Raw genomic sequence first — 72,089 nt, 5'->3', positions numbered from 1 at the left:
GTGGCCGGACCTGCCTGTCCCACATTGGTCTTGTCAGCCACCAGCGAGCCTGCAGCAAACGTGGACTATTGCACCCTTCTTAAATCTTCGTTCGCGAAGCCAAGCCGAGAGAGAGAGAATGTGTTTCTTGTTTTAATGGTTTTAACGGTATGATTTTATTATGTATATTTAGATTTTTTAGTCACCTCAATGGTCCTTATGAGTAAAGTAAATAAATAAGAAGTAAAATAAAATAATCCTACGGTATCTTGTGACCACATAAAAAAGAGGAACACAGAAAAGTATACAGAATAAATAAGTTAAACGATCAAAAATCAAATACAATTTGTTCCAAATGCTTATACAATTATACTGAATGTTTTAAATGCCAATGAAATTATGCTAAATAAAATTTTCACAGCAGATTGATGTATGCATTCTGTTGTATGTGCTCAAGGTAAAATTTTGCCTCTGTATGCTACATTGGCGGTTTGGCTGGTGTACCATCCGCCTAACACACCAGTCAGCACCTTACCATCCCTGATGGAGGCTGTGAAAGGCTGGGCATTGGAACACCCAAGGCTTTTGTTCCTGGGTGATTTCAATGTCCATGCCGATGACCTGAGCTCCGTTCAGGCGATGGACCTAGTGTCATCCATGGCAACACTGGTACTTTCCCAGGTTGTACAACACCCACTCACCAGGCGGGGCACATGCTAGATCTGATCTTTGCAATGGGGGTTGTAGTGGATCAGGTTGCTGCTGATGCAGTGCCATGGTTGGACCACTATGCCCTAAAGATAAGATAAGATAAGATAAATTTATTCTTATATCCCGCCCTCCCCCGCCAAAGGCGGGCTCAGGGCGGCTCACAGACATGGAAAACCATGATATAAATAGAATACAATATAAAACAAACAATTTTAAAATACTATTCAGTTGCGATGCAATTACATAGTTAATTAAATAGATAAAACAGGTGCTATAAAGTGCTATTGATCATAATCATGCACAAGATGGCTGGATGGCTACAGATCCATTTAGCCAGGTTCTGTCCCAAAAGCAAGTTGAAACAGAGAGGTTTTGCAAGCCCTGCGGAACTGGCTCAGGTCCCGCAGGGCTCGGGCCATCTCTGGAAGTTGATTCCACCATCGAGGGGCCATTGCTGAAAAGCCTTGCTCTCTGGTTGTCTTCAGTCTAGCCTCTCTTGGCCCAGGGATTTTTAAAAGGTTTTGAGAGCTAGATCTCAGTGCTCTCTGGGGGACATATGGGGAGAGGTGGTCCCTAAGGTAGGCAGGTCCTCGGCCATATAGGGCTTTAAAGGTAATAACCAGCACCTTATAGCGAACACGGTATACAACCGGCAGCCAGTGCAGGTCCCGCAGCCCAGGCCGCACGTGTTCCCACCGAGGTAGTCCCACTAGCAGCCTGGCCACCGCGTTCTGTACTACCTGGAGTTTCTGTGTTTGGTATAAGGGCAGCCCCATGTAGAGGGCATTGCAGTAGTCTAATCTCAAGGTGACCGTTGCGTGGATCACAGTTGCTAGGTTGCTGCGTTCCAAGAAGGGAGCCAACTGCCTCGCCCTCTTAAGCTGGAAGAAGGCGGTTCTAGCAGTGGCAGCTATCTGGGCCTCCATTGATAAAGAGGATTCCAGTAGCACTTCCAGGCTCTTGACCCTGCGCACTGGTATCAGTGGCGCACTGTCAAAAGCCGGTAGGGTGACCTCCCCTTCCGGTCCGCCGCGGCCCACACAAAGGACCTCAGTCTTCGCCGGATTCAACTTCAGCCCACTCAGCCTGAGCCAGTCAGCCACAGCTTGTAACGCCTGGTCCAGGTTTATAGGGACATCACCAGTCCGGCCGTCCATCAATAGATAGAGCTGGGTATCATCAGCGTACTGATGACAGCCAAGCCCGTACCTCCGCGCAATCTGGGCAAGGGGGTGCATAAAGATGTTAAACAACATCGGGGAGAGAACTGCCCCTTGAGGCACCCCACAGTGAAGTGGGTGTCTCTGAGAGAGCTCCCCCCCAATTGCCACCCTTTGTCCCCGACCTTCAAGGAAGGAGGAGAGCCACTGTAAGGCTAGCCCCCGAATTCCTGCGTCGGCGAGGCGGCGGGACAGCAGCCAATGATTGACCATATCGAACGCGGCTGATAGGTCTAGCAGCAGCAATACTGCCAAGCCGCCTCGGTCCAGTTGTCGCCGGAGGTCATCCATGAGGGCGACCAGGACTGTTTCCGTCCCATGGCCCAGGCGAAAGCCGGACTGGCATGGGTCTAGGATGGAAGCGTCCTCCAAAAACTCCTGTAACTGCAATGCCACAGCCCTCTCAATAATTTTGCCCAAAAAGGGCAAATTTGAGACTGGTCAGTAATGTGCCAATTCGGCCGGGTCTGATGAGGATGTACTACCTCAAGCCCATTTAGGCGGCAAGCATATTTTGGCTCGCCCGCAGAGCCTGATGGACCCGGAGTGGTTCCAAATGGCTCTTTGGGGTTCCTGGCCCCCTGGCAACTCTCTAGATGACTTGGTAGAGTCGTGGCATGACCGACTCTCCAGGGCCATTGACGAGATTGCACCATGGCGCCCTGTGCACCTCCATTCTAAGCCTGCACCGTGATATACCCCGGAATTGCAACTGATAAAATGAGGGCTCAGACAGCTAGAGAGGCAGTGGCGGCTGACTCGAGATCAAGCAACCAGAACATCTTATAGAGAGCGTATGAGAGCCTATGAGATGGCAGTCAAAGCCACAAAGAAAGCTTTCTTTGCGGCTAGGATCACATCTGCGACATTGTGCCTGGCACAATTGTTTAGTGTAATTCGGTCACTTACTGTACTACCACAAGGCAGGTCAAATCGTAGAGAATTAGATATTGGCTGTGAGGCTTTTGCGAATTTTTTCACAGACAAGATCTTGTTGCTCCACCATGACCTTCCCGCTACAGTTGAAATAGTATGCGAACTCAAGGCTCTATGCCTGTCTCTCGGATCGGTTTTGGATCATTTTAAAACACTCAGTTTGGAGGAAGTTGACAGAGTACTCTCCACTGTACACTCAACAACGTGTGATCTGGACCCATACCCATCCTGGCTGATTAAAGAATGCCATGGAGAGCTCTGATATCCTATACGGGATATCGTAAACAGATCTCTTTCAGAAGGGCTTTTCCCAACCACTCTTAAAGAGGCAGTGGTCTGACTCCTCTTAAAAAGGTCCAACTTAGACCCGGCCAAATTGGCACACTATTGACCAGTCTCAAATTTACCCTTTTGGGGGAAAATTATTGACAGGCAGTAGCGTTACAGTTACAGAGTTTTCTGGAGGATGCTTCCGTCCTAGATTCCCATCAGTCCAGCTTCTAGCCTGGTCATGGGACAGAGACAGTTCTGGTTGCCATAGTGGATGACCTCCAGCGGCATCTGGATCGAGGTGGCTCAGTGGTACTGATGTTGTTAGACCTATCAGCTGCATTCGATACGGTTGACCATCAGTTGCTAGTCCACAGCCTCGCTGACACAGGGATTCAGGGGCTAGCCTTACAATGGCTTTCCTCTTTCCTATGTGGTCGGGGACAAAGGGTGTCAATTGGGGGAGAGTCGTCCCAGAGACACCCACTTAATTGCGGTGTGCCTCAGGGGGTGGTTCTATCCCCAATGCTGTTTAACATTTACATGCGACCCCTTGCCCAGATTGTCCAGAGGTGTGGGATGGGTTGCCATCAGTATGCCGATGACACCCAGCTCTATCTACTGATGGACGGCTGGCCTGGCGCTGTCCCAGAAAAACGGAATCAGGCGTTGAAAGCCGTGGCTGTTTGGCCTAAGCTGAGCCGACTGAATCTGATGAAGACAGAGGTCCTTTGCCTGAATTGCAATGGTCTGGGCAGGGAAATCCCCCTACCAGCCTTTGATGGGATGCCACTGTCAATGGCGCCCAAGGTCAGAAGCTTGGGGGTGCTGTTGGAAGCCCCCCTGTCAATGGAGGCCCAAATATCAGCAACTGCGAAATCCTCCTTTTTTCATCTGAGGCGGGCAAAACAGTTGGTTCCCTTCCTTGACTGTTGCAACCTGGCAACTGTGATCCATGCAACGGTCACCTCAAGATTGGACTACTGTAATGCCCTCTACTTGGGGCTGCCTTTGTCAGGAACCCAGAAACTCCAGCTAGTGCAGAATTCAGCTGCTAGGCTGCTATTGGGGCTGCCAAAGTGGAAGCACATACAGCCAATACTGCAGGAACTGCACTGGCTACCAATAGTGTACTGGATTCATTACAAGGTGCTAGTTATTACTTTTAAAGCCCTGTATGGCCAAGGACCCATTTACCTGAGGGACCGTCTGTCCCCACATGTTCCCCAGAGGATACTAAGATCTGGATCCCAACATCTTCTAGTGATCCCCAGGCTGAGGGAGGCAAGATTAGTGACCACCAGGGATTGGGCCTTTTCAGTGGTAGCCCCATCCTGGTGGAAGAGGTTAGGGCCTTGCGGGACCTCACCCAGTTCCGCAAAGCCTGTAAGACCATCCTCTTCCAGCAGGCCTTCAACCTACCATAGGAGAATTCTGGACTAACCGCCAGCCTGGAACTATGAGGAACATCTAATGTGTTAGCACCAAACTGTATATTGTTTTAATCTATGTTTAAGTGGTTTTATTGTTTTATGCCTGTGATCATAGCACGCTATGACTTTGACATAAGCCACCCTGAACCCGCTTCGGCGGGGTGGGCAGGGTATGAATCAAATTAAACGTAAACATATAGAGCATAGAAGATAAAAAGAAGGCCACCAATAGTGAAGAATCAGGCACAAATATATTTTATTACTCAATAAAAATTTCCAGAAAAATTCTTCTTCTTCTTTGCAATAAGCTTTGTCAGGAGAATCTGTACTATATAATATATACAATTACACCATTGAGTTTACATCAATAATGGTATAGTTAAAATTGCATAAATAAATAAGACATTATATTAAAAGTCAAAATCCAAGTTGGAATATATCAATCACATACAAAATTCCTAGAGCTTATTCTGTCCTTGAGATTTCATGAGGAAAAGAAACTCACTGTAAATAAGAGACATAAGGTAAAGCTGTCCAGCACCCAGCAGGTTCTGGCTCAAAATTAAAAGAGGTTTTTTTTTCTGTGCCTAATTGGATGTTACAGACTTGTTTGTCTTGCAATAATTCTTCAAAGGAGAGCAGGATCAGTAGCAAACTGTCACTGGATGCAATCTTAAAAAAACAGCAACAACAACTTTTCAGAATAAGCCAAAATAATTTCCTCAATGTACATTGTGCTTGTCAGAAGAATCCACCCACCCACCCTGCTTCCCTCCCTCTCTCCAAAGAAGAAGTGTGCTTGCACACAAAAGCTTATACCTGGAATAAATTCTAGGTTGAAGCTGCCATCATGGGACTCCAAATCTGTTTTTTCTCTCTCTTTCTTCCCCCTCCTTCCTCCCCAAAAGAGGAAGAGCAGTCCTGGAGAAGAAAGCAGAATCTGTGTGTGTGTGTGTGTGAGAGAGAGAAAGAGAGAGAGAGAGAGAGACTTGTCTTTGAATTTTTCCCACATGAATCAGGAAGCAGTCATGGAGCTCTCTGTGTGCCTGTGTGTGAGAGAGGGGGGAGGAAGGAAAAAGGCAGGTGACAGGAAGTGATGGGTCACTTACAGAGCTGCAGAAAAAGCAAGCTACCTTGCAGCAGCAGTAGCAGCCCTGAAAAGGGAAGCAAGAGGAAGAAGTTGCTCAGGGGATGGATTTGAGCCCTTGCGAGCTGGATCTGGTCCATGGGCTGTATGTTTTGCACTCCTGATATGAAATGCTTTATATGTATAAAGTCAAGTCTCCTGACTTACAGGTCAAGCCCCAACCAAAACCCCTGGACCTAGAAACTTGAAATTTGGGGAGAACATTCCTTTCATGATATAGACAGCCACTAAAAAGGAATTTTAAGAAATTTGCCCCCAAGAGGGTAAAAAGGAGTAAAATGTGTTTCCTCATAAGGATACAGTGTTGCTTGGAGGTTGCTGCCTCTTCCCCTACTCACAGTTAGAGTAAAAGGTCATTTGCATAACCCGCCTGATTGGATGTCACCCCCAACATTCTAAAGCTCACTAGGCTTGTCAATCTTTCTGTGGAGCCTGGATGCTCTGAGTTACAAGACAACTCTCCTGACCTACAAATCAAGCTCCAGCCAAAACTCCTGGACCTAGAAACTTGAAATTTGGGGAGAACATTCCTTTCATGATGTCCACAGCCACTAAGAAAGGATTTTAAGACATTCACCCACTAAAGGGGTATAAAGGAGTAAAATGTGTTTCCCCATAAGGATACATTGGTTTGGAGGCTGCTGCCTCTTTCTACGCTCACAGAGACAGCTAGAGCAAAAGGTCATTTGCATAAACCACCTGATTGGATGTCATCCCCAACATTCTACAGCTCACTAGGTTTGCCAGTCTTCCTGTGGAGCCTGGCTGGTCTGAGTTACAGTTACAGGAAAATGATGACAACATTTCATCTCATTCCCACCCACCCCCAGAACAATTGGAACACAGAAGTTATTTGCATATGAGGTCTGATGGGTCCTCACCCACAACATTCTAAACAACATGCATTTCCTATTGGGAGTCATTGAATGTGCCCTGAGGTAAAATGCACCTCCCAGTCTTCCTCTAAAAATTCACTAGGGATTTTACATAAAAGCCAGTATGAAAACTGAGCTTTCAAATGATCAGGGGAAAATGGTACAGAACCGCTCCCTCAAGCCAACTCCCCCCCCCCCACACACACTTTTCACAGTTATCACCTCTTACTGCACTCAAGAAAATTCCTGGCAGACATCATGTAAGATACACCAACACTACAAACAGGAAGCAACTTAGAGATGCAGCAAAGAAATTCACAAATAGTACTTATACACCATAGTGAAATACAAGTATCAAGCTAGTATGAAATATTTTATCAGCCCTTTATATGATAAAAAATACATACTCCTGTATGATTTAAAAATAAAGCTAATCTCATATGACTTTTAAATTAGATTAAGTTGAAGTTAACAAGTTTAATTTTTTTCTTCTGTTAAACATAAGTAATAATATGGTAAGATTGTGTTATAGAGCTGGCTAGTAAAACATAACAATTACCTACCAAATTGCACCTCTTTCTACCCATCATGGAACTCCCCTGATGTAGTGATTCATTTTAGGCCTTGGATGAGTATAATTGCTCCAAGCAGATGGTAGGCAGCACATCATCAAGTCTTTTGCCCACCTGGCCAGCATCAAGAGCCCACCACTGCAAACATGAGAAGAAGCGGCCACCTACCAGAAGTGGCAACTGAAGAGGATCAAGGGAAAGGATAGAGACTGTGTAGATATAGAGCTTTTCTTGAGAAGGAATGCACAGGAATGCAGTTCTGGCTGGCTTGACATCAGAGGGTGTGGCCTAATATGCAAATGAGTTTCCGCTGGGCTTTCTCTACAAAAAAGCCCTGTGTAAAACAATGGTGACACCAGGGAGTGTGTCCTAATATGCAAATGAGTTCCTGCTGGACTTTTTCTACAAAAAAAGCCCTGCATAGATGTATGAATGCGTGCATCGTTTCTGAATTCTTAATGTTATAAATTCAATTACTCTGTGCTTTGCTTCTCTTTTTTGGATGACAAGCAGCTTTACATATCTTTCTTGCTGTCATAAAATAAAGTTAAGATTGTGTATAGTCCTCATGATGAAATGTAAGCCAGATATAGTAGAATAAATGATATCAGGAATGTAACAAGTCCAGACTTAAGAGTGAACCTCAAAATTAAAATCATTTCATGCTGAACATTTATTGACACTTCAGAAAATTAATTCCAATCTAGGGTTGCCAGACACAACCTGGCAACCAGCAAGACACCAAGGGAGTTAGTTAGGGATGAGGGGGTGACTTTCAACAAGGCATGATGTCACTGCTGGAAAAATTCAGAAGTGATGTCATGCCTCTTTAGGGATAACCAGAAACTGTACAATAAAACCGCAGGGGTTTACTTCCGTGTTACTTCTGGTCTTACTTATATGTTCTCCCTTGGAGATGATGTCATGCTATCAGTCTCATGTCATGGCCATTTTTTCCCTCAGTGGCAGGAAATGGGAGCCAGGGTCCTGGCAACCTTTCTGGAGTCATCTTTCTGTTTTAGGCCAAAGTGAGTGCTCTAATTTTGACTTGTCATTTTCATTGCGGGGGGGGGGGATGTTTTAAAATCACCAAAAGACCAAATACATCTCAATGTTATATATACTGCAAAACGATGTCCTGACAGCGCAATCATAAAAACACTGGGAATAACCCCCACTAACTGGTTTTCAGTAAGATTCTTGAATATACTTCTTTAACAGGATTATACCTGTTATTTGTTTTGAAATTTTATATCCTGCTTCTCCAGAGAACTGTCCAAAGAGGCTCACAAACTAAAAACAATAGCAACTATGTGTACATCTACATCCTGTTGCAGTAGAAAACCAAAAGGGCTACAAATTATTAACAAGAGAACCAGCTTAGCTCCTTTAGATTTCAACACGATTATAAGAATATTATAAAATATTGTACAGGAAACTCATAGATTACTTCCACTTGGCTATCATGCTCCCTTGTAATCCATCTCTTGTAATCCATCTTCCAGAAAACTACTTAAACAAAATCACCAATAGTTTGTCAGTATGCCTAAGGAAGCATCGTTGTTTTTCAGTTTTCTTCTGCTTTCCAAGGATCCAAGTATTTCATGTTGATTGCTTGATTGGCTGCAGTGGGACTCTTTAAAAATACTAAAAAAGTCAGGAATCCAGTAGAAATCAAACATAAGCTGCTATCAATCATGTGCTTGGGGTATTAGCTGAGGTTTTTACTCAGGAAGATGTCATTAAAAGTTGCAGAAATTAATTGGTGCCATTGAACATAATGGCCTTTCCTGACATAGCTCCTCAAATGTAAAGAAAAATTATGGATAAGGCAAATTCCTTGTGGGATTTTTATGGATGTCTGCTTTGTTCTGTTATTGTTTATTGTAAATGTTATTACTGTGATCTATAGCCCCATCATGCTTTGTCTATACCGGTTATGCCATTTTGCCACTTATAACAACTGAGGGTTTCCGTCACCAGCCAAAATAGGATATATATTCTTTATTGTCTTGTTTTGTATATTCCTGAAGCAATCTCCAGACATGAATTTGATGTGTTTAAAATTTTATACCCAAAGATATTTTGGAATACATGTTACCTTTCACATTTCCAAACAATTCTGAATACAGTCTATTAAACCTCTATTTATGGAACCACTTCTGTTCATTTCAGTGGAGCTTAGGCAACAACCTCATATAAGCCACACTCCACAGAATGAATTTGGCACAGTATTATGCACAAAAGATTGCCACTTTGTCTCTCATTTTATTTTCAGTTTGCTCTTATGTATGTTTACTCATAAGTAAGGGCCAAGACAGACCTGATGCTGAGAGATCTGTGAATTTTAGGCTGAATTCAAATAGCCAGTTTGGGCCAGCACAGGCACCCCCCACAACCAGATTAAAATGGTGCATTCAAACACACACATCTGGGCCCTGACTGGCACTAAGGTTGCCAAGTCCAATTCAAGAAATATCTGGGGACTTTGGGGGTGGAGCCAGGAGACATTGGGGGCAGAGCCAGGAACAAAGATGTGACAAGCATAATTGAACTCCAAGGGAGTTCTGGCCATCACATTTCAAGGGTCAGCAAACCTTTTTAAATGTCTTTCTTCCATAGGAAATAATGAAGAATAGGGGCACCTTCTTTTGGGGCTCATAGAATTGGACCCCCTGGTCCAATCGTTTTGAAACTTGGGGGGCATTTTGGGGAGTGGCACTAAATACTATACTGAAAATTTGGTGCCTCTACCTCAAAAAACAGCTGCCCCAGAGCCCCCGAAACCTCCAGATCAATTCCCCATTTTACCCTATGAGAATCGATCTCCACTTAGGGAATAATGAAGTGCTCAGCAGACCCTTCCCTCCCCCCCCCCCCCTGTTTCTGGTGACTCTGAAGTGAGGGATTGGCCTCTCTACACATGAGTTGCTGCCAGCTTCTTCAAAGTAACACAGACACACCATCTCAAGAGGACGCCTTTCAATTGGAGACTGAAGCCTCCAGAGGTAGAAAGGCACATGGTCCTTTGGGGGTGGGGCTCCCCCTTGCCAGCCAGCTGATTGGAGGTGGGAAGGAGCCTGGGAAAGTGGAAGAACCCCCGCTGGGAACTGGGGATTGGCAAGCCTAACTGGCACTCACACTTACCTCATCCTCTGGCACCTCTATGCTGCTCCAAAAAGCCACTAGTTACTAACTAGTGGCAAATCTCTGAGGCACTTCCCTGTCGTCTTTCCTGGCCTTCCTAGCCATCTGAACCACCCAAGAGCAGCAGGGAAGCACCTCCCAAGTGCACAAGTGGTGTGACTGCTCCTCCAGGGTGCACACAGCCTATCCCTCTTCCGACAGCAGAACACACATTGTCTGCCTGCCCCGGAGTGTCTTTAACTATGCTGTCTTTTTCCTGAGCCAGCAGGCTGCCCAAGTGTACCCAGCTTTAAAGGCAGATAACAGACATACGAGCCCTCATTAAGACACAAGCTGTGGGACATGGGAAGAGTAGATTTAACACATCCACAAAGATTTGCTGACTGAAACTAACCCCATGCTCTGGCTGCTTTTAGGCCCAAACAGGGTTGCCAGCATTCAGGTGGGGCCTGGAGATCTCCTGGAATTACATCTGATGTCTAGATGGCAGAGATTAGTTCCCACAGAGAAAATGGCTGTTTTGGAGGGTGGACTTTATGTCATTATACACATTTGAGGTTCCTCTTTTCCCTCTCCTGCCCTTCTCAGGATCCATCCCTAATTCTCTAGGAATGTCCCAGACAGCCAACATTTTTTTTTTTAAAAAGGAAGGCAACTTTGAAAGAGGGGGGAAAGCAGCAAAGAGTGAATGCTTAACCTTTTCCTCACTTGCCATTTCTCCACTTCACCTCTCTCCACAGGGTTCCCTTTACCTTAGTGAATATGTTGGGATCACACAGCCATGGGGAAGGGAGGATTTGGAACACAGAAATAGTGGAAAGGAAAAGAGCTAAGAACTCACCTTTACCCTGCTTTCCCACTCTTCATTCCCATGTGGCAAAATTACTTTTTTTTTAAGGAAACATCAAGGCATTTTTTTAAAAATACATTTGAATGCAAGACATACTTAGCCTCTTATTCCTATGGAAGTAATCACAAGGCTACTGCCTTTTGGCATCTGTCTGCAACAGTTTTTCATCCCAGCATAATGCTAACAAGACTTCTAATCTGAGTTGTGGCTTGCATTAGTGAAAATGTTCTAGTTACGAACACAAAAATGAATATAGGCACACATTAAATTGTATCTTGAATAATACTTTAAGGAATCTCTATTTTTTAATTCTGTGTATAAATGTTATAGCAGCCCCATGGTGCAGAGTGGTAAAGCTGCAGGACTGCAGTCCAAGCTCTCTGCTCATGACCCGAGTTCTATCCCGGTGGAAGCTGGGTTCAGTTAGCTGACTCAAGGTTGACTCAGCCTTCCATCCTTCCGAGGTCGGTAAAATGAGTACCCAGCTTGCTGGGGGGAAAGTGTAGATGACTGGGGAAGGCAATGGCAAACCATCCCATAAAAAGTCTGCCATGAAAATGTGGTGCAACATCACCCCAGAGTTAGAAACAACTGGTGCTTGCACAGGGGACTACCTTTAGCTTTTTATAAATGTTATAATTACAGCAGTAATAGAATTACAATAATGATATATTCATCTCACAAATGGTTTTATTAGCTGTTTTAATAAATATATCTCTGATAGTCTGGTAGTCCTTTTTACAATGCAGTGTATCCTCCTTTCTGAGTCATGAAAAAAATTCACTAGGAGGCATTTGGGAGCATAAGTCTTGCCTTGAAATATTACAGTGAATTAAACATTAAAGCATACTTTTCTTCATTAAGCTCTTCTGGCTGGGATATGTGCAATTTATTGAAGTTTTACATTAAACTGCTCAAGATGTTTCCTAAGAAAAGTAGTAGATTGGAGATGATGTTCTCTAACAGTGTAAGTAAAAACACAAGGTATTACCATAATACAATTATTCTGAGGCAGTTCTCTTGTTTGTTTTATTGTGTCATGCCAGTGTGTGTAAAGGGAGCAATCAGAGTGTTTAACCATCTACCAGTGTTTTATGAGGTAAAGCAAAGGAGTTTCACACATGCTGCTTTAGTTTTAATTTGCTTCTTTCGTGCAAGATGTCCAGTGGATACAAAGGCAGTTATGCCTTTTAATCCTGCAACCAACGAAATTCTGTGGCTAACAGAATTCAGTTTATTAGTGTCCAACTGTCTTTTTTTTTTAAACCCACCTAAAATGATTGTGCCTGAATAGTTGCATCATTGATTTCATTATTTCTATTGATTTTCCTTGAGCTTACTTCTAATTCTCTCAAGCTTATAATTTTTGCAAAAGAAAATATGTTTTCTGAAGCTTATGGACTTATGTGTTTTGTGAAGCTATGGGCTCCAACAATAGATTTTCACTCTTCTGCTATCTTAATTATATTTATTTATTTAAAACATTTATTATTTTTATTTGTATCCTTCCTTTCTCTTCAATGGGAATTCAAACCAATTTACATTTTTCTTTTCTCATCCATTTTATATTCACAACAACCTTGGCTGTGATCACACACACTAAATAATGTACTTCCAATTCACTTTCAACGCACTTCCCAACTTTTATTGTGTGAATTGGCAAAATCCAGCTGGAAAGTGCTTTGAAAGTAGACAGAGGGTGCGGTCAGACATACCACTTAAAGCGAGACGGAAGAGCCTTTTTCTTTACAGGAGCAGAAAAATCCGACATGGCAATGTTCACATGAACAATCGTGTAAAGGGCTGGTCCCGCTAGTGAAAAGCAGTTGATTGATCACACTAAAAGCTTTGCCGTGCATCAATGCCATAGGGGTTGCACGCACACACAGTTGGATTAGATTGCATCTCGACAGTATCCCACTTTTCAGCGATCACATGTCGCAATGTGTGTCGGGTTTTCCTTCCGAGCATGCACAGGAATCAACCCCCAGGAGTAACATTGCGGATGAACCGCTCACTAAGATGTGCGCTGATCTCGCTCAAAATGCCTTTTGCAGATGGCAATTCGACTTCGTGCTGTGCCCTTCCGCTTCATGCAGAGATCTGATTGGTTGAATGGGCCTGCCTTGAAACACTGTCAGAATTTTCCCTGCTTGCATGTGTTGTGTATGGACAGGCACTGTACTTAGTCAGAACTCGATATCCTTTTATTCCAATGGTCAAATGTGGTCCCCATTTCCCCATATGGCAATGTTCATATTTCTCTAGAGCCAGGTGTTTATAGTCTACAGGCAGGCGCTTATCTGAGTTATTGAATGTCCCGTTGAGGACGGACTGGATAGTTTTCCACCCCATCCACAAGTCCCAAGCCCCAGACCGAGGTTGTCCTAATTGGTTCACATTCCCCAACTCTGATGGGAAGCTAGTAGCATGCTGGTTTTAGTGATCGTCACGAGGTCTCTCGTGCATGTGCATAACTAATTGACCGAAGCATGACGAGGAAGAAATGGCGACACAAAAAAGGGGGTTTATTGGCAGGAGCGGGAGGTTCAGAGGTTGCTGCAAGCCCTTTACAGGCTCAATGCTGGGGAGAGAGTGATGCCCTCCACCCATCCGGAGTCACTCTTGGTGTTCCAAAAGATGGTGGACACCTTGAATGAGAAGGGACACAGGAAGACAGTCGACCAAGTGAGGGCTAAATTTAAATGACTGAAGGCCTCATTTTATGATGCGCTGGAGGACTGGGGATGCATCCCTCCAATGGAGGGAAGGCCACCATTCTTTGATCTCCTGCACAAATTGTGGGAGAAGGCAAAAAGCCGGGCTGACACAAGTGATTTCCACCAAGTGAGTAAGCCTCCGAGGTAATGGTTTTCTGTGTAATCCTTCCAAAGTAGGCTCTAATGTACATTCCATGGGCAAGCCATAGTTATTCCTGCCCTCCTTTATTCAACCCCCCCCCCCCAAAAAAAAACCCCTTACGCCGATTTCTCAAGTTCCCTGGCGTATGCACACTTCCTTTATGAGAGCAACATTGATGCAGTGGTTAAGCATGTGACTTCCTATTAGGGTGACCCAGGTTTGAGTTCCAAATCCCACACTCTCACCTTCTGGAAAGGCCCACAGCAAGCCATGGCCTGGCAGGAGTTGTCCTCCAAATTGCTGCTGCTGTAAGAACCCTCTCAGCTCCCTAAGGCTTGCATGCTTGGTGCTGTGGTTACATACTAACACAACATGGTGGCCAGCACTCCATGACAATTCCCATCTCTCACCACTTCTCTCTTTATTTTTCCAAGGATTCAAGAGAGTGAAGAAACGCTCCACCTACCTGGCAGAACAGGCATCATGTGAGGAGGGGCCAAGCAGTCATGGTGAGAAGGCTTCAGGTGAGGACCCCTTCACAGTAAACACTAGCACTGCTGAGCCCTAGTACTGTGGATAACAGTGGACATGCACTACTTTTTCTTCTTAGCTTAACGCCTCCCAAGAGGGCAATAATATTTCCTGGTGCACCATGAAGATTAGGGCTGGCCTCCACCACAATGTGGTGGTACCACTGTGGACATCATTCCTAAAAAAAAAAGGCAACTTTGCCCTTGATTAAAATGGATAGTCAATGTGCAACATGGCTATAGACAGCATGCCCCTTTTTAGGAGCATGGCTACATCATGAGTTATGGTGGGCATTAGTCATGATGGTCCCTTGTGGTTGCTGGCTTGTGAGTCCGCCTTCAGGCATGAAGGGGGCGCATGGCAGAGAGGGGGGTCGTGAACTGGGATGCTTCAGAACCGTTGAGAGGCAAAAACGGGTCACTGAGAAAAAAATTGTTTTTCTAGCTTTGAAAAGACCACTGGGTGACGCAGTCCAATTGAGAGTTATTTCTTCTATCTACTTGCAGGTGTTGTCATGGTGAGCAGCTCTGAGTTGACACTGGGGAGTGACCAGCTGGTAGAGGCAGGTGAGGGTGGACATTGATTCCCACACTATGTTCTCAAATGTGTGGCACCACTAGCGAGTTCTTGATGTCACATTGCCATCATTGCAACATTGCTAGTGCAGCCCGAAATTGCAACTTTACACTTTTCTGAACAGGTGATGAGGCGGAGGTGGAGGTGGAGACAGAGCTGGCAGTGGAGGAACTGGTTGTGGTCACCTCGGGCCAGGATTCTGACGATGGTGAGTCTTCAATCCATTAATGTGAGGGCGTCTGTTGCACCCTGCATGTCTCCCCATTAAATCATGTCATTGTCTTTAGATTTTGGTAATTGAGAAGGGTCCGTGGGCATCTTTGGACAGCTGCATCACATGTCCTGGGAAGCCACATATTTTGGCCCCCCCAAAACACCACCCACCAAAAAAACAATCATCTCCGCCACTATCCACATCGATATGGTCTGATGATCACGATCTCCAGACCACCACTGCCACCCCTTTGCATGACACGAGTTACCTATCTCTCCTCATTCACAGACCAATTAAGCTCCTGACACTCCTCCAGGGGAACCCACATACCCCCTCACAATCTCATCATGAAGTTCACCATGGTGGGCCCACCCACTAAGAGAGTATGACAGCAAGACATAAAATATGGAAGGGAGGATGGAGGAGGGAAGGGAGGAGTGAGGAAAGGAGGAAAGGAAGGGAGGAACGAGGGAAGGGAGGGGGGAGGAAAGGGGAGGGAGCCAGAGAGGAAGGAAAGAATAAGGAAGGAGGGGAGGTGGGAAGGCATGTTGGAAGGGAGGGAGGGATTGAGTGGGGTGGGAAAATCAGAGCAGACAAATGGGAGAAGAAATTGGAAAAGCTGTAATTGATCATCAAGTCAGAGAAATTATGTGATTTTCAGGAGAAGGAGTGGTGGGTGGCCGCGCTAGAAGAAGGGATGATGCAGGAGTGCTGGAGGACCTCACAGAGTGGCTCGCACAACTGGAGATACGCATGAGAGATGCGGAGAGCAGATGTAAGTCCCTGGCAGACTCTAGCAATTGGCCATGCCATGGCATGGAGTGTGCGAAACTAGAAGCTAGGCTACACTTCGTGGCTGGTTGATGGTTGAGCTGAACTCATGACTGTAAGATAAGCTGACTTCCTCCTCCATCCAGTGTTCCACTGCCAGAAACTAGCTGTCATGCTATTGTCTGTCAGCGTTGCCCAACACCCCCCTATCTGTTTATCTTACAGCGAGACGCCATGAGTACCGGCTGAGGAGGAAAATGGATGTGTCTCTGTGTCAGCAGCGTCAGGAGTCCGGTGCGAAGTTGGAAAAGCATGGTGGAATTGTGAAGAGGCAGGGAGAGGGGGATGCGAGGGGAGAGGAGGAGGAGGAGGATTGGGTGGAGGAGGGGGATAAGGAGGAGGGGAAAGAGGTGGGGGAGGATGAAGAAAGGGAGGAGGAGGCTTTGGATACTGGCAAAGTGCGCCGCACACCTTTGGAGGGTGGGGAAGAAGGCAAGTGGGTAACCAGGCATGGAGACAGTTCAGAGGAAGGCCAAACTACCCACTAGGATCCTGGACCCTTCCACATGTTACATTGTAGACCCCAAACACTGAGTTACAGGCTTGACTGCCAACTTCTACTTTTGTTTTTTTGTCTGCACTATGTAAAAAAGGTGTGTATGTGCCAATGCCTATCCCAGCACTGTTGATTTGTATGGCAGTAAATAGTTCCTTAACTTTTAATGTGTCAAAGCTGTTTATTCTTAACATTAACGGTACAATTGTGCAGCATTCCAAAATATAGAACCTTTTTTCTGTGCCCTATGACTCATGGGGAAACATTTTCAGGCATACTTTTGTTATGGTCATGAACCTCGTGTTGTTTTAACAAACTTGCACATCCACTCTGGCCAAGAGGGATGGGGGTCAGGGGACATGAACCATGATGAGACACCCTTCATGCAAAAAGTAAATCCAAGAGGCGGCACTTGAGGAGCCAGTAAGGAACATTCTTCTTGGGGGGACACTTTCAACGTTGGTAGACCTTCCCTCCACCTTTTGAAATCTTTGAGGGCCCACCCATATCATTAGATGGGATGTCACCTGCATCAATTACATCTGCAGTTGGGGCTTGTCCCTGGCTGCTTGCAGAGAAAAATGGGTGTCTAGCTGTGATGACCTGCACTGGAAGGACCAGGGACCTTGGGATGTCTCCCAGGATTCTCACGGCAGCCTACAAGAAACCATGCATTGACTCCTTGAAGGTCCGGTCCCCCACCCTGCCAGCCCCAAGGTCCTCCATGAACTCTGAATTATAAGCATTTAAGTTCAAATGAGTTTTAAAAAAATTCTTAAAGGATATGATTACTGTATGTGCACGAGACATGTTGAGGCCTACACGAAAGGAAGATGTGTGCAAAACTGCAGAGCACAACTCATGTCCTGCAAGCTCAGATGGTTGGATGTCAGGGCAAGCAACTTGAGATACTTATCCATCATTTCCAATCACAACATATGTACCATGTTGGATCTTCAAAGTGTGTGTGTGTGAGGGGGGGGGGGGGGCAAAAAGCATTGCAGAAGGCAACATTAACTTAAATGGTCTAAAATGGCAGGAATAAGAATTCACACCTCGAGAAAACCAGAAACCCGATGCTTTAATCCCAAATAGGTTTAGTGAGGTGGATGTTGCCATTATGGGAGGACCCGCACTCAGTAACAGGCAATGGCAAAATACCTCTGAATGCATCAGGTGTGGATAGCGTTTTAATAACTGATAGCAGGGGGGTGGGGGCCAGTGCTGCCATGCATGTGGGATGCGTTGGTTGACCCACCTTGTAAGTGATGTGCGGGAAAGGAAGGGAATGTCCGATCAAGAACTCGAACCAGCGCTTGACCGTGGACTATAAACACCTGCCCATATAGGAAGCTTACATGTCCATAGGGAGTAATGGAGACTACGTTTTGCCAAAGGGAAACATGGAAATTATTCTTCACCTAAGGTCATCTCCTTTCCATAGACTGTACACCCCTGCCCATAGGGAAAGCGCACTTGCCCATAGGGAAAGCGCACTTGCCCATAGGGAAAGCGCACTTGCCCATAGGGAATAATGGGGACTACATTTCATCATAGGGGAAAAGGAAGATCAAGCGTCACCATTATTCCCTATGGTCAGGCATGTATAGTCTATGGGCAGGCACTGTGCCTAAGCGAGGCTTAATTTCTCTTTTTCAATGAGGTAAGATATGGTCCCCATTATTCCCTACGGGCAGGTGTGCTTTCTCTATGGGCAGGCATGTATAGTCTATGGATGGGCGCTGTGCTTTGGCGAAGCTTGATTTCCATTTTCCCTATGGTGAAATGAAGTCCCCATTGTTCCCCATGGGCAGGCATACTCAGTCTATGGGCAATCGTTCCGATTATCATTCTTCTGACTAATTAATAGTGTACCCAGAGTGTGGGACATGTTGACTAGCCTTACATTGGCAATGCAATGCGGCAGCAACCCCATAACCAATAGTTTAAATGACGTGCCCCACCCTCCCCAAATTTTCACTCCTCCATGGATCTTCCCTGGACAATGCTTGCAAGCGATCATTCATGATGGCACTCGCTCAGGTGATTGCGCAGCAGCGGGATACTGATCAGTAACTCGGCGCTGTGTGATCAGACAAGTAACGAAAGTGTGTTTGGCTAAAAAGAAAGGATGTGCGAACCTAGGAATTTTGGCGGGGAATGATAGCGATGCTAATTGTGGCGGAAGACATCTGGTCACAACACAGTTGAGTCAACTACTTGATTGGTCGGTCTTTCAACTCTATAGATCACTCCGCTGGTTCATGTGTTCTACCTCCTGCTCCACATAGCTGTCAAGGCTTCCCGCCTCAATTTGAAAGATGGAGCTGGAAATCTTGGCCGCTGTGGTCGGTCTGTTGGTCGAGACATTGTCTGTGATATTCATCCTAATGCTGGCTCTATGCAATGGTCTGGATGAGTCAGGGAGTGCCAGGAGAGGGAGGTTATCAACTCCCTGCGGCTGCCTACGAAGGCAGTGTAGACGACTTAGGCAGCTCGCTCAACGTCATAGCGCCAACATTGCAAATGTTTGCCGACTCGCAATGTTGACATGTCACCGGAGATGGTGGACCTACCTACGGTTCACGGAGTGGTGGTGTGTCTTTGCCACATATGTGTAGGAGGATGAACAGTGGATACTCAACTTTAGGATGTCCAGGTAAATGTGCTAACAGTTGACCACTCGAGATTGACACGCGCCGTTATCAGTGCCCTTCCCTTGGGTCCCCACAGTTATGATCCCATCCCCAATGTCTCGAAGTATCATGATGCTGCGTGCATTAAAGGATTACTCCACCACCCCAGGGTTGGTCTCTCCTCCCAATGTCCCACCTCATCCCTGTCGAATCAGTGCTCACACTCAGCTGCACACTGATGACCAATGAAAGGGACATGTCTCTGCAGTGCTGCACGGCTGCAGAGAAACCAGGGAGCACACAACATGGCAATTCACGCTGGGGTGTGCCAAAGCATTTAATATAATTTGTGGAAGGATGGGCTATAGAGGAGCCACAGATGTCATGGGATAAAGGTCTACCCTTACAGTAGCCTGTGCAACCTGGAACGTCCTTCAAGCTAAAAGCGAGATGCCAGGAAAGGATTATGTGTGCTGGTAAATGCAGGTATGAATGATCTTCCATGGGACCTATGACCATCACATTGTAACACACTGCATTCCTTTTTTAAGCCTTCCCTCCAGTTGTGAAAATGATGGATGGGGTTTCTTTCCTTCGTGGAACCTTCAGGTTTACTCAGAAGCCGATGTCCTTTAAGCTTCGTGACTGGTCTTGAAGGAGTCAATTCCTGGCATGCTAAAGATCAGCTGCCCTCAGTTCATGTCTCCCCCGCACAGGTTCCCAAGGATGTTTTATCCAGCGTAAACCTGGGAGTCTTTCTTCATGGCGAATGATGTGCTGGCCATCATACATTCCCCCCACCTGCTCTCTAAAGGGTGGGCTCTCACGCGTTGGGTATTCCCTGCCCTGACCTCAGGGTTGACAGCGCTAATTGGGAGGCAACATATGATGATGCAGTTTTGTAAAAGAACTGCACATGTATGGGGAAAAGTGGATCACCACCATGTGTTTAATGACTGGGGTGAGGGGAGCTGCGAGATGCCATCATGAGGGATCTCATTTAACAATGCTTGAGTGGGCCAGAGATCCATTCGAACATGTTCACTGATGAACCTGCAGAAACTAAATGCCACGTGTTGTTTGCATGAGGCAGCCAGTCCCTGTTGAGAAAAGGGTCGTGATTGCGATCTGGTGGCTGGCCAACACCACAAACTACAGACTGGTGGGAAACCAATTTGGCCTGGCTTACTCGATGGTGGCAGGCATAGAGCTGGAGGTCACACAGGCTATGGAGGAGGATCTGCTTGACCGTGCAGTCTACCTTGGTTCTCACAATCGGATGTGCTGTGGGTCGTGTTGTTTGGGAGATGTTGGGAAGGGTGATTAGGGAGATGGTGCAACACGCAGCACACAGAGTATCATAATGAAGGTTGGCCTAAATGCTAAAACAATGACAGGAGAAGTTTTGCAGCCCTCATGGTTTTAATGGCGTGATGCTGAGTGCAGGTCCATTTCTTGTAAAAATTACTCCACAGCTGTCTCCCTTGTGTTGGCCACCTATCAAAGTGATCTTCCAGAAACATATGCTCCAGCACTCCCATCATAATGGCCACCTATCAAAGTGATCTTCAAGAAACATGTGCTCCAGCACTCCCATCATGATGGCCATGTGCAATTTGTGGGATAGTCAAACCTCACATTTACATTGAGCTTGGGGGAGAATTGTTTCCTCCTGATCGATGAGAAAAGGATCTCTTTTTGAGGATGGGGTAGGTTTTGGGTGTTGGGCGGTCTCTGGTAGCTCACTGCTTCCCCCCCCCCCCACAGATTATGCAAACTTTCGCGAGAATGGGTTTCCAAAATTGTGTGGGCACCGTAGATGGGTGTCAAATACCAATCCGTGCCCCGCCCAGACTTGCAGACGACTACATCAACCGGAAGTGTTTCTACTTCATTCTTCTTCAGGGCACAGTGGACCACACTGGTCACTTCACAGATGTGGTAATAGGTTACAGTGGCAAGTGCCATGATGCCTATGTTCTACGCTGCTCCAACCTGATAGACCTGATGGATTCTGGGGATTGGGTTCCTGGAAATCCCATGGTGACAATCCAGAATGTGCAGGTTCCTCCTCTGATCCTGGCTGACCCAACCTACCCTCTGAGAGGTTGGCTAATGATGCCTTACACTGGGCACCTGGCACCAGAGCAGGCTATGTACAATGCGGCGCATAACAAGTGCAGAAATGTTGTGAAACGTGCCTTCGGAAGGTTGAAGGCACGATGGCGTTGCCTGAACTTGGAGATCCCCATGGACATTAGCAATGTCAATGCTATAGTGGCCTCCTGCGTCATCTTACACAACCTCTGTGACACAAGAGGTCACGAGGCTGTGATGCTCCCAGAAGACACCCCTCCAGTGGTAGTTCAGGATGATGATGAAGGAGCGGACGACCATGTGGATGAGTGGCAGCTGGAGATGGGTCGTGCTGTCCGTGCAGCGTTAACCGCACACTTTCAGTGTGTGCGTAGGCGTGCACCTTGACATGCCTTGCAATACATCATGAATTGTGGCTTCATGGAGTTGACACTGAACCCCTATGGATGTGCCGTGCCACCCTGTGTCCCAACGTCATTGCAACCTATGAGCTACAAGCGGGTAAGGCAAGCCTGTCACCAATATTGGTTTTTAGTTTTTTCTTGGTGTTGTGGTCCTTCCCCAATGCCTTCCAATCGCAGCACAAGGTGCTTGAAGCGTCATTTACATTTTTTCTATAGTGATGCTTTTTTCCACAACACGGCTTGGGGAGCCCACGAGAGATGATGTTGTGAATAAAGCAGCTTGTTCTAGAAGATGCTGGGCATGTTTAGCCTGGAGAGGAGGTGGCTGAGAGGTGATGTGATGTGATCACCATCTTCAAGTACTTGAAGGGCTGTCATATAAAGGAGGGTGTGGAGCTGTGCTCTCTGACCCCAAGAGGTTGTGCTAGAGATTAAAGCAGAAGATTAAAGCAAAAGTATTTCTTAATGTTCTGCAATGTGCAGAGGGTTGGACCAGGTGACCCTGGAGGTCCATCCACCTCTATAACGCCATGATTCTATTAGTCTATGTCCACAGGTGTGCATGCGTGAGGATCATCATGTTTGGTTCGTCTTCTCCCAACCCCCAGTCCCGGCCATGGTTAACTATTAGTGTGTCCTGTGATGTTGACTCTGACTCCAGTGTGACTCAACCTACCCTCATTTCTAGTTTGGATAAAATGAGTTCCGACCTTGCAAAGGATGGCGTGTGAATTACCTACAAAGGCTATGTCAAGCCACCCCACAAAAAGTTTCCCTTGAAAAGGATTTGAAAGGCATGTCAACAAAAGGCCAGAGAGAATGGGGGAACTGCAGGGAGCAACCAAAGGAAACCACAGAAGTGAGGAGATTGAGGAGGGGTCACAGGAGCAGGGGGAAGAGGAGGAGGAGGAAAAATCTTCACAGGTCAGCCGAAAGGCACCCCCCGCCCATGGTTAAAATATTGGATTGGAGGTGTCTGGAAAGTCTGATATCTGGTTGAGTTGTCCTCAGTCTATGAGGAGTGCATAGGGAGACGGTGGTGGTCTTCACAGCACTCCCTGAATTTGATTTATAGTTCTCTGAATGGTTTTTGTCATGCATTAGCTAGACATTAATCCCCATCGCCTTTTCATAGAGGGTGGAGTTTGCAATCTCTGTGACTTAGTGAGGGGCCATGCCACACCCTCTCACAACCACAACCTTTAATGTAGATGTTTAAATAAAAACCTACTACGAAATGGCAGATTCAGGAACCTTTATTTTAAGAAACCCACTACAATTGTGGATTTCACTTCAGGCCAAACCCTGCATGAACTGTGGGGAAATGACACCAACTCATTAACATTGCCATGGCATGACATTAGAGGAATCTTAAGATTGTTTTGCCAATAACTGAGTTGTGATTGCTCTATAGCCAACTTTTGATAGCCAACCTCCGCTGTGCCATCATCATGACATTTCAGTTTGGCGGCATGTAGGGGGTTTTCCTTTTAGGGGCATGCCTGGAGCGTTGACTCTTGCCATTAATGCTGGAGTCTTTAGGGGACCCCGGCTCTTGGGCAGCATCACCTACAGAGGCACCTATCAAACCACCATCACCCACCCTGTTCAAGGTGGCATCATTTCCATTGAAGTCCAGCTGATGTGCTGTTATCAACTGGACCAAGGGAAGCAAGGTTTTTGAGATGTCCCCCATGGTGGTGACTGCAGCCTTCATAAAGCCTTCCATGGTTTCCCTAGAGGTTCCCTGCTGCTGCCAAGAGGCCCGCATTTCCTCTAGAACCTCCAGGTGCTCCTGTCGTGAGGACACGATCACGGACTTGTTGTCACGAGTGGGCTGCTGTGCGAGGTGCTCTCCCACCTTGTGAAACACTGAAACCTTCTTCCTCCTAGCCTTCAAAACTGCCTCGTGTGACCCAGGGGTCAGCTCAGACATTAGTGTTCCTGGTGGAATATCTGAAATTGAATAAAATGATACAGTTACCTGTTAAACCTGTGGTGTAAACATAGAATTCCACATAGCAGGTTCTGACATTGCCCTGAAAAATAGTGAGAACTACTAAAGCTGAGTTTGGGCATGGGGTGAAGAGAAAGTTATTGGAGAAAGACATAAATAAAGGTTGATGGAATGATGGTGCACCATGAGTAACAGGCTGAAATTGTGATGAGGATTGGACTTCTCATTGGTTAGCCCATGGTCACCTTTTAGGAAGCAGAAATCCTCCAAAACTCCCTCCATTCCAAACCCAATAGCCAGCTATGGAGGTGTTCAAGGGAAGAAAGACCTAGAGCATGGTTGCTGAAGGTTGAGTGTGAGAGTCTATAACATGGACAGGGGTGAAGGAAACTTTTTAGGCAAGTCTTAAAAAAGTGTGCCAGCAAGGGCCGGGATTATCCCATCAGAGATACCCGGTTTTCCCAGATAAGAGTCAAGATTAGCCATTTTAATTGAGGGTCAGATCACCTACTCCACTTGCAAACTTACTGTCAGAGTTCCTGTCACTCACAGCGGATTTCTCCTTTGTGGGCATAGTTGGTGGCGTTGTGGAAACGGCAGTAGCTAGGGGAAAGACAAGGGAACAAGGGTGAAATGTCTGGCCCAGGGAAACATGCAATTGAGGCATCAACTAGAAATGCTGCAGCAGAGTTCTGAGGAGTGTCTTGGGAAATTAATGCCCTTCACAACATCAGACAGTCGGTGCGGTGTTGCAGTCAGCAATGCTTTGCTGCCCTAATTCGAGATGTGAGTCCTGAGCCAAATCATCACCTCTCAAAGGGCATGGTTAAAGACTGTGACGATTCCCCGTCTCACAGTGCTCCCACCCAACCTCCCCCAGCCCGAAGGCCCCAGGAGAAGAGACCAATCTAAATTCTGTAAACATTTAACCAAGCTTTTAGCAAGGGCGACCCTCACTAACTCACCTTCAACAAGTAGCTCACCTTCAACAGTAGCTCTCTCCCAAATGGCCCCCCCGGGATACTCGGTCTTTCACCAATCACGGATTAGCGGGCGGGGGGGGAGGAGTGGCGCTACTCATACGGGAGGGTTACTCCTTTCGGGCCCTCCCGGACCCAAAGATTGATGGCATTGAATGTGCCGGTCTGGTGTGGGATGTCGGAGAGAAGTTGGCAGTCTGGTTGGTGTACCGTCCGCCTAACGCACCAACCAGCACCTTACCATCACTATTGGAGGCAGTGGCGGGCTGGGCGTTGAGGTTCCCGGGGCTTATGGTCCTGGGTGACTTCAACGTCCATGCTGACGACACGGCCTCCACTCAGGTGATGGACCTAGTGTCTTCCATGGCGACACTGGGACTCTCTCAATTTGTCAAGACTCCCACGCATCAGGCCGGGCACACACTAGACCTGATCTTTGCGTCCGGGATTTTGGTGAACGATATCGCGGTAGAAGCGGTACCATGGTCGGATCACCTAGCCCTTAAGGCCCGTGTGGGGACACCACCCCAACCCTGTATGGGCGGAGAGCCTATTTTGGCTCGCCCTCGGAGCCTGATGGACCCGGAACGGTTCCAAATGGCCCTGAGGGATCCTTGGCCCACTAGCAATTCCCTCGATGGCCTTGTGGAGACCTGGCAAGACCGGCTAACCAGGGCCATCGACGAAATAGCACCCCGGCGCCCTCTGCGCCCTCATATGAGGCTGGCCCCATGGTACACCTTGGAATTGCGCCAGCTGAAACAAGGGCTCAGACGACTAGAGAGGAAGTGGAGACATACTCGGGACGAAGCAATGAGAACATCCTACAGAACGTTTATGAAGTCTTATGAGATGGCAGTCAAGGCTGCAAAGAAAGACTACTTTGCAACCAAGATTGCATCTGCAAACTCGCGCCCAGCACAATTGTTTAGAATAATCGGGGACCTGATAACATTGCCACAAGGCAAACCAAACATTAGAGAATTGGAGATTGGCTGTGAGGCATTTGCGAAATACTTTGCAGATAAAATCTCATTGCTCCGCCAAGACCTGCCTACCACCTTGGATACAGTGAGCGAAATTGAGGCTCCGTGCCTGTCTTCGGATCTGGTACTGGATCACTTCGACCCACTCAACCTGGAGGAAGTCGATGGGATCCTCTCCGCTGCTCGCCCAACAACATGCGATTTGGATCCTTGCCCCTCATGGCTGATTAAATCTTTCCAGAGGGAGCTTAGATATCCTTTACGGGACATCATAAATAGATCCCTCACTGAGGGGCATTTTCCAACGCCCTTGAAAGAGGTGTTGGTTCGCCCTCTCTTAAAAAAATGCACAGCAGACCCGGCCGAATTGGCGAATTACCGTCCGGTGTCTAATTTACCGTTTTTAGGTAAAATCATTGAGAGGGCAGTGGCGTTGCAGCTGCAGAGGTTCCTAGATGACGCTTCCGTTCTCGACCCGTGCCAGTCTGGGTTCCGACCGGGCCATGGGACGGAGACGGTGCTGGTCGCCTTGGTAGATGACCTTCAGCGACATCTGGATTGGGGCGGCACTGCGGTACTGATGTTATTAGACCTGTCGGCGGCATTTGACACAGTCGACCATCAGTTGCTAAAGCGCCGCCTCACCGACATAGGGGTTGGGGAGCTGGCCTTGCAATGGCTTTCCTCCTTCCTCTCTGGTCGGGGACAAAGGGTGGCTATTGGGGGTGAGTGATCCCAGAGGCACACACTTGATTGTGGGGTGCCTCAGGGGGCAGTTCTCTCCCCAATGTTATTTAACATTTATATGCGCCCCCTTGCCCAGATTGTCCGGAGTTTTGGGCTGGGTTGCCATCAATATGCAGATGACACCCAGCTCTATCTGCTAATGGACGGCCGGCCCGGCTTCGCCCCAGGGAATCTAGATCGGGCTCTGCAGGCTGTAGCGACATGGCTCAGATTGAGTGGGCTGAAATTGAACCCAGCGAAGACAGAGGTCCTTTGTGTGGGTCGCGGCGCTCTAGGAGGGGAAATAGCTCTCCCAACCTTCGATGGCGCACCATTGAAACCAGTGCACCAGGTAAAGAGTTTGGGCGTTTTACTGGAGCCATCATTATCAATGGAGGCCCAGATAGCAGCCACTGCCAAGTCAGCATTCTTCCACCTGAAGCGGGCGAGGCAGTTGCCCCCCTTTCTGGAACGCCGCAACCTCGCAACAGTGATCCATGCAACGGTCACCTCAAAATTGGACTACTGTAATGCCCTCTACTTGGGGCTACCTCTGTGCCGGACCCGAAAGTTGCAGCTGGTGCAGAATGCGTCGGCCAGGCTACTATTGGGGCTCTCGAAATGGGAGCACATACGGCCGGGGCTGCGCGAATTGCACTGGCTGCCAATTACCTACCGAGTCCAGTACAAAGTGTTGGTTATTACCTTTAAAGCCCTATATGGCTGAGGACCAGCCTACCTAAGGGACCGTCTCTCCCATATGAACCCCAGAGGGCACTGAGGTCAATGGGTAAAAATAAAGTGACCATCCCTGGGCCAAGAGAGGTCAAACTTCAAAACACCAGAACATGGGCCTTTTCAGCCGCGGCTCCGGCACTGTGGAACCAACTTCCGGAGGAAGTGCTGGCCCTGCGGAACCTTGACCAGTTCTGCAGGGCCTGCAAGACCGCCCTTTTCAGACAAGCCTATGCTGATATCGACTGCTGAGTTGCTAAGAATAAAGAACCGCCATCTATAATACGATCACGGAACTATCTAAACTGGCAGAACCAGCGCCAAACAATTTTATTGCTGCCAGATATATTTAATGTAATTTGAATTATGTATCTTAACTTAATTAACTGGTTTTTATGTTTAATTTCTTTTTAATTGTTAAATTTAAAGTTTTATCTATTTATGTTAATTGTGTGAAATGTTGTTAGCTGCCCTGAGCCGCCTAGGCGGGGAGGGTGGGATATAAATAAAATCTATTATTATTATTATTATTATTATTAAGTCCCTTACCCATGCCAACTCTCCCATTTGCATCCACCTAAACCAGGTCCAGTGCGATTGTGTGTTCTGTAGAGAGAATTAAGTCTCCCTTAGTCCAAGTCTTGGAAGAGTGATGTGAAACATTTCTTACTTAGAGTTAATCATGCACTGCACGTGTTGGATGAGGAGCATGGAAAGCTGAATCCAAATTGTCAAGCACTAGTCAAAACACACATTATAGCACAGCGCGTGATGTAGCTCAACAGCTAGGACACCTAGAAACGGAGTGGCTGAGAAGTAATCATACCAGGTTAAACTCACCCAAACTCTCCAAAAAGTCCACCTGCATGGCATCACTATCCAGGATTTCTGCCTCCACATCATCCATTGCTGGTGAACCACAGCAACCTGCAGAAAAAGAAATAAATCAGCATGTGATCATGGGGTGGGGGGGCAGTAGGCCTAGAGGGAAGGAGAGAGGGGGAAAGGAAGGGAGACAGGAAGAGAGGAGGGAGGGTGGGAAACACGAAGGGGGGATTGAGGGAGAGGATAAAAGGGAAGGAAGGAACAAGGAAAGGATGGGAGGAACTACAGGAGGAAGCAAGTAAGGAAAATAGGTGGAGACTGGAGTGTCTGGTTAAGACAAAATGCGAGCAGGAAAATCCAAAGAAATTCCTGATAGTCAAGTAACCGAGCCATTGCATCGCTCAAAGAGTAAGAGATGGTGAGACATGCGTGCCAACCAGCGCCAAAGCTCTTGTCTTAACCTTTGAGCATTCAGAGCTTTCTCTGATGAGGGGCCGGTGTTCCCACCAAAAGCGGTCTACCGCAGACCATGTGGGACACGGCAGCAACGTGGTCACGTGACCACCGGATTTCACCACCGGAGTTGGTCGCCCCGCTGAATGGGATCCCCCCACCCAAGAAATGTGAGACCCATTCCCCATATCCCATAGCACCCAAGCCTTGGGAAAATAAGGCTTTCCATACCAATCTCACCACCACCAATCCTGTTTTGACAACCCACCTCCCCAAAGAACATGGGGATACTTACAGGTAGATGGAACAGTCACGATTGTTACCTGACATGACGGCTTCTCTTGCAGCCTCACCCCGCATCTCTCTGGTAGCACTTTCCTCCGGGGAGAACAGAAGAATGGAGTCTGGAGGCTCACCTCCCTGCCCCCCCTGCTCCCCCTCCAATCCGGAGCAAGAGCTCTGGCGTCTAGTGCTCTGTATCACACAATTCGGACGAATGTCCGCCTCTCCGTGTAGAATGGCGTCAAGCTCCTCAAAGTACGGGCAGCTTTTCTTGTTGGATCCCGATTTCGCATTAGCTACAATGACTTTTCGATACTCCGAACGAAGCGCCTTGGTCTTGGTGCGGCACTCTAACGCCGTCCTCTTGTGGCCCCTTGCCGCCATCCCCTTCGTAATCTCCTCATAGATGTCGATATTTCTGTGGGATTGCTTGAGCACTCTCTGCACCCTGCTTTCCTCCCAGAGTGCAAGCAAGTCCAAAACCTCCTCTCTCCTCCATGAAAAGCCCCAAACTCCAGCCATATTGTGCAGTGTGTTCTAAACATTCTCTGCATGGCAGACAAAAGTGTTTAGAGCGATAGGTGGGAAAATAAGTAGTTCCGTCAACCAGCCAGTGGATTTCAAATCAAGTTTTGGCAGGGGACTACTTCGTTGTGCAGTCGATTTTAAAAGAAAGATAAACGCATTTCTTATATTCTTTACATCTGGGAAAAGGTTACATTTCCTTCCTTTTAATGCCTTGGCATTTAATTTTATATTAATTTGAGGGATATGCCTTTTGGTTCAGTGAGTGGAAGAATACACAAATTACAACTGTGAGCACTGGGGCAAGGGTGGTATTCCGTCACGCCTGTATCCCACGCCGAACATCCACACTGTGAAAACCTGACCTTGTTGCGGGTCTTCCAAAAAGGACTGGACTTTGTCCGCTGTCAAATTATCCTGATATAAATGTGGCACAAGCCAGGATGATGACGCCTCCACGTCGGTTAACTCCGCATTGGGGGTGTGGATGAATCGCGGTTAATGTTTCATCTGACCGCACCCTGAAAGTACATTGCTTAGTGTGTGTGATCACAGCCCCTGTTAGGCTGAGAAAGTGTGACTGGCCCAAGGTCACCCAGCAAGTTTCCATGGCAGAAGTGGGAATTTGAACCTGGGTCTACCTGCTCCTAGTCTAACTCTTAACTAACACACCACATTGAATCTCCATATTAGCTGCCTTTCTTCCTTAGGGAACTTGAGATAGTTTACAATATAAACGAAACATAATAAAAACACACAATAAAAACAATTACAAAACCTATAAAAGTCACAGTTTTAAATGTCAGTTAGGATTGCCAATAATAAAAGCTAAATCAATCAAAATGCAGTGCTAAATAAGACTGTCTTCAGCTGCCTCCTAAACATCAACAACCGCCCAACAGACTGAGGAGGTTGTTCCATAATTGTGGGGTTGCCATGGAAGAGTCCCTCTACCATGCACCCACCAAATAAGAGGGCTTTTTGTTTTTATTGGTGAGACAGTCAGGAAGGCATCACCCCAGAATCTTAGTTCCTAGGCAGGAACATATGGGAGAGGACAGTCCTTCAGATGCCCTGATCCCAAGCCAGTTAGGGCTTTAAGGACAAAACCAACACCTTGGATTGTGCTTGGAAATGGATTAGTAATCAATGTAATTGCTATAGTATTGGGGACATATATTCCTCATAGCTGCCCCCAACTAGCAACATAGCTGCAGCTTCTGAATACTCTTCAAGGGTAGCACCAAATAGACGAGATCATATTGCAGTAGCCCAGTCTAGATGTAACTAAGGCATGAATCACTGTGACTAGATCTGACTGCCCCAGAAATGGATGCAGCTGATGCATCCAGAGCTGTACAAATACACTCTGAGCTACAGCAGCCACCTGGTTTTCTAAGGTGACTGCTGTGTGAAGTTGTACAAACTGTGAGTCCCTCCAGTGGCCCACTCTGTGCTGGTGGGTTGGGGAAAACCCACCCCCAGCGGGAGCTTGGAAGCTCTATGACTGCACAATGGACTTGTTTTAACCTGTTACAGAACTGCCGCAATTCAAACATGTTTCATATTTCAACATTTCAAACATATTTGGGGGCGGAGAACAGAATTTAATAAAGGGCACTAACTTTTTGTTTCTGTTTGACATAATGTATTTATATGTAGGCTCAGTAGGATGAATGTAGAAACTCTCTTCTTTTATACCACCAGGACATGTTCAGAAATTCTCTTCAAAAACATGCAGAAGCAATTTAAAAATTATAGTCAGATCATTGTTAATGAAGAAGCAGAACTGGCAGTAAAATCCTACTGTAAGGAAGGTTTTATCCATTGAATTTTGGCTTAGGATGTTCCAATTCTATATGATCTTTACAGAGCAAGGAAAATTCAGATCTGATTTTGCAGGCCTCAGACTGAACCACAAAGCATCACATAGCGGAATATACAAAGCATAGGGTGAAAGGTTTCTGGAACCCATCCCTAGATTTATTTGCTAAACCAAGGTTTCCTAAACTTCCCCTCCCCACCCCCATGGCCCAGTTATTTCTACGCTTCTCTGTCATGGCCCACTAAAATTTGGGGATGGAGCCAGAAGACTTTGGGGGTGGAGCCGGGAGACAGGAAAGTACAAACATGCTTAAAACTCTTGCAATATTTTGTTTAGGAAAAGTAGGAGAATAATGGGATTTTGCAATGCAATCTTAAAAATAAAACATCAAGAAAAAGCACAAGGATCATATGCAGAAAACTAAAAATATATAATGCTCTCAGCCTGGGAAAACATGAAATGGCAGGAAGAAGCTTTTCCTCCCCACCCCCCTGGTCTACTCAGCAATGGCAAGGAAGGAAGGGATTGACTGACTGACTGACAAAAGAGAGAGAGAGAGAGAGAGAAAGAAAGAAAGAAAGAAAGAAAGAAAGAAAGAAAGAAAGAAAGAAAGAAAGAAAGAAAGAAAGAAAGAAAGAAAGAAAGACCGAGAGAGGGGGGGGGAGTGGGAAATAAAGCTTCCCTCTGGCCAGCGTCTTTTCCCCTTTATTACCCCACACCTCCATCCCATGTGCCTTCTCCCTTCCCCATTCACCCCTCTGCCTGTCTCTCAGCCCTCCCTCCCTCTCATTGTTGCATCCCTCTCCCCCTTGGCCTTTGCCCCACCCCTGAGCCAGCCCTCCTCCTGCTATCTTTTTGCTCTGGCGGGCGCAGGCTGCTGGCGACGTCGGGGCTACTGCTGCTTCAGCTGCTCAGGCCTGGGTGTCACTCCTCCCCTCGCCGCCATCGTGAAGACCATTGGGGATGCTGCTGCTTCAGCTGCTCGGGCATAGGCAGCATGGCGAGGCATCCATGGCCCGGCAAAGAAGCGTCCTTGACCTGGTACCAGGTTGGACCCAGTAAATGGGAAACGTCATACTAAACTATTCAAATTCCAATTATTTCTGAACATCACAGCTTTTCTTAGCAATTATTACCTCAGGGAAAAAATAATCATCACCATCTTAGCTTTGGGGCTCTGAAAGAAGCTCAGAAAGGACTTGCAGGACAGGTCCCAGAGAGACATCTTGACTGATTTCTTTTTATTTTATTTTATAATTATTTATTTATAACTTTTAATTGTTAAAACATAAAATACACCACACAGAAAATAAAATAAAAACCAAACACACACTTATATACAATATACTCTGAAGCATAAGGATCATATTAACTTCTATACATCATTTTCCATCTTTTAACTGTTTCTAGGACTTACGGTTTTGAAACAATATTCCAACTATCTCCATTTTTCATATCTTATTATTTTAACTAAAACATCTGTTTCCTAAATCAGCTTATGACCTTTATTCACTCGTGTAATGGTTTCCAAGTTGTTTTACATTCTTGTATGTTGCCCTCCTTCAATTTAACAGTTAAGAAATCCATTTCAGCGGTCTCCAGTAATTTTTGAAGAAATTCCTCCTTTTTGGGAATCTCCTGGTTTTTCCAATACCTAGCATATACCAATCTGGCTGCTGTTACAGCATGAAGCAAATTTCTGTTGGTCAATTTGGGTAACGAATTCGGGCACATATTCAACAAATACAGCTCAGGTGAAAACTGAACATTTATTTTCAACATTTTTTGGATCCAAATATTTACCTGTCCCCAATATTTTCTAGCCTTCTCACATCGCCACCAACTGTGGTAAAAAGTACCCTTTACCTTTTACACTTCCAACGCTTATTTGTTGTGTTTGGAAACATTTTTGACAATTTATCTGGAGTGATATACCATTGATATACCTTCTTATAAATGTTTTCCTTAAATATGGATGATCTTGTTATTTTTATATTCTCTCTCCATATTTTCTCCCATTCTATCAACTCTATATTATGTCCAATATCTTGCATCCATTTTATCATATTTTCTTTCACAGTTTCCTCCTGCATTTTCTCATTCAACAAAAAATTATAAATTTTTGTAATAAATTTCTCATTGGTTCCTAAAATTATTGCGTCATTCTTTTTTTTTTTTTTTTTTTTTTACCAAATCCCAATTCCATGTCACTTTTATATCTGGATATAACTTGCATTTTTGTCCACCAATCTAGTTTCATGTTTTCCTCTATCTTCAGGTTATTCCTATTATCTAATAACGATTCATATGTATTTATTTCATCCCATCTATATAAATTAGGGTGTACAGAAGCTTCCACTGGGGATACCCATTTTGGGGTGACTTTATGAATTCGCATTCTAATTTCTGCCCAAATTTTATAAACTGATTTTCTAATTTCGTGTCTAAGAAATAGACTATTTTTGGCTGGGGGTCAATACCAAATATAAGAGTGCCAACCACTCGGTAAATCTGCTCCTTCCAAGATCAATAGTCTTTTGTTCTCTAGCAACATGCAGTCTTTTGCCCTCACCAAAATACATGCTTTGTAATATATTTGCCAATCTGGCAACGCAAATCCCTCTCTTTGCTTGACGTCCTGTAAAATCTTCAATTTAATTCTGGGCCTTTTATTTTGCCATATGAAATTAGCTACCATTTTATTTAACTGTTTAAAAAAGATTGTAGGTGACATAATGGGAATTGTTTGAAACAAAAATAATATTCTAGGCAATATATTCATCTTTATTGTCGCAATTCTACCTAGCAGCAACAATTGTAAGTCTTGCCGTCTCTCTAGATCCATTTTTATGTCTTTCAGAATCTTATCATAATTGTCATTTTTCAAGGTTTTCAAGCCAGATGCTAAATTAATTCCCAAATATTTAACCTTTTTTCATATCCAAATCCAGACTTCTTCTCTAATTCGTCAGTTTGTTCCTTTGTCATATTTTTTGCCAAGAATTTTCTGATAATTCACTTTAAAACCTGCAACCTCTCCAAACTGTCTCAACCTTTCTTTCAACTTGTCAATCGAGTTGACAGGTTCCTTGAGTATAAACATCAGTTCATTGGCAAATGCCTGAACTTTAAAACTTTCTTCCTTGATCTTGGTCCCTCTTATTTCTTGATCTCTTCGAATAGGATCAATTAGGTATTCTAGTGTCAAAACAATAATGATGAGAGTGGGCATCCTTGCCTTGTACCTTGTTCAATGGTTATTAACTCAGATAATTCTCCATTAACATTTATTCTGGCTTTTTGATTCGTATAAATAGCTTTAACCAACTTTCGAAATATTCTCCACAACCAATATCTTTTAAACATTTTACCATAAATTCCCAATTCACGTTATAGAATGCTTTTTCTGCATCCAGCATGATACAAGCCATTTGTTTATCTTGGTGTTTATCCAAAATATTTAAAATTATTCTTATATTTTGTCTCAATTGTCTTCTTGGAATAAAACCCGATTGATCATTATGTATCACCTCTGGAATAACTTTCTTAATTCTCTGAGCCAAAATGGTTGCGAAAATTTTATAATCTGAATTTAAAAGAAAGATTGGTCTATAGTTCTTAATATTCAATGAATCCGATCCCTCTTTATGTAACAACGATATCAATGTTTCATTCCATGAATCTGGAACTTTGGATGTTTGTTGTATTCCCTCTATAACTCTCTTATAAGGGAGCAAAATCTCTCCCTCAAAACATTTAAAAAATTCAGCTGGCAGTCCATCTGGGCCCGAAGTTTTATTGTTTTTTTGTTCTCTTATCCCATCCACAATCTCTTGTAGTTATAGGGCTATCTAAAATTGTTTGTTGTTCTTTCAGCATTTTCTTCACCTTGGCTAATTTTATATAGTCTTCTTGTTGTACATTAAGATTTTTCCTGCTTTTTATATAATTTTTGATAAAAATTTCTAACAATCTCCTCGATTTGTTTTCTTTGTGAGATGACTTCTAAATTTTCAGTTTTCATGGATTTTATCATTTTCTTCTCTCTTTCCTTTCTTAGTCTATATGCCAGCCATCTACTAACTTTATTGGCATTGTCAAAGAAATTTTGTTTAATCCACTTCAGTTTTTTCTCCAGTTCTTCGTTTAGCAAAACATTAATCTGATGTTGTGTATTTTGAACGTTCATTTTAATTTCCATTGTATTTTTCTCTTTTTGTATTTTTTCTTGGCTATGCAGCTGACCTATTAATTGATTATAAATTTTCATTCTCTCCCTCTTCCTCCATGAAGAAAATCTAATTGCTAAGCCCCTGGAAAATGCCTTGAAGGCACCCCATATTGTTTGGATGGGTGTATCTTCTTCCAGATTTTGATTAAAGAACATTTTAGATTCTTTTTTTGCTTCCTCCACAAATGCTTCTTCCTTTAAAATCTTCAGATTCAATGTCCATCGGGTTCTCTTTACCCAATTTTTAAGAATAATTTGTACTGGATTATGGTCTGCAAATATCTTTGGCAATATTTCAGTTTCTTCTAATAATAGAAATAAGGATGATGAAATCCAACACATATCTATCCTGGACCAAGAATCATGTACTTCAGAATGGAAAGTATAATCTTTGGTTTTAAGATTTTTCATCCTCCAAGCATCTATTAAACATAATTTATCTACCATCTTGAAAAAGGCTCTTGGCAACTGACTACGATATTTTTTTAAAATCTTTTTTCCATATTTCTTGTCCATGTCTGTATCAAACACTGCATTATAGTTGCCTATGATACAGTGATTTTCATAGTTAAGTTCAACAATTTTTTCATGCACGTTCTTATAAAATTCCTCTTGTTTTTCATTTGGGGCATATATGCTTCCAAATAATATTTTTTTTCTCGTTAAGTATTACTTCAATCAATAGCATTCTGCCATTTTCATCTGCATAAATCAGTCTGGATTCAATCTGTGCTTTTACATAGATTGCTACCCCTCTCTTTTTCTTTATGTCTGCCGCTACATACAATTGTCCTAATTTTTTATTTTGCAGATATTTTATATCCTTTTTTTGCAATATGTGTCTTGCAGACATATTATATCAATAGATAGTTTTCTTAATTGTAAAAAAAGTTTTTCTTTTTTTTTGTGGAGCATTTTGACCATTCACATTTATTGACGTAATTTGTAGTCCAGTTTTACCCATTATTCCATTAATGTATTACTATCTCCTATTTTCCCTTGTTCTTTCAAAGCTTGCAATCTTGTTTCCATTCTCTCTCTCTTTTTTCTTTTAGGTATTTCTTCCCTATCTTTATTTTTACTGCCATCTTCTTCTTGTCTGTCTCCCCCTCCTTCTTCCTCCGACTCAGATTCCTGACTCTCTTCTACATATCTACTCATGAATTCTTGTACTTTCGAAATTGATGTTATATTAAATCTGTTATTTTGAAAGGTAAAAAATATGCCTTTCGGTACTAACCATCTAAATGGAATATCCTATTTAATCAGCCACCCTGTCAGTTTCTTATAGCCACTTCTTCTCTGTTGTATACTCTAAGGTATTTCTTTTAAAATTTTTGTTTTTGTCCTCCCATTTTAAGTTAATTTCTTTTGTAGCTCTCAATATCGTTTCACATGTTGAGATTTTCATGAATCTAACATGTACTTCTCTTGGCAGGTTGTATTTCCTTGTATAGGCTGAGGCAACTCTTTTAACCCAATCTATTTCTTGTTTAATATCTTTTACTGCCTCTACTTCACCTAATGTCAGGAGATCTTTAATTTTCCTATATATATATCTTCCCCTTTCTCTTCTGGGAGGCTCTGGAATCTCAAAATGTATGCAGCTTTATCCATTTCTAATTTTGCTGTTCTGTCTTCAATATCTGAGAATTTAGTCTTATATTCTTGCACTGTTGCCGACATTTTTTTCATCCAATATATCCACTTTAGTTGCCAGCATGTGTTTGTTGATTGTTAAGAAGAATTTGTCTCTGAAATTCCTCCACATTCTCATTAGTCTTTCTTATTTCTTCTTTTAGCTCTAGTTTAATCTCTTCTAACGCCTTTTGATTTTGCTTAAAACCAGTCATCATTATATTCTGCAGTTTCTCCATGGCATCCTGATTTAATGCTGCTACCACTGACTTACTCACACCTGGTGATGTGCCTTGACCTGGTTTTTTACTTAACATCCATATTTCTCACCCCTTTAAAAACAGTTCACCTTCACTTAAACCCCTAGTCTAACCAACAGACTCTCCCCTTTGTTATTATACTTTTATCCTTACGTATATATCAACAGAAATTCTTATCCACTCTAGTTAATTAGTTAATTAATTTCATTCCTTTCATTAGTTAATTAATTTTATCCATCCATTCAAATTACCTAAATCAATAAAAATTCATTTATACAATTCTTGGAAGTATTGTTAGTCAGTTCAATTAAATCTCTCCAGTTCTTTTACTTCAATTTCTGCTTCCTTCCTCACCTAAGTTACATCCCTGTTTACAAAAGAAAATCTTTTTACTTCCTCCTCCACGACAACAAGTCTCATTGCTAGAGCGTTTCAATCTTTTTGGTTTTGTACTTCCTTCTTCTTCCCAGAAGCCCCCAGTTACTCAGTTTCCGTTCTAGTTTACCGCGCCTCTATAAATAACACATATGTTTCAATTAACTCTACACCGGGCAAAGTAGAAACTAGATTTCTCACAAAGTCATCTCTTCCTTTACTTGACCTGCCGTTCAAAAACACCGTCCAGAAGCGTCACCTGTTCTTCGAAAAAGAGGCAGCCGCTGTTTCAATAAAAACTGCCTCCTCCTCCTTTCTCTGGAAACGTTCCTCTTCTAAGCGTCCTCTGGTCCCCGCTCCCATTCTTCTTACTTCACTCAGCTTTATTATTGTTTGTTAATTTTTACCCACCTTAACCTTCTTCTTAGATGCCTTTTATTTTGTAAAACTCCTCACATCTCAGTCCCACCTTTCTCTCGCTCTTCCTTCACACATTCTCTCTCTTTCTTCCACTTTCCACCTTCGTCCCTCCGTCTAGCACTTCATCTTCCTTACTTCTTTCCTTGCTTTTTAACTTTTCTTCCTTACACCTTCCCAATCTATCTTCACTTACTTTCATGCTTTAGAAACTCCAGCTCACCGTCGTAGTATTCATTTTTCAGTCTTCTTTCACGCTCTGCCTCCCTCCTCCACTCCTTGCTGCTTCACGATTCTCTGCCGTTTTCCTTTTAAGTAAGTCCATATATCCGTATTTTTAGGCTTGTCTCCAATAATCCAAGTTTAGCTCAATACTCAAATAGGCTAATAAGTACATGGTATCTTATAGTCTCCTTTATGCTTCATTCCCGGTGGCCCAGTTCTAAACGCACAAAGCGTTTGCAAGCCTCAGCACGGGAGAGGCAAGAGCCGGTAGGAAAGCCTCTGCTTCCCTTCCAAACTTCCTGCCAGCTCCCTTCGCTTCAGAGCGGTCTCAGACGTTCTTTTAAGAGGTGTCTCTTGAGTGAGACCCTCTCTAAGGCTTGCAATCAGAGGTACTTGCCAAGAGCCCCTGGTCAAGTCCTCCGCATCACCACGCCATTTTCCTGGAAGCTCTTGACTGATTTCTTACTAGGCTTGTTCTGGTCTCAGACCCCTTTCACCCCTGATGCTTCTGTCTAATTTTGCACAAGTTGCCACTAGGCTGCAACTTGCCCCACCTATTTCCCATAGCAAGCAAGATCCTCTGAAAACCAGTTTTTGCTTGCAACAGGAAAGAGGCAAGGCAAGTTGCGGCCCCATAGCAGCTTGTATGAAATTAGACAGAAGTGCCGGGGGCATTGTGGGGAAGGACTTTGAGACTGGAACAAGCCTAGTGAGAAATCAGTCCTTGGCTTTTGCTAAATCATGAGGAGAAAAAAACTCCAAGGCCTTTTGGGAAATGATTTCTCAATATTACCATAAAGTTCGTTTCCTGCTAGTTATGATAATATCAGCAAACACTTGGGAGCCTTTCTTTGGCAAAATCTACTCAGACAATTCACTAGCTCCTATCCCAGATCTACCTGAATGGCTGCCAGTTACATCTAAAGAAGTAACAGCACTTATCAAACAACTTAAAAAAGGGAAGGCCCTTGGTATTGATGCCATACCACCTGACTTTTTGCTTAATAACATAGATTGATGGGCACTACCCTTATCTTCCTTATTTACCTACATGGACTCCACGGGACATACACCAGAAGACTGAGGGCAAGCAATAATTGTACCCTTTTACAAGAGAGGAGAGAGAGATGACCCTGCCAGTTAGAATCATAGAGTTGGAAAGGACCTTTAGGGTTATCTAGTCCAACCCCCTGTACAATGCAAGAAACTCACAAACACCTCCCCCTAAATTCACAGCATCTTCATTGCTGTCAGATGACCATCTAGCCTCTGTTTAAAAACCTCCAAGGAAGGAGAGCCCAGCACCTCCCGAGGAAGCCTGTTCCACTGAGAAATTGCTCTAATGGTCAGGAAATTCTTCCTAATGTTGAGCTGGTTCTGGTCCTACCTTCCGGGTGTCATGGGTGCTGGGGACCCTTCAGAGGAAGTTGAGTCTGATGAGGAAACTGTGCCCCTGCCACCTGCACCAGTGCCCCTGCCTCCTGCTGGAGAAGATCCCAGCCCCCCTGCCTCGCCCTCTCGGGTGGCTCGTGTGCGTGACCGCCTCCGGCAGGACCTCAGGGATCGGAGGAGGGCGGCACGCTCACAAGCAAGACGCTCCCTGAGCCCTGAGTTCTGAGAGGATTCTGGCCCTTCTAAGAGCAAGGATGCTTGAGTGGTAACAGGATCCTGGCTGCCTCCCTGAGCCAGCAATTAGCCCAAACGGGCAACAGCCAGCAGAGGGCTATATAGCTGTGGGCTTTGGGAGGAAGCTTTGTGGAAGCAACTAGTCATCTCCCTGACATTCTAGCATCCACTCCGGCTTGACTTTGGTTCCTGACTCCCTGACTTTGGCTTTGGACTTCTGGACTCCCTGACCTCGGCTTCTGGACCTCAGACCTGCGATACTTCTACAGTGATTCGGATTTGGCGCCTCGGACCCTCCTGCTTACTGGCTACAGACCTCGGACTGCCTCTGGACTTTGCCTGACCCGGCCCCAGCCGTGACAGATTGCTTCCACCGACAAACACCCACTCCACAGGATGGATGCTGAAGCAAGTGAAACCACAGAACTACTGGCTGCGCTCCAAGCCCAGGTACAGCAGCTAACACAGGCAGTAGTGCACTTGCAGCAACAACCTGCGGCCAGTGCTCCAGCCAAGTGCCCAGTTCCCCCACCTGACAGATTTGGGGGTGCCGTGGAAGAATTTCCTGCCTTCCTAGCACAGTGTCGGCTGTACTTTGAACTGAGAGCACGGGACTTCCTCAATGACAAAACCAAGGTGTGTTTCGTCATCAGTCTGTTAAAGGGGCAGGCGGCCAAATGGGCCACACCCTTACTGGTCGCGTCCTCTCCCCTACTGACTGATTACCCGGGGTTTGAGGCCCACCTGTCTGCTGCTTTCTCAAACCCAGTCCAAGCAGCCACAGCCAACCGGAAGATCAGGGCACTGAAACAAGGCAACTCCTCGGTGGCTCAATATGCCACTGAATTCAAGCTCCTGACCCAGGACTTGGCGTGGAATGAGGCTGCCCAGATGGACCAGTTTACTGAGGGGTTGGCAGAGGAGGTCCTGGATGAACTGGCCAGGGTGGAGCAGCCACCCACGCTCCAAGAACTTATCACCCTCTGCCTCCGCATCGATGGCCGCCTGGAAAGTCGCCGCCAAGCCAAGACCAGAGGGCGCCAGCTCCCTGCGCCGTGCTACCTGGCTCCTCGCCCGTCCCCAGCTAGTACCAGCACCAAGGATGAGCCTATGCAGCTTGGAGCTGCTCGACCCCGCCTGACCCCAGAGGAAAAGACCAGACGCCGCACGCAGAATCTGTGCCTCTACTGCGGCACGGCAGGCCACTATGCCTCTGGCTGCCCTGCTAAGCATCGGATACCTGGACCTTCGCTGCCACCGCCGCCAAAAGGACAGCCCCAGGCGTAAGTGGACCCCCCAGCCTGGGGCGACTAGCTGGGTCCTCCGAACAGCGGGCTGATACCCCAGGGCCATTCCTGCTACCAGTCAAACTCCGTCTGCCTGACGAACGCTGGCTGTTCGTGTATGCCATGCTGGACTCGGGAGCGGCCCACTGTTTTATAGATGCCGCCTTTGTGAAGCAGCACCAGATCCCTGTGCAGACAAAAGGGATTCCGTCGCTGGTGGAGGCTATTGACGGGCGCCTCCTCCGTTCTGGCCCCGTCACCCAGGAGACCTGTCCCATCACCTTCCACGTCCAGCAGCACCAAGAACAGCTGCGGTTTGATGTCGCCCGCATGCCTCGCTTCCCGCTGATTCTAGGCCTTTCCTGGCTGAAGCTGCACAACCCCATCGTGGACTGGGCCCAGCAGGAACTACGCTTCCGAGACCCATGCCCCCATCTGACTCCTCCCACCACTCTAGCAGCTGGCATCCCGAGTGGTGGTCCTCAGCTCCCTCAGAAGTATGTGGACTTTGCTGATGTCTTTGAAGAGACAGGAGCTGATCAGCTTCCCCCTCACCGGCCCTACGACTGTGCCATTGATTTGGTACCTGGGGCACCACTCCCGGTGGGGCGTCTGTACCCAATGTCGGAGCCGGAGTTGGCAGCTCTGCGAGACTTCCTGGAAAAGAACCTGAAACGCGGATTCATCCGACCCTCAACCTCTCCCCTATCTGCTCCAGTGCTCTTCGTGAAGAAGAAAAGTGGGGAGCTCCGGCTGTGCAATGACTACCGGGCCCTGAACAAGATCACCATCCGCGACCGGTACCCTCTACCACTGATCCCTGAACTCTTGGATCGCCTAAAGGGGGCCCAAATCTACACCAAGCTGGACCTCCGTGGAGCGTACAATTTGGTGCGCATACGGCCCGGAGACGAATGGAAGACCGCGTTTGGGACCCGATACGGGCAGTACGAGCACCTGGTAATGCCCTTCGGACTGACCAATGCCCCCGCTGTCTTCCAGAGGTTCATGAATGACATATTCCGGGACCTGCTCGACCGCTTCGCGATCATATACCTGGATGACATCCTAATTTACTCCCGCAATCCTGCCCAGCACGCCGAGCACGTCCGCCAGGTCCTGCAGCGCCTACGAGCCCATGGTCTCTACGCCAAGCTGGAGAAGTGCGACTTCGACCTGCGCTCCGTCGAGTTCCTTGGGCACATCGTGTCACCGCAGGGGATCCTCATGGACCCGAAAAAAGTAGAAGCGGTCCTGACCTGGCAGGCTCCTCAGAATCGCAAAGACCTGCAGCGGTTCCTCGGTTTTGCCAACTACTATCGGCAATTCATCCCGGCCTACGCATCCCTGACCACACCCCTGACTCAACTACTCCGCCCCAAAGAACCCTTCCACTGGTCCCCAGAGGCCGATAACGCCTTCTCCACCCTGAAGACTCGCTTTGCCACCGGGCCACTCCTGAGATACCCCGACCCCCAGCTTCCCTTTACGGTGGAAGCTGATGCCTCCAACGTGGCCCTGGGAGCAGTGCTGTCCCAGCGCGAGGAGCCGTCCCAGCCACTACAGCCCTGCGCCTATTACTCGCGGCAGCTCACTGCTGCAGAGAGGAACTATACCATCTGGGAGAGGGAGTTGCTCGCGATCAAGGCGGCGTTTGAGGTTTGGCGACATTACCTCGAAGGGGCTCGCCACCCTGTTCAAGTGCTCACCGATCACCGGAACTTGGAACACCTCCAGACCACCCGCCGTCTCAACCAGCGCCAGATCCGGTGGTCCCTATTCTTCTCTCGCTTCGACTTCCGGATCTCCTACATCCCCCATACCCAGAACCGGAAAGCAGACGCGCTCTCCCGGAAACCGGAATACGCCCCTGCCTCAACTGAGACCGCGCCCGCTGCTCCAATCCTGCCGCCCTCAGTATTTGCAGCCACCTCCACTTCACCAGCACTCGTGGAGGACATTCGGGCCAGCCAGGCCAATGATCCCTGGGTCCAGCAACACCTCCAGGCTCTCCAAGATGACCCAACAGGGGAGTTCACGACTCGAGGCGGCCTCTTGCTACACCGCGAACGCCTCTATGTGCCCCCCGGGCCCTTGCGGGCAGAAGTGCTACGCCTGACCCACGACTCGTTACCCGCCGGGCACTTTGGACAGCATAAGACCACCCACTTGCTGACAAGGGAATTCTGGTGGCCACGAGTTCGCGCTGATGTTGCCCGCTATGTCAGCTCCTGTGACGTCTGCCGACGGGCCAAAGACATCCCAGCCAAACCCTCAGGGTTGCTGCAGCCCTTGCCCACATCTTCAGGACCCTGGGATACCATCTCGATGGACTTCATCACGGAACTTCCACGCTCCAAGGGTCAGACTTGTATCTGGGTGGTCGTCGACCTATTTACCAAGATGGCCCACTTTGTTCCGTGCCCGAAACTCCCCACAGCTCAGGAGACGGCCCAGCTTTACCTGCAACACATCTTTCGTCTGCATGGACTCCCAGCGATCCTACCACCCACGAATGTCCCCGCCGTCGATGCCTACCTGCAAGAACTCCGTGCCAGCCAAGACTTGCTCCGAGAGCAGCTACAGCAAGCCAAGGAGGCATATAAACGGGCTGCGGACCGAAAGAGGCAAGAAGGCCCTCCAGTGCAGCCGGGGGATCAGGTGTGGCTCTCAACTCGCTACCTGCGCCGGCCTGGTCGGTCTCACAAGCTGGATGCACGGTTCATTGGACCCTATCCCGTCGTTGAACAAATAAACCCCGTCGCCTTCAGGCTCCAGTTGCCACCCCACCTCCGCATTCACCCCGTGTTTCATCGCTCCCTCCTTGTTCCGGCTGCACCCCCTGACCCAGCTCGGACTCCTTCCCCACCGCCGCCACCACCAGTGTTGGTGGATGACGAGGAAGAATATGAGGTGCGCCAGATCCTGGACTCCCGGTACCATCGTGGAGGCCTCCAGTACCTGGTGGACTGGGAGGGATACGGCCCAGAAGACCGGTCTTGGGAGCCCGAGGACAATCTTCATGCCCCGGACTTGGTGCACCAGTTCCACAACGACCACCCCGACCTTCCAGGTCCCTCGACGGAGGGGGGCCCTGGGGGGGGGGGATAGTGTCATGGGTGCTGGGGACCCTTCAGAGGAAGTTGAGTCTGATGAGGAAACTGTGCCCCTGCCACCTGCACCAGTGCCCCTGCCTCCTGCTGGAGAAGATCCCAGCCCCCCTGCCTCGCCCTCTCGGGTGGCTCGTGTGCGTGACCGCCTCCGGCAGGACCTCAGGGATCGGAGGAGGGCGGCACGCTCACAAGCAAGACGCTCCCTGAGCCCTGAGTTCTGAGAGGATTCTGGCCCTTCTAAGAGCAAGGATGCTTGAGTGGTAACAGGATCCTGGCTGCCTCCCTGAGCCAGCAATTAGCCCAAACGGGCAACAGCCAGCAGAGGGCTATATAGCTGTGGGCTTTGGGAGGAAGCTTTGTGGAAGCAACTAGTCATCTCCCTGACATTCTAGCATCCACTCCGGCTTGACTTTGGTTCCTGACTCCCTGACTTTGGCTTTGGACTTCTGGACTCCCTGACCTCGGCTTCTGGACCTCAGACCTGCGATACTTCTACAGTGATTCGGATTTGGCGCCTCGGACCCTCCTGCTTACTGGCTACAGACCTCGGACTGCCTCTGGACTTTGCCTGACCCGGCCCCAGCCGTGACACCGGGACCACAGAAAACAATTCCACACCATCCTCTATATGACAGCCCTTCAAGTACTTGAAGATGGTGATCATATCACCTCTCAGCCGTCTCCTCTCCATGCTAAACATCCCCAGCTCCTTCAACTTTTCCTCATAGGACTTGGTCTCCAGACGCCTCACCATCTTCATCGCCCTCCTCTGGACCTGTTCCAGCTTGTCTGTAACCTTCTTAAAATGTGGTGCCCAAAACTGAACACAATACTCCAGGTGAAGTCTTACCATAGCAGAATAAAGCGTTACCATAACTTAACATGATCTGGACACTATACTTCTGTTGATACAGCCCAAAATTGCATTTGCCTTTTTAGCCATTGCATCTCACTGTTGACTCATGTTCAGTGTATGATCCACTAAGACCCCTAGATCCTTTTCACACATACTACTGCTAAGACAAGTCTCCCCCATCCTATAACCATGCATTGGATTTTTCCTACCTAAATGCAGAACATTACATTTATCCCTGTTAAAATTCATTTTATTGATTTTAGCCCAGTTTTCCAGCCTGTCAAGGTCATCCTGCATCCTGTTTCTGTCTTCTTCTGTGTTTGCAACCCTCCCAATTTAGTATCATCTGAAAATTTAATAAGCATTCTCTCTATTCCTTCATCCAAATCATTTATAAAGATGTTGAACAAAACAGGTCCCAGGACAGATCCTTGAGGCACTCCATTTGTCACTCCACTCCAAGAGGATAAGGAACCATTCACAAGCACTCTTTGGGTGCCATCTGTCAACCAGTTACAGATCCACCTAACGGTAACAGGATCCAAACCACATTTTACCAACTTGTCAACAAGGATAGTATGTGGAACCTTATCAAAAGCCTTACTGAAATCAAGATAAACAATGTCTACAGCATCCCCCTGATCCAGCAAGGTAGTCACTTTCTCAAAAAAAGAGATCAGGTTAGTCTGACATGACTTGTTCTTGAGAAACCCATGCTGGCTCTTAGTAATCACATCCATTCTTACTAAATGTTCCGGGACAGACTGTTTGATAATTTGTTCTGAAGCTTTTCCAGGTATAGACTCAAGCTGACAGGTCGGTATTTACCTGGATCATCTTTTTTCCCCTTCTTGAAGATGAGGACAACATTCGCTCGCCTCCAATCTTCCGGCACCTCTCCCATTCTCCAAGAATTCTCAAAAATAATAGCCAGAGGCTCAGAAATTACATCTGCAAGCTCTTTTAGAACCGTTGGATACAATTCATCTGACCCTGAGGACTTAGTTTCATTTAAAGAAATTAGGTGTTTATGTATTACCCATATGCTGATCCTGGGTTGGAACTTCATACCCTCCTTATGCTCAGATTCACATATTTCCTCACAAGTATATACCTCCTTCACATACTACTATGCCTCCACCCTTTCTCATTTGCCTGTCCCTTTTAAATAAGTTGTGCCCCTGAATCCTAATATTCCAGTTGTGAGTGCCATCCCACTAAGTTTCAGTAAGGCCTATTATGTCATAGTCTCCTTCCTTTATTAGGACTTCCAGTTCCTCCTGTTTGTTTCCCATACTCTGTGCCAGGGGTCCTCAACCTACGGCCCGCGGGCCAGATGCGGCCCGCTGAGGACGTTTATGCGGCCCACCGGGTTATGGCAAAATCAGACCGGAAGTGACATTCGACCTAAACTTGCGTTAGCAATGCACACTTCCGGCACTGGGCTGAGGCGGCGGAGACAGAGTGTGAGGTGATACCGAGGTGAGGTGAGTTCCCAGGCCAGGGTGTGTGGTGTGGGGAAGGGAGAGAGATGCAGAAGATGGAGAACTGACGGCCCGCGGCCTTGTACAGTAATGGCAGTCTGGCCCTCCAACAGTCTGAGGGACAGTGAACTGGCCCCCTATTTAAAAAGGTTGAGGACCCCTGCTCTGTGCATTAGTGTAGAGACATCGGAATCCATGTTTTATACATCCAGAGGGTTTAATTTCTGTATAAGCCTGCAAGTAAACATTATCTAGTGTATGTGCCACTCTTCAAATCTTTAATGTTCTTATCCCCAGTTTCTGGCATCATACGAGGCTTTGAAAGTTGATGAATATGATAAGAATAAGAGGAAGTATACCAAACACATGGAAAGAAGCTGTTATTTCATTGATACCCAAGAAAGATAGAGATGTTGTTTAAGCCGTTCTGCCAAGATTCTTGTAAATATGTTATAGTCATTATTTAATCGCGAAATAGGTCTATAATTTTTTAGACCTATTTCGCGATTAAATAATGACTATAACATATTTACAAGAATCTTGGCAGAACGGCTTAAACAACATTTGATAAACTTTATAAAGGAGGATCAAGCAGGGTTTCTTCCCAAAAGACAAATAAGAGACAATATTAGAACTATTGTAAATATTGTAGAATAGTATGAAAGACATCCAGAAAAAGAAGTAGCATTATTCTTTGCAAATGCAGAGAAAGCATTTGACAATTTAAACTGGGACTTTATGTTTGCAGTAATAAAAAAAAATGGAGCTGGGAGAAAATTTTATAAGAATGATAAAAGCAATATACTCTGAACAAAATGCAAGGTTGTGTATAAACTCAGATCTTACAGAAGGTATGAAAGTCAGCAAAGGTACCAGACAAGGCTGTCCGCTTTCACCATTGTTGTTTATAATGACTCTTGAAATATTACTGAAGCAGATCCAAGCGGAAAAATTGATAGAAGGTCTAAGAATAAAAGGATTTACTTACAAATACAGAGCTTTTGCTGATGATATAATGTTTATAAATGAAAACCCCATACAAGTTACACCTTTGTTGTTAGCTAAAATACAAGAATATGAGGAGTTGGTGGGACTTTGTATTAATAGAGAAAAATCAAAAATTCTGTGTAAAAATATGCAGATGATTAAGCAACAAGAACTACAGAGACTAACGGGCTGTGAAGTCACTTCTAAGGTAAAGTACCTAGGGGTAGAGATTACAATGAAAAATATTGACTTGTTTAAAAATAACTATGAGAAGTTATGGCATAAAATGGATGAAGACATGCTAAAATGGAACAAGCTTAATTTGTAATTGCTGGGTAGAATAGTTGCAATTAAAATGAATATCTTACCAAGAATAATGTATTCGTTTCAAACTATTCCTATTGTGAAGGAGGGCAAACAATTTGATAAATGGCAAAGGAAAATCTCAGAATTTGTGTGGGCTGGGAAGAAACCAAGGATTAAAAGAGAGCCAATTTGGTGTAGTGGTTAAGTGTGTGGACTCTTATCTGGGAGAACCGGGTTTGATTCCCCACTCCTCCACTTGCACCTGCTGGAATGGCCTTGGAATGGAATGGCTATCACAGGAGTTGTCCTTGAAAGGGCAGCTGCTGTGAGAGCTCTCTTAGCCCCACCCACCTCGCAGGCTGTCTGTTGTGGGGGGAGAAGACACAGGAGATTGTAAGCCTCTCTGAGTCTCTGATTCAGGGAGAAGGGTGGGGTATAAATCTGTAATTCTTCTTCTTCTAAAATGAAAATTTTGACTGATGCAAAAGAGAGAGGCGGATTTCAACTACCAGATTTAAAATTATATCATGAAGCAGTTTGTTTAGTGTGGATGAAAGAATGGATAACGTTAAATAAAAAACTTTTGGCACTGGAAGGTCACGGAAATAAATTTGGCTGGCACGCGTATTTGTATTATGGTAAAAAGAAGATGGACGGTTTTTTCTCTCATAAGAAGTAATTTACTAAATACATGGATGAAATACAAGAAATATGGAGATGAGAAAAGACCGTTATGGATAGTGCCAGCTGAAGTAATAAAAATAACGGCTGAGATAGGTGAAGAAAAGTGGTTGTCATATAATCAATTATTAAAAATACAAAGTGGCAAAATAGAACTGAAAACTGCTGAAGAGTTGAATCATAAATATGATTGGTTCCAAATGCAACAAATAAAGAGCTTGGTGGAGAATGATATTAAAACTGAAGGAATAAGGAAATAGCAAACAGAAATGGAAAAAGTTCTGCTTGGAGATAATGATAAATTAATTTCAAAAGTATATAAATTACTTCTACAATGGTCTACAAAAGATGAAGTAGTGAAATCTCAAATGATCAAATGGGCAATTAATGTAAATAAAGAAATACAGATGGAAACTTGAGAATATTTGTGGAAGAACTCTATGAAACTTTCAACATTTCAAAGTATTAAAGAAAACTGTTTTAAGATGATATATAGATGGTATATGACTCCTAAAAAATTAGCAAAGATGAATAACAAGATGCCAGACAGATATTGGAAATGTAAAAAGCATGAAGGTTCTTTCTACCATATGTGGTGGACTTGTGAAAGAGCAAAACAGTATTGGCAAATGATCCAACAAGAAATTTCTAGGATATTGGGATATGAAGTAATGAAAGTTGCAGAGACTTTCTTATTGGGATTACAAATGGAAAAATTTCTGAAAGAAGATAGAACTTTAATCTGTTACTTGCTTTCAGCTGCTAGGAGATTGTATGCGCAGTTGTGGAAGCAAGAAAAAATACCAGAGAAATGGGATTGGATTATAAAAGTTATGACATTGAGTGAAATGGACAAATTAACAAGAATATTAAGAGACTATGACTTAGAAGTTTTTAAGACGGAGTGGAAAAAGTTTAGAAGATATATAGAAAAAGAGTGGAAAATAAAAGGACATTGGACAATTTTTGATAATAATTAAGTTTTAAAAAGAAGAAGAATATAAATTTTTGTTTTAATAGTTAAGGGTACCTTTAATATTTGTTTTTCTTAAGTAAATAACACTGGCGGGGGTCAAGTAACGGGGGGAGGGGTGGGTGGAAAGTAATATATGGGGTAGATAAAAGAAATTTTTAAAGATGTAAGATATAGATATAGATTTATTACCATACGTTACTAATAAAAATTGTTTTACAAGCATAAAAAATAAACCTTACCCCAGATATTCAGATAAAGAAATCACAGTCTTCTGAAAGGTACTAACTCTCAAACAACTATTAACTGCAAAATTCTTTGCAGCTGCTTATAGAATATGCCAGAGATCCACAAGTAGTTTTGTTTATTTTAGGGCAAAATAGAATTTTTAGCTAGTTTTATATTATTTCTCTTGATTGATACCTCTTTGTTTTATTCTGATCCATGATCGTAATAAATATATTGATTGATTGATTGATCATGAGGAGAAGATGAGAACACAAAGGGGCAGGAAGAGAAAGAAATGACAGTGGAACCGCCCCCTCTCCCCCCCCCGCTTAGACAAGGAAAGGTATCCTGTTTGGTAAGAAGAAAATATACATGCAATCTAATGCAAAGAAAAATATATTGCCCCCATGTCCAGGCATTCTGAGATTGTAGACACTATAGTGATTTATATAATGCCTCTAAAATGCACATAAGCCTGTACTTATTTAAACCTTCTCTTTCTTTCAAAAAAGTACTCAGCCAACTCTATTTGTTTTTTCACTCACCTGTTTCTGCTCTGGCGGGGAGGGCGGGATACAAATAAAATTTTGTTGTTGTTGTTTCTGACACTTGGCCCATTGTCTCTGGCTTGGTCATTCACTAAACACATAGTTGTAGTCCTGCTCCTGATCACCACGAAGCCTCTTTCTCTTCCTCCTGAAGTCCCATGGCATCCACAGTCTAACACAGTCACAGGCCTGTACAATTTATGACCCACCAAGCCAAACAACCTGCCACATATTTAATAATCCCTTCTGTTGTCTCAGGCAAATAGCAAAAACCAAGTTTATCACCCACTTCCGTGGTGCAGAGTGGTAAAGCAGCAGTACTGCAGTACCGTGGTCTGAACTCTTTGCTCACGACCTGAGTTCGATTCCGGCCGAAGCTGGATTCAGGTAGCCAGCCCAAGGTTGACTCAGCCTTCCATCCTTCCGAGGTCAGTAAAATGAGTACCCAGCTTGCTGGGGCGAAAGTGTAAAAGACTGGGAAAGGCAATGGCAAACCACCCTGTAAAAAGTCTGCTGTGAAAACGTGAAAGCAACGTCACCCCAGAGTTGGAAACAACTGGTGCTTACACAGGAGACCTTTCCTTTCCTTTTCCTACAATACTATTCAGCCTGTACTGTAGCCTGTCCAAATGGCAAAGAGCTTTCAAAATACCTCCATAATGCAAACCTCAGGAAGAGGTTTTATGGTGGAAAACAACATAGGTAAGGGGATAAGGCAACAGGCTGACACTTTCAGTTGTTCACAAAAATGAGTATTTTTATGCATGTCTGGTCTGGTTTGTTCCTAATTTGGACCTTTTTGTTTTACAGTTATGCAAGTCATATTCATTGACAATTTGCTATGGGCTCACTTTGGTCTATTGGAGTCAAGTAGGAAAGAAATTTTGGGACTTGAAAGATAGCTGCTAGGTTTCCTCCAAGACACTGACATTCAGCTCTCCCTGTAGGCTCCTTTGCTCTCCTTGTAGGAAGTACTGATAACACTCTATTCTCCCCACTTACTTTTGAGAGAAGCAGCCTTTCCAGGTAAAAAAGAAGCTTTCACCACAACCTACACACCTCTGCTACAGCAGCTACCCCTGCCTGTAAGTATCTGGGAATTTGAGCAATGGGATGTGGAAGTATCTGCATATACATGTATTGATTTAAATAGGATTATTTGGAAAGTTCATTGTTTTATATTTTGAAATGTATTTTAAAAAAAAGAAATGAAAACAATGCATTTTCCTTTCAAGGTAAATAGCTGCATTCCTATTACAGAGTTATAGTGCAAGCAAGAGTCTGACCACATGCATGTATCTATACAGGTTAAACACTAGCTCAAAATGTCTGAACCAGATAATTTTAAAACAAATATACAGGTTAACCTGAACAGGTCCTAGTCTTTTCTGCAAAAGATACCAATTCATTTTCCTCAGGCATATTCATTGCTATGTACTTTATAATTTTCTGTCTCCTCTGTGGCTTTTTCATCCATCCTTTTTAAATTAAAGAACTAAAAAATGGATATCCTGTCAAGCAGTGGTATCATTTACTGAATATACATCAGGATAGAGTCCTGTTATAGCATGGCATAGTATTAGTGATTCTTCTTCAAAGTTGAACACATGAAGCTGCCATATACTGAATTAGACCATGAGTCCATCAAAGTCAGTACTGTGTACACAGATGGGCAGCAGAGCAGCTGTCCATGGTTTCATTTTTTACCTTTTCTAATGCCTGGTACTTTTAATTGAAGTTGCCAGGGACTCAACCTGGGACTTTGTACCTGAAGCAGGTCCTCTAGCACTGAGCCAGTCCTGCCCCAAAGCTAATTTATTTTATTGCTTTTATTTCATTAGATTTGTATTCCACCCTCCCCCAGAATGGGGCTCAGGACAGCTAATAATATTATAATATAGTAACAATAATAAAACCATAATTCTAATAACAAACCAATTGAAATGCAACACACAGCATTTGGCATAAAAATAATATTATCGCCTAGTCATGTGCCAGTTGTATATTTGATTTTCATTTTCTATGTTCAATTATATGTAAGTTCTTCACTAGCTTCTCTTTTCAGGTAGTGGGGCTCTTATGACACGTTCATATTTTGTTCTTCAATACAATTGAAAAAAATAATTGAACTAAGATAACGTATAGAAAAGAATAAACAGCTTACATTTCCTGCCAATGGGAGAGATAACATATTGAATGAGAGCTCTAAAAGAACCTCGCAGAGAGACATGTAGTTCTTTACACATTCTGTTGCTGTCTTTAATTTGTATAATTGGAATCATACACAGAATGATGAAGAGAACATGATCAGCTTCTGAAACATTTTGAAAGGTCAGGCACAAAGTCATTCCTTCAGAGAGGTCTTGCGGCTGTTTCTGCCTTTTGATGTTTGTGCCATCCTGCAGACCTGATAAGTAGATGAATGACCATGATAGATGTGCATAATGAGAAAGTGATAAGAATTCAGGCATCTGGCATGAGTTATGTGTCTGCCATCCAGTAGGGCAGATGCTCTTAATTTTAGCTGCACTCTCTAATTTCTTAATTAGAAAGAAAGCATATTTTCTACCCTTGCATGTATACTTGGCAAATGGCTAATATTCATGGAAGAACTGAATTGAGTTATAACAATCTTGTATATTGTAGATCCCTGTTAAAAATTGTCTTCCTTTTCTTGTCATCCCATTATTTATTTATTTATTAAAAACCCAGAAAGCTAATGGTCAACAATTGCAGAATTTTGAGGCAGGAAGTGGGGTGCAGGTTTATCACCAAGTATTTCTGAGCAATGGAAATAACATAAGCTATTCTTTATTGTTTCACATACCTTACATACATGGTAATACTCTTGAACAGACCTAATATTGAAATAGGATCAGAGTAAACACAGCATTCTGCATATGCAATAAGACTACAAATAAGTTGCTGTCATCCTTTACCTTTGCTGAAGTGCCATGTGACAGTGTGAGTTGACCTGTCCAATAAAGTGAATAGTTGAATGATAGTGCCCAAAATTAAGGTGTGATGTACCTACGTTAATCATTTGAAAAACAGCACCAGATCTTGATAAATGACAGTCACCTAATTTTCTTGGGGAGAAGATAATTGTAAATAATTTCCCACACATTAAGAAACATAGTAGGTGCAATCAAGACCATAAATAATGAAAGTCAGTAGACCTTAAATGCCCAGTTATGTCTTTAAATGTCATGAATTCTCATGAGATTAAAAGAGGTTTATCTTTGGAATGCCCTGCATTTTCTGTAAATTTCCTACTGCAAAGGGAGCAAAGCACCAATTGACACTGCTATTGGGGAATGTCTATGCACAGATAATTATGCCAGAATCCTATGCAAGCCCCACTGAAGTGATTGAATGTAGCAGAGTATGAGTGTGTGTGCATGTGTGTGTATGTGTGTGCCATCAAGTCATAGCCAACTTAAGGTGACCCCAGACAGTTTTGGCAAGTGATTCAGCAGAGGTAGTTTGCCATTGCTTTCCTCTGCAAAGTCTGTAGCAGATTGTACTCAACAGAAAATTATAGATACATTTAACTCTTCTTGTAAACCAGGATGATTGCAATACTTACATGTTATATGTGCTTATAGGTTGGATCCAGCAAAAAAAGAAACAAACAGAGGTTGGGATCGGCACATGCAAATGTGGATCTGTGGGTTGTAATATGGTATGCAGTTGAGTGAATTTGATTGGAAAGCTGGCTGGATTGAACCAGTATATAGTTTTGCCCCCAAAACTCATGGGTCAAAGTCAGACATCACAACGAAACCCTCTTTATTTGTGAATGAACATTGCTTGTCTGCCATGCTTGTACACACCACCCCTCCATATGATGTGACCAGGACCAATATTCTCTCTAAACTGTGAAATCCTGTGAGCAAAAATTCTACTGCGTGGGTTACTGACATTGAAGTTGTGAGCTGCTGCATAAATTCATTTGCTCTGGGGCCATTTTTCCTGAGCTAAGACAAAAATGTGTGAGTCGGAGGCTAAAAAACTGTGAGCTAGCTCAGACTAACTCAGAAGGAACACTGACCAGGACCTACCTCATCATTGCTTTTGTGGGCTCTGGATCCATGTGGAGAACAGCAAAGAAGCCATGATACTGGTGATCTGTGGACTGCACGGTCAGAGTGGTGTCCAGTGGCAGCAGCAGGATGGCCCCTACATGTTGTGCCCACCTCAGAAGGGCAGGGCTGTAGGTGGTCCTATGGGCTTTGCCTGCCTGCGCCTCCACTATTTAGGTGAGTTGCTGATTCACCACTTCCCTTATCCCAAGGGGTCTTCTGTTAATGATTATATCACCCTGTAACTTTGCTTGGTTAGGTACTCCTTATTTGACCAAGCTGATCGAATTGTGTGGTCCTGTGGCACAGGTGCCCCTATAGCAAAATGTGACATTCAGTCAGCTTTCCAGTTGTTGCCAGTTCACCCAGAGGACTTCTGTTTGCTTGGGTTTAAATTCAATGGTAGCTGGTATGTCGAGAAAGCTATGCCTATGGATGGCTTCCACTGTCCTTGAGGTGGCAGCCAGACAAGCAATTATAAAGTAAATCCAAGAGTGGGTGACGTGGGTATTGTGTGCAGTTCTTAACCACACACTTCTTAACCACAAAGGCCACCTTAATTTTGTTGTTGAGTGGTGTCCTTTGGTGCACATTTTTCACATGGCTTGCCTGAGCTACCTCTGGGGTCTGTGCCCTATCACCATATTAGGATCACATGTGGCATTAAGGAGGACTTCAGGGTGCAGCTGAGCTTTCTTAGAAGCTTTACTAGTATCTCTTTCTGGCAAGCATGGTTGGACCTGGGGGGCTCTCTTCAGGTCCACACTGATGTGTCAGGCAGTCTAGGTTTCAAGATGTATTTTGTGGGGTGCTGGTGTTCCAGATGATAGCCACCACAATGGATCAGTCCTGACCAGGGCTTTTTTTGTAGAAGGAACTCATTTGCATATTAGGTCACACACCCCTGATGTAGCCAATCCTCCAGAGCTTACAGGGCTCTTAGTACAGGGCCTACTGTAAGCTCCAGGAGAATCGACTACATCCGGGGTGTGTGGCCTAATATGCAAAGGAGTTCCTGCTACAAAAAAGCCCTGGTCCTGACATCATAAAACACCTTACCTTTTTGGAATTCTTTCCCATTTTGGCAGCAGTCATTATGTGAAGGAATATCTTCCAGAACAGGCCCATGATCTTCTGGTGCAGCAACCAGGCCATTCTCAGGGTTATCTATAGGAAATCTTTGTGCTCTGAGTGGCCCATAGGACTAGTTTGCAGGTTTGTGTTAACCTGCCTTGAGTTTAACACCTCTTTCTCAGCACACTACATTGCAGGAATTAGTAACAACATCATGGACACATATTCTCAATTTCAGGAAGAGCAGTTATGTATGCTGGCAACTGGGATGAACCAACACCTGGACCATTTCCCAGAGGAACTGTGGATATTTGGCAATGCCTGATCACAAAGGGACCAATTTCACACTCAGCTTACCCTGCGGTCATGTTCCTCTTCTCTGTGCAGCGTCCGTCGGATTTCCCACTATCTGCGCTGGAGTTACATGAAGTGTTGCAGCTTTCGCGCAGCAAACAGAAACTGGTTTTTAGCGGTTTCCCTTTGCTGCGCGAAAGCCACGACGCTTCCTGTAACTCCGTTGCAGATAGTGGGAAATCCAACAGACGCTGCGCAGAGAAGAGGAATGTGACCGCTGTGTAAGCCAAGTGCAAAATCACTCAGGGAGTTTGGGGATCCATTGCCACCTCAACTCACCAGTCTTGTTCCCATGCAGCTTCTGAGTTCTTGTCCTTTGCAGTTTCCATAGTCACGTTGAGCCTTGGACAGCCACAGAGGTTCTGGTCTTGCACTATTCACTTCACTTGAGGGAGCAGAGACTGTTGGTCACGACCATGAGGATTCGTTTAGTGGCCATATGGTTTCATAGCAAGGTCTTTGGCTTTCCCAATCCTTGCAACTCCTTTCTGGCTCAGTGGGCCATTGAAGAATGGAGAAAGGATTTGCCTGCTGAGCTGGATCATCATAAACCCATTGCAACTCACATTTTGTCTGGGCTGATCCAACAGCTTCCACAGACCTGCTGGTCCATGTTTGAGGCCACCCTTTTTCATGTGGCTTTTATGTTAGCTTTTGGGGGGGATTTCTGAAGCAGCAAGCTGTTTGTGGTGTACTTGTGGTGTCAACACCATGATTGTTCCAGTTGGTCTCTATCTCACCAGGCTGTTGCTGTCCTTGGTGATGAGCTGCACTTATGCCTAAAGCAGTCTGAGAGTGACCAACTTTGGGCATGGTTCATGCATTTTCATGCATTCTGCTCCTCTGGGTCAGCGCTGCCTGGTCTGCTTTATTTTTTACTATCTCCAGATCAGGCCATCCGGTCCTAACACTCTCTTCATGCATGCTGATGATTCCTGTCTTCCTAGGCTTCAGTTGTCAGTGTAATGCAAGCTTGCATCACGGCTTTGGGGTTTTCTCCCTTGTAGTTTACAGTGTACTCTTTTTGTATTGGTGCTGCCATGGTGACCTCAGAATTAGGTTTCTTGGCAGAGTGAATTAACACAATAGGCCAATGGCAGTCCTCAACATACATGTCTTATATATGCTCTTTGGGGAGGGGCTGTGGGGGCGGTACCCCCTCCCAAATTTGCCAGACACACCCTGTACTGGTGCCCTGACCCCTTCTCCTCTTACTTATGCTGCATTAATTAAATTCGTGTCCCCTGGTGCTCCCTCCAGAAAAAAAAAACCTCTAGATACAGGCCTGCCTTTGGGTCAGCCAGGTTGCTAATGTATGTGTCCTTCAGCCTCTGCAGGTCCGTACAAATCAATGTGAATCCTGGGCCACAGCATCAGCTATTGGACAGGGAGATATGCTGTGTCATCTGGATGGAGAGAAGCCCTAGGTCTCAACAGTCAGCTGAGAATCACTTGGTTGGGGCACCAGGGAATGTGTTGGCCTTCGCTCCTCTCTACTGTTTAACATCATGAATAAAATCTTGGCCCTCCAGTCACCTTGATGATTCAGTTGGGGGAAAACAAACAAATAAATAAAACCACACAGCAGCTGGTGCCCACACACCTCCCTGGAGTTTGCCACTCCATGGTTGCATCCCAGAAGGCAGGTTGGAGTGTGGGGTTCATCAGGTGGCAGATGGGTTGCCAGATTCAGTATCTATCTCTATGCTGAGCCACTGTTCTTGCAGTGTAACCAATAAAAGCTGTGGTCTTTTAATTTCTCCAAATCACTGTCATCTCACTTGCGTAACCCCTCTATGCCCCTGGGCCCACAAACATAGGACCACTGAAACTTTTCTGATTAAAGAAGCCTTGAATAACATTCAAATATGCCATTACATCCAAATGCAAGTTTGTTTCTTCTCCACAAACACAGCTTCTGAACCACTCCAGTTTGAATTCTCAGTAAGTATCAGTTAAACACAGTCTCTGGTACATGCTTTTGGATGCCACAGCAATCTGGACTTTGAATCAAGACTTCTCAGACCAGGAAGGATTCATTTGTGAGCCTTGTGTAGTGAAGAAGGGGCGTTAGTGAGCACACACAAGATGTGTTCATGTCCCTCACAGACCAAAAGAGGCTTGTGGCTATTGTAGTTACCTTTATTGATCACAAATGTCATGCAGCAAACCTTTAATATTGTATTTGTTAATCATTTCATCAGGCAAATTTGATAAGGAATTTACTTGAGGAAGTTGTGTACCTAAATAGATAAAAAAAACATTTGTGCCCTCTTTCCATTTAGATTTGCTCAGTCCCTTTCAAGCCACGATTTGTTTACTAGAGGCATTACAATTTAGTGAGACAAATTAGGCTAAACTTTTTATCTCTGGTGGTTTGCACATGCACTGATTGAACTAGTATTTCTTCTAAAGATTGCCTGGGAAGATAAATGAACAGGAGGAGCAATTAGAGTAAGGAAAAACTAAAGATTGGCTGACATGATTTAAGTTTACTGCAAAGGCAGTTTGTCATTTTGTCTCTATAATCTCTATCAGAATTGACTAAAACCGTAAACATAAATCATTATACTAATTTATTTCTCTGCGCCATGGACTGGGAGACAAAGATTTCATTTTTTTTCCTTCAGGCTCTGGAGATTAGAACATTCACTTTAAACTTTATAATACATAAAAATACAAAACCCAATGAGCCATTGATTAGTATTTCAGCTTCCTCAAACTAGACTCTTGGTAGTAAACCAACAAATATTGTGTGCACTATTTCTGACAAAGATGCAATACACAACTGATAAAATGTATAAATTGAATTTTAACAAAAATTACTGTCCTGTGCTCACACAATAGCTAAATTAAGATCCTGTAGGTTAATTTGTCAAGCAGAACCAGTTAGTAAAGAGTCTCTCCTAAGATGCCCTTTGGGACTGCAGAGGTTTTATGGTGAGGAACCCAGCAGAATATGTCACGATACCCTGTAGCATAAATTTCCATAGGATGCTATTAAACCCAAAACAGTATTTGCAGTTTCTTTACAAGCCCTACAAATCAGGCCATTTCTGCTGCAGCTTCAGCAAGGGATAGATTACAGAAAACTCCTCTTGCAATCAAAAACCTTCTGGCATTAGTGCAGCCTTCTCTCCCTTGATCATTGTTCCATGCACATAATGATTTAGATTCATTGTAGTCAGGGTTTAACTTGCAGGATGTCATGCACCCACAGAAGTTTGATCAGGCTGATCTTAAGGGTGTTCCAGATTGTCCTGATGATATTACAATCTCAGCTCACTGCTTTTGTTGTTGTTCAGTTGCACAGTCGAGTCCTACTCTTTCTGACCCCATGGACAAAGTCACTCCAGGCCCTACTTCCACCATCCTCCGAAGTCTGCTCCAATTCGTGTTTGTTACATCAGTAATGCTGTCCAGCCATCTCATCTTTTGCCGTCCCCTTCTTCTTTTGCCTTCTGTCTTTCCCAGCATCAGGATCTTCTCCAGTGAGTGCTCCCTTCTCATTTGGTGGCCAAAGTATTTGAGCTGCAGCTTCAGCATCTGACTTTCCAGGGAACAGTCTGGGTTGATTCCCTTTAGGACTGACTGATTTGATCTTGCAGTCCAAGGGACTCTCAAGATTCTTCTCCAGAACCACATCTCAAAAGCATCTGTTCTTCTGCACTCGGCCTTCCTTATGGTCCAGCTCTCACAGCCATACATTACTACTGGGAATACCATTACTTTGACTATACGGACTTTTGTTGGCAGGATGATGTCTCTAGGAAGTGGAAAAATAAAAAATTGGGGTTAATTAAATGGAACAACATATACATATATGCTATGGCACAAAAAGTGCTGGGCTTTCTTGATACAGGAAGCATAATCAGGACCAGATCTACATGTTTTTTGAGGGGAGCAAAATTAAAAATGACACCCCCATTACCCAATTTGGCACCCCTCCCTCTGGTGGCGCCTGGGGCAAGTGCCCCCTTTAGATCTGGCCGAGCATAATAGGTCTTGGAGAATCTTGGATACAGTATCCACCCTCCCTCCCTGATGGCTTCTGCACATTGTAATGCTTTCTGCCCCAACAACATCATGGTGAATTCAGGCATCTTCCAGGATTTCCCCAGATTTTCCCCAGCCTTTCTCAAACTGGCTTTGCTCAGAAGTTTAGGGAAAGATTGTAGTAAAACTTGGATGGCTGCAGTACCGGTCTTAGGGACATGGCGCCCCAGGCAGGCTCCTTGCCCACTGCCCACCACCACCACCACTGCTGCCTTCCCTCCCTCTGCAGGAATAGGGTTGCCTCTGGCCCCACCAAACAAAAAATTGTCTCTGTGTCACACCAAACTTGAAATCTTGGCTACGGCCCTGGGCAGCCATTTTCCTTGACTCTATCCCTGTGGTAGCCATTTCATCTCCCTGCCACTAAAGCGGGGGGGGGGGGGAGGGGCTTTAATTTTTTTTAAATCAGTCCTAGAAAATCATTGTATTGATATGCCACTGTAACAATTCATGAAGCAGGTTGTCTGAATTTTTAGCTTTCATTTTTTAAACATTTCCCTTGTGGAAATGTAAGGAAAAGGGAATATTTTCACAAGGAAAAGTGTTAGAGACTTACTTTATTTTTTTTAAGAAAGCTTAAAATGTAAAGAACATTTATAGTTACAATGGTATACTGATATAACAATATTCTAGTGCTAACTTAAAAAAAAACCTTTAAAAGCCCTAGAGACTGGGGTGATGGTAGCTGCCACTGCTGGAAAATTAAGGCAGGAAAACTGTGAAGTAACCTGTCATGTAGAAGCCCCATTGCTACTATGCCCTATCTGCAGCTGCAAGAGCAATAAGGAAACAACAAAATTTGGTCCCCATGAGGAAGACACCTCTGTTTTTTGAGTGTGCTCACACTGGTTGCTCTTGTGAAGCAAGAGCAGGAATTTTTTTACCTCTGCTGCCCAACTGGCTGATAGCCAAGGACTCCACTCTGAACAGCTTTAGGGTTGACTTCATGGACCTCTCATGGGTTGGTTATCCTAGGTCTCAATTTCATCCCATGGCAAGATCAGTGTGGTCAAAGCATAATAAGTTATAAGTATAAAGCTTAGCATCCTGAAGCATCATTTAAATGATGGGCACAGATTCTCAACCAATTATGTAGAGCTACTATGCCTTTGTGGAATTGCAACAGGAACTTCTTCGTTGGGAAGGGTACCAATATCAACTCAAAACCTTTGTGGCTAGGGAAGGCAGACCTCCCTTAAGCATTCTTTACATGCTAGGCAAAAAGGAGTCTGGGTAGCATATAACCTGACTGCTGAAGGCACAGAGTCAGAGTGAACTTTATCCCAAATACAGGGATGCACAGACAGAGGACTTCTGAGATTTTTGCATCCCTTTGATTGTTTGCACTGTACTTAAATAAGGGATGTAATTTGCCCTTGTTCGCTGCAGATCCTTGTCTACAAAAGAAATAAAGTTGCTCCTTGATTCTCCCAGTTAGTGGAACTGGCTTTTTTATTCTGTGGCCACTTCCAAAACATATTTAAAATTTTACAGATCAAAAACAGCTGAAGTTGCATGCCTTTGTAGAAAAGCGGAGGGCAATCTAGCTTCAGGAAGTTATTTCAAAAGCAAAAATGCCACTTGAGCACCAACATCTTATTAACATATATTTACACATTCAGTGAAAATGGTCATATATGCTTCTTAGTTTTCCTTGGCCATAATCAGAGATCCATTGTTCCTTGTAATAAATGTCCTGTTCCTTTATTGCTGCCCACAGTACTTAGGAACAGTGTAGTTTAGGGACATGCTGCACTGCCATCAACTCTACAAGCTATCAGATTAATTAGTGGTTTGTAGAGATTCTTCTTATGCTTTCTTTATGGGTAACAATTTCTGTAAGTAAAGAAAACATCTCTGCCATATAGATATGTGACTGTGCCCCCCCCCCCCCCTGCTGCTGGTGTGACCCTCTCACCCTCTGCTGGTATATTTTGCCCATCTGGATCTCCCCAGGCCTCAGAAACAGAGTGGAAGGATAAGGGGGGCCTCAGCTTCAGCATTTCCTTTCCTCCCTAGCCTGGTTGTGGAGCCCTCTATTTATTTCCCCACAAAAAGCCCTGATCCTACTACCTTGGGCCCACGTGGACCAATCCTATGAGCCATAGTTGGGGTCTTCCCCTTTCCAATGCTGGTTTTGCCCTGACACTCTTTTCTGAGCCTTGGTCTGGCACAACCAGGACAGAACTCCTCTTCCTTTCTGCCAGCCAGGTGGTCTAGTTTTGCAGCTTCTGGGCAGCCTTCCTGGCTGTTTGGGATTTTTTAATTCTACATGGGTAGACTGTTATACTGTCAGTGCTGACCAATGACTTCACTGGCCAGGGACAAAAGGTTGCTGCTGAGGCCTGCCCCTGCCTGAGAAGCTCAGCACAGGATCAGGTGGTGAAGCAAGGCCTTGGCTCAGCCCAGTCTTTGGATGCTGCAGTGATCTCAAGGCTGAGGGGGCAGCAGTACCGGGACCCACATAACTGACTTGGTTTTGGGTAGCAGTGGCAGTGCTGGCCCAGTGTGGCTTGTCCTGTTGACACTGGTGAAGCTTAGCTCAAGGCTGCTGCTCCCATTGATTCTGGCCCTTGTTCCTCCATCAGCAGTTCCCAGCAAAGTAAGGCTGGTGAGCCTGTGGTTGTCACTATGGCCAAACATATCTTGTTTGATTATTTGATTAAACTATTCTGGTGGTGGATAGTGCCATCAAGTCACAGCTGACTTACGGTGACCATGTAGGGTTGCCATTCCCCAGGTGGGGGCAGGGGATCCCCCGGTTTGGAGGCCCCCTCACTTTAGGGTTGTCAGAAAGCAGAGGGAGGGGAGGGGAATGTCTGCTGGGAACTCTATTATTCCCTATGGAGATTTATTCCTATAGAAAATAATAGAGAATTGATCCGCAGGTATCTGGGGCTCTAGGGGGGCTGTGTTTTGAGTTAGAGGCACCAATTTTTCAGTATAGCATCCAGTGCCTCTCCCCCAAAATACGCCCCAAGTTTCAAAATGATTGGACCATGGGGTCCAATTCTATGAGCCCCAAAAGAAGGTGCCCCTATCTTTCATTATTTCCTTTGGAAGGAAGGCATTGAAAAGGTGTACCATCCCTTTAAATATGATGGCCAGAACTCCCTTGGAGCTCAATTATGTTTGTCACAGTCTTGATCTTGGCTCCACCCCTAATGTCTCCTGGCTCCACCTCCAAAGTCCCCAGATATTTCTTAAATTGGACTTGGCAACCTATGACCATGTAGGCTTTACAAAGCAAGAGACTTTCAGAGGTGGTTTGCATTGCCTGCCTCTGCATCACTCCCCTGGTATTCCTTGGAGTTCTCCCATCTAGCCAGGGCCACCCTGCTTAGCTTCTGAGATCTGACGAGATTGAGCTAGGCTGAAATCCCATGAAGACTACAGTTTTATCAAGTGACCAATCTTTAATGGTATGAACTTGTAGAATAAATAGTTAAATGTAAAATTCAAGTCCACCATGGTTTTGAGTTGGTGACCTGAAAGATCCCAGGTAGGAGTTCAGTTTGTTTGCCATTCTCTTGCTTCTCTCCAAAGAGGGACACCAATGAGATTACAATAGCCACAGAAGCCTCTTTAGAGCAATAGGTCATAGTAGGTCTCATGATAGCCATGAGCTTTACATAAGATTATTAGCAGGGCTTTCTTGTGTAGAAAAAGCCAGCAGGAACTCATTTGCACATTAGGCCACATCCCCTGACAGAACCATTGTTTCACACAGGGCTTTTTGTAGAAAAAGTCCAGCAGGAGCTCATTTGCATATTAGGCCATAGTAGGTCTCATGATAGCCATGAGCTTTACATAAGATTATTAGCAGGGCTTTTTTTGTGTAGAAAAGCCAGCAGGAACTCATTTGCACATTAGGCCACATCCCCTGACAGAACCATTGTTTCACACAGGGCTTTTTGTAGAAAAAGTCCTGCAGGAGCTCATCTGGCAAGCCAGATGGAACAGCATTCCTGTGCCTTCCTACGAACCCCCCCTCCCCTAATATGTAGGCTGATTTGACACTGCTCTTAATAGCTTCAGATGGCCCTTTCATGAACTGTACGTTAAAAAAAGCTAAATCTTAATGGTAATGATGAGTCATTCTTTTTCCAAATCAGCAATTTCAGATATGTATGTGCATGGCCTCTTCACAAAGCAAAACATCCTATGCTTATATTTTGATACTGTTGAGACAGAATTTGCCTGAAGATTCTTAAATCCCAAACAGAAACTCATTCAGTTCTTAGATCTGGATACCCATTCATACCTACACTCTCTATGTCTGAATCAATTTGCTATTTGACTGGACTTTGCCACCAGCACTGAAAGATCATTGCTGGTGGGTTGTAATTTTTACCAATTAGGACATCACCAGGAATCTGATTTTTGTTCCTGTATGTTTTCATCATATTGGCATATTGTGTTATAATTATACTGTGACATTTTTATGCTGTTAAATTTGTACTGGTGTACTATATACAATAAGAGGGGATAGCTTGCTCTGACCTAGATAGTCCAGGAAAGCCCCATCTTGTCAGATCTTGGAAGCTAAGCAGGAGCAACCCTGGCAAGTAATTGGATGGGAGACCTGCAAGAAGGTATAACCTGGGCTGGAATGTAGAGGCAGGAAAGCAAGCCACCCCTCTGAAAACATTCAAGCCCCTGGAAGCATGTGACTTCCAGGCACACCCACCCACGAATACTCACCAAAAAAGTTAGAGGGGAAAACTTTAGAAGACTGGGACCTTTTTGGTACAGTCAACTTTTCCCTGATTTTCTCAGCAGTTGATCCACAAGCATTGGAATCAGTTTCGGCACAGTTCTTCCTCATGTCTGCCATCCCTCTGCATTTTCACAGTTGTGGAGTCAATACATTTTCTTCTTCACATTCCTTAAATAATAAGAATTTTCAAAGGAGAGTGCTGTCATCATTGATTATGTCATAGCACCCTTCCTTTTATTAAACGACCCTAAAATATCGGTATAGCAATGTAGTTTTATAATGGTAATTGAAGCAGGTTATCTGAATTTGCAGCTTTCATTTTAAAAAACAGTCAGGCTCTACCCGCTTTCCTTGGAGATACAAGGGGAAAGGCACACCTCCATGAGGGAAGCCACTAGAGACTTATTTTTACTAAAAAAAAAAACCATTGAAAGCTGGGAATTCAGATAACAACCAATTTCTCACAAAGCTTCTTCTAGTCTCGGTGCGCTTTCCCCCTGGCACTTCTCTCTGATTTTGCACAAGCTGCCATGGGGCTACGACTTGCCTCACCTCTTTCCCACGGCAAGCAAGATCCTCTGAAAAGAGGCAGAGCAAGTCACAGCCCTGTGGCATCTTGTGCGAAATCGGACAGAAGCGGGGGTGGGGGGGGGAAGGCTCAGAAACCGGAACAAGCCTAGTGCAAAATTGATCAACTTTTTTATTACAGCACTGCATCACTATGTCAATATTTTAAGGCCTTTAACAATAAAACATGAAAACACTCTGAGCAGAGCTGCAGAGAGAGAATGGTTTGATGATGACAACAATGCAACCATTGAAAAGTGGGATGAAGGTGAGTAGGAGTGGGTGAGATAAAGAAAACTGAAACAAACACTATGAATAAGGAAAAAGTCAATTCAAAATGGGCTTCGAGGAAAAGTGGTTTCAAAAGAACCAGGAAAAGAAACAGGGAATGCCCCAAGAAAAAACTAAAGGGACAAAAATTCATGCAGAAATCAGGGGATAAATCAAAGCACTATGGGACCAGAACCAAACATTTAAAAAACAATGCAGAAAAGCGCTCAATTCACTGTTTGCAATTTCATTGATTATTTAAATAGCAGTTGGAGTGGTATAAGGATGTGGAGGAATGATTTGGATCAGGCCATGATTCAAACTTAACTGTTCCACTGCACAGCTGCTATCTGGATGTAGCCTCAGAGGCTGCATTTTCTACTCATGGGAGTCAGTCCTAAGGCAGCAGCAGTTATAAGGAAGCAGCTCACATATGTGCATTTTGAAGCACTGTTTAAAATGGGGTATCCTGCAGCTGAAATATGTCCTTTTGCTAACACAAGTGCACCATAGTTTGTGGAAGGAACCCCCTGAGTGAAAAAAACCCCTCAATCCTATTGCAATGTGAGAATGCTTTTGATGTCCACATTGGACATGATGGCATCTTCGTGGTTGCCATGAGAATGCCACTGCCATTTCAAAGTCATTTGAAAGTGCCATGCTTCTTTTCAAATGCTTAAAAAGCTGTAAGGCTCCCCCAAGGCTGTTTTAGCCCTTGAAAATACTCAAGAGAGAAACCAGAGTGCCACTCTGAAGGTCCAATCAGAATTGTGCCTTTGTAGCATGTTTAAATTACTTTAAAATGGCAGCAGTGTTCTTGTGGTAGCCATGAGGACACTGTGATGTCTAATTTGGCCCCACAACTGCTATTTTTCCTGTCTTTTCACAATACCATATAATATGAGCTTATTATCATTGTTATCCTTTTGAAATAATCTGTTAATAAAATCTGCTGTTCTGTGTAGCTGGCAGTGGTGTTTGTGTACATTTGCTACCTTTATATTGTGTTTATTTCATATTGCCTTGTTTTTAATTTGACCAGCCTTGCTTCACTTCTATGCTTAATAAATGTTTCAATAGCCCCATCCTCCCTTGTTAAAGGCTGCTGCCAAATATTTTTGTACCTGCAGTTCCTCACTTGAATTGGAAGAGTAATTAATAGAAGAATGTGAGAATGAGAAAGCACTGGTGCCCGTAAGTGCTAATGACTTCTTAGAGTATTTGAAATAGTCCTAAAGTCAAGATAAGCATTAGCAGTGTAATGGACTGAGATTAGCTCCATTTCTGGCTTGGACCCAGCGCAAAAATTGCTGCTTTAGACTTAAAGTACTCCAGTATTTGTTCTACATAAGGCCAGAGAAGGGCAATCTATGTGGAAGACAAAAAAAATCCCTGCTCGTTTATAGGATCAAAGTAGGTGGAGAAAGGTTTGGAAGACAGCCAAGAGTCTGGTTTGCTGCAAGCAATGTAATTCAGCTCAAGGAAAGAGTCTGGCAAGCTTGTCTTAGGGCTCTAGGGGGCAGTAGCCCACAACAGGATAAAGGATCCCAAAGGCTGGATGTTATGAAAAGCACACTACTCTTTGTCCAGCGGTAATTTAAACGGAATTCACTCACATCACATGCACACAAGATGTGGGACTTTGGAATCTGTACAAAGATTCTACAAGAATTTTGGTCTGTATGTCATAATGATTTTCTGAAAATAATAGAAACAAAGGCTAGTTCAAATTAAACTCTTTGAATCTGGATGGACTGCTTTAGTTTTTGAAGGTAATTAATACCTGTTAAGATCATTGTTCCATTTGGAATGGTAGAACAGAAACTAAAAAGAAAGTCAATCAAGAGTTAACCCCAAATCCTTAACAAGGTGAGGAAAGGTTGGAATAGATGAGGATGGCAGACAACTTCAAAGAGAGGTCCGGTAAAGAGTGAATAGAAAAGATTTTTCTGTTTAGAAGACAAGGAGATTATTGGTAATTTTACAGGCAATTAAGTAAAGAGAAAAAACTGAAATTAAATTGTGAGACAGAAATACGAAAAGTATATAACGGTGATCTGAATCTCAGTTTGTCTTGGCTAAAGTGTAAATATACACCTCATAAATATCTTTCATTGATCTAGTTTATCATCTGAGCATTCTTATCAGAGATAAATAGTTAAGCACCAAGAAAATATTACAATTATTATAAATCTATATTCAAATCCATTATTTATATACTACCCTTCCCTGAAGTGCAGTGGGAGGGCACATGCCCCTAGGATCATCTCTCAAATAATCTCTGCCCTACAGTTTGGCACTGTCCTGGACCAGAATTATCACAATACTAACATGATTAACAAGTCTTGGGGAAAAACATTCCTATATAGCTTTAAAACAAATCTTTCTGAAGAACCTCCAAGTTTCCTTTGGTATTAAAAATATACCTCTCTGTTTGTTTTATGTCATTTATACCCTGCCTTTCTCCTCAGCTGGGAGTGGTAACTAAAGCAATTTGCATCATTCTTCTCTTCTCCAGTCTATCCTGACAGCAATCCTGTGAGGTAGGCAATGCTGCCTCTAGATTGTGGAACCTTGTGAGCAAACATTCTGCTTCATGAGCTACTGGCATTAAAGTTGTGAATGAGCAATTTGGCAACTGCACTAATTAATTTGCTCTGTGGCCATCTTCCTGAGCAAAGACAAAAATGTGTGAGCTGGAAGCTAAAAAACTGTGGGCTAGCTCTCATTAACTCAGCTTAAAGGGTACACTGGAGGTAGGTTAGGCTAGGAGTGTGTGACTAGCCCATGATTACCAGAGTTCACTGCTGATGAGTCCTAGCACAAAAGAAGGCTGGAGTAAGACATCTGTGACAAAATATCAAGGGTTAATATCTTACAGAGTCTGACAAACTTTGAGTGACAGCCTGTTCAAATGGAATTCTATGGAGACCATCAGTTAAGAAATGACAGTTAGGAACTGACAGTTGAAGAAGAGACAGTTTAGCACTGACTGAACACTGGGAAGGAAGCAAGAGGAGTGAGAGAATTACAGAAGATCCCTATTGCAGATAAGTCAAGAAAAGTAATCCTTGCCCAGTAAAAAGAGATATAACTCTTAAAAGAGCTGGTCTGTGTAGAGAGAAGGATTTTGGGAACTTTGTTGTACATTCCTGCCTTATAAATGTGAAGTGTCAGTGAAAATCAGAAACCTATGCTTGCAAGTTAAAGAAGAAAAGCCTCTCTCCTTAAAGTTTCAAAAACCTTGTTGAAAAGCAAAAAACACTTACTTGTTGACAACATACTAGCAGGATGTAGTGTGATTACAGAGTTACCTCAGTTTTTATTATTGGTTCACCTCATACAGCCTACCCCGATTCCATCTGACCTTTCCCCCTCCAAGTTAAATAAAATATTTTATTTTTGAACCTTTGAAGGCCTCTCATGTGCCATTACAGGAGTAGAATATTTTGTCTCTTCCCCCAAGTCTCAGGGCTGGGCAAGCATCAAAATATATAACAACGTGACAGGGTGGGACAGCCATAAACTAACAAATAAGAAGGAAATAGATGTAGGGGCTGCTCAGCATGAAAGAAAGAGGAAACAAAGGGAAAATCCTGTACATGAGGGAAGGAAGAGGGTGAGATGGCCATAACATCATTTTTTTCTAATTTGGTTCAGTGAGTTTTTGAAGGGACAAGGGAAATATGTACATGAGTGCATGTGAGTCTATTGCTTCCTAAGATTTAGGGACCTAAGAGGAGCATGCAACTTGAAGGGAAGAGGAAAATAGATTAAGTTGATGGCCATTGAGAAAATGGAGCTGAATAAAAATGAGCCACAGAGAATAGTACAGAAAGAATTCTATGATATTGATATTAGAGGGGTAGGTGAACATGAAAAGGTAATTTTGGAAGCTGTTTGCTAGGGATTCCAATGAAGGGAGCAGGACCTGTGACTTGGGAGTGAATTTTACCTTTGAATCTAAATAAATTCAGATTAAATATACATCACACAACTCTGAGTGATGGATCGCAGCATTAGTTCTTTATATAACTGAAGACTGTCATATGTTAGTCCTTTGGGCATAAATATTCTTTACAAGACGGTAGTTGGTGTTTCTGTGCTAATATTGAGCAAGGTCTACATGAGGCAAGCCCATGTAACTCCCATTTACTGGGCATTCAAGGACAGACACTGCCAAAAAGATGGACTTTGGGGTAAAGACACCGAATCCTTTTAAGAGAAAAGTCATACCAAATGGGTGAAATTTTTGACTTTTCCTTGCAGAAATGAAGTTGCAGTATGGAGCCTGACACTCTGACTGAATGCTGTCCACTCACAATGGATTTCTGGTTTGCTGAATGCTTGACAATTCTATAGGGGAAAGGATACAGAGTCATTATATCTCCATAAGGAGAAGAGTAGCTTGGGATGGATAATGTGGAGATGAAAAATGACCAAAGCAGCCTCCATTCACCTGCCCCTCTGGAAGTTTGCCAGAGACACTGGGTTGCCATTCCCCAGGATCCTGTGGAGGTTCCCCTGGTTTTGGGAACTCCAACCCGCTGGTGGCCAACTGGCTGGTTGGGGAAAGTCCAACCGCCAAGTCCCACCACTGGCACCCTCTGCTTCTTCCTCAAAGCATTTATATCATTAAGGTTGTGCATGTTTGCACTCCAAGCTGTGATCACTGCAGCATTAGTCCTTTATATAATTGAAGACTGTCATATGTTAGTCCTTTGGGCATAGATTAGTTTAGCAGTGGGGGAGTGGGGGGTGGGCTCCCTCTGGGCATCCTACCCCCCCAGGGAAAGTGTATGCGCAATACATAGCCTCTCCTCTCCCGGTGTAGTGAATGCCGCGTGGTCACTGTCTGGCTATGCCTGGCAGATGGTCACTGCAATGGCCTCTCCTGCATTACTGCATCCGTAGCAACACCTTCTCGCTGGTCCCCCCCGTTTTTCACAGAGTTTGCTACGCCATGGTGCGACCGAATTGTCCGGCGGTATAACCGGATGGGCAGGCTGGGCCCACCAACCTTGCCAGCCTAAGAGAAGGAAAACTCTAACATCAAACCCGGGCAGATAGAGCTCGTTAATGTAACACCTACCACCTGGAGGACTCGCTGCCGGCGTCCCGGCTTACTGGGCCATGGCAGATGACCCCCAGGTGAAAGGGTGGAGCCAGTACCGCGCACACTGGGCTTCACCTAAAAAATTCCTCTGCGCAGGCCTGAAGGGCATATCCACATACACAACCCACAATGCATCAAGTCCTGCAGCGATGGGCAAGGGGCGAAACGGCAGGTGGAAGGTGCCACTGGAAGCCGCAGTTCCGATCCTGCATGTAGGCGGTTCAGGGTATTGGTCGCCTGATGCTAACCTGGAGACGAAAGCATTTTTCGGCAGCACCCTGAACGACCAAGCAGCCTTATCTAGGGACAGCACTGCTTGCTCCACACGGAGAGGGGCCTAGAAAAGGTGGCCTAAACAAAGCTCGTCTCCTCCACCCCAGTTGGCTAGCCGCGGTCAACGGGCATCCTTACTTGCGGTCAAAAAATAACAACAAAGAAAAGGCATGCACCTGCCTCACAAAGTGTGCAAAGACTAAAGCTTTCGTGTTGGAACATCAGAACCATGCTTGACACAGTAGACAGTGGTCACCCTGAACGACGCTCTGCTCTAGTTGCCCACGAACTTCTCAGGTTGAATATCGACATAGCAGCTCTCAGTGAGGTCCGTTTCCCTGAGGAAGGTAGTCTTCAAGAACACGGTGCTGGCTATACCCTCTACTGGTCAGGTAAGTCAAAGGCTGAGAGCTGCCTTTCTGGCGTTGGCTTTATGGTCAGGAACTCCATTGCCTCCAAACTCGAAAACCTGCCAACAGGTCACTCAGATCGCATCATGTCCATGCGCCTCCCACTTCAAAACAAGCATCATGCAACACTCTTCAGTGTGTATGCCCCAACCCTTCAAGCAGATCCTGCAGAAAAGAACAAGTTCTATGCTGACCTACACAACCTCGTACGGAAGACCCCTACAGAGGACAAGGTGATCATCCTTGGTGACTTCAATGCCAGAGTAGGTAAAGACTCGGAAGCCTGGAAAGGAGTACTTGGCAAACACGGCATTGGCAACTGCAATGACAACGGGCGCCTCCTGCTAGAATTCTGCATGGAGCACCAACTCACCATCACCAACACTATCTTCCAGCAGAAGAACAGTCTGAAGACAACCTGGATGCACCCACGGTCCAAGCACTGGCACCTTATCGACTACATTCTGGTGCGCCAGAGAGACCTTCAAGATGTCTTACACACCCGAGTAATGCCCAGTGCAGAATGTCATACGGATCATCGTCTTGTATGCTGCAATCTCCGTCTTCACTTTAAACCCACACCCAGGAGAGGAGGTATCCCTCGGAGGAAGTTTCAGGTTGGCAGCCTCCAGTCAGCCGAAGTTAAAGCTGCCTTCCAGGCAAAACTCCAGTCAAGAATTGAGGACCCCAGTTGCCCCACAGACCCTTCTCCAGAAGCACTCTGGGAACACCTAAAAACTACCGTCCTGCAGATCTCTGAAGAAGTCCTCGGGTTCTCCACAAGGAAGAACAAGGACTGGTTTTATGAGAACAATCAAGAGATCCAAGGTTTACTGACGAAAAAGAGAT

The sequence above is a fragment of the Heteronotia binoei genome, chromosome 4 (genome assembly GCF_032191835.1).
Source record: "Heteronotia binoei isolate CCM8104 ecotype False Entrance Well chromosome 4, APGP_CSIRO_Hbin_v1, whole genome shotgun sequence".
Taxonomy (NCBI): Eukaryota; Metazoa; Chordata; class Lepidosauria; order Squamata; family Gekkonidae; genus Heteronotia; species Heteronotia binoei.
This window is presented reverse-complemented; position numbering follows the sequence as displayed.